Source organism: Colius striatus, chromosome 11 (assembly GCF_028858725.1).
Source record: "Colius striatus isolate bColStr4 chromosome 11, bColStr4.1.hap1, whole genome shotgun sequence".
In the NCBI taxonomy this organism is placed as follows: Eukaryota; Metazoa; Chordata; class Aves; order Coliiformes; family Coliidae; genus Colius; species Colius striatus.
In genome coordinates, this window is record NC_084769.1 from 145,567 (window position 1) to 216,637 (window position 71,071).

The following is a 71,071-nucleotide window of genomic DNA, read 5'->3' on the forward strand; positions in this document are numbered from 1 at the left end:
GTGCTATAGGATGCCCTATTGATGGGGTCTGGGTTAGGGGTGCTATAGGATGCCCTATTGATGGGGTCTGGGTTAGGGGTGCTATAGGATGCCCTATTGATGGGGGCTGGCTTAGGGGTGCTATAAGATGCCCTATTGATGGGGGCTGGCTTAGGGGTGCTATAGGATGCCCTATTGATGGGGGCTGGGTTAGGGGTGCTATAGGATGCCCTATTGATGGGGGCTGGGTTAGGGGTGCTATAGGATGCCCTATTGATGGGGGCTGGCTTAGGGGTGCTATAGGATGCCCTATTGATGGGGGCTGGGTTACGGGTGCTATAGGATGCCCTATTGATGGGGGCTGGCTTAGGGGTGCTCTAAGATGCCCTATTGATGGGGGCTGGATTAGGGGTGCTACAGGATGCCCTATTGATGGGGGCTGGGTTAGGGGTGCTCTAAGATGCCCTATTGATGGGGGCTGGATTAGGGGTGCTACAGGATGCCCTATTGATGGGGGCTGGCTTAGGGGTGCTATAGGATGCCCTATTGATGGGAGCTGGCTTAGGGGTGCTATAGGATGCCCTATTGATGGGGGCTGGCTTAGGGGTGCTATAGGATGCCCTATAGATAGAGGGCTGGGTTAGGGGTGCTATAGGATGCCCTATTGATGGGGTCTGGGTTAGGGGTGCTATAGGATGCCCTATTGATGGGAGCTGGCTTAGGGGTGCTATAGGATGCCCTATAGATAGAGGGCTGGGTTAGGGGTGCTATAGGATGCCCTATTGATGGGGTCTGGGTTAGGGGTGCTATAGGATGCCCTATTGATGGGGGCTGGGTTAGGGGTGCTCTAAGATGCCCTATTGATGGGGGCTGGGTTAGGGGTGCTACAGGATGCCCTATTGATGGGGGCTGGGTTAGGGGTGCTATAGGATGCCCTATTGATGGGGGCTGGCTTAGGGGTGCTATAGGATGCCCTATTGATGGGGGCTGGCTTAGGGGTGCTATAGGATGCCCTATTGATGGGGGCTGGGTTAGGGGTGCTATAGGATGCCCTATTGATGGGGGCTGGCTTAGGGGTGCTATAGGATGCCCTATTGATGGGGGCTGGCTTAGGGGTGCTATAGGATGCCCTATTGATGGGGGCTGGCTTAGGGGTGCCCTATTGCTACGTGCCTATTGCTGCGCGCCGCCCTCTGCTCGCCCTGCGCCCCCCTGCGCCTGCTCTGCCGCGACTTCCACGCCGAGGAGCTCTCCGTCTCCACCGTCGTCTCCCTGCTGGACTCCCTGGAGCCTGCCGCCGTCCGCAGAGTTGTTTCACGCTTCAACAACCTGGGGCTGGCGGGGCTGTGCGCAGTGCTGCCTCACCTCGGCCGCTTCCCCGCGCTGCGCAGCCTCAAGCTGCCCTACAGCAACGTGGACATGTGCCACCCGGCCCCCGGGCACGGACGCCGGCATCCGCTGCTTGGCCGCTCACCTCCGGGCCCTGCCTGCCCTCAAGGAACTCGATTTGTACTCCTCCAGGCTTTCTGGGAGACTCAGGCAGCTCCTGGGGTAAGCTGCCCGCTGGGGGAGGGACTCCAAAACCTTCACACGCTGCAGCGGGAGGGAATGTGTGTGTGTGGGGGGGGGTGGCATTGGGGTATCACCCACACCCTGTGGGGGCAGATTTAAGAGGGGCTGGAGTCCAACAGTAGCTCTGCACTACCTCAGGGGTTGGTCTCAGGGGGTTTTGGGGAGAGGGTTTGGAAGGTTTGGCATTTGCCCTGTGAGCAAAGATTTAAGAGGGGATGGAGTCCCACAGCAGCTGTGCCTCAGCTCAGGGGGCTGGTCTCAGGGGGTTTTGGGGGGAAGGTTTGGCATTTGCCCCGTGGGCAAAGATTTAAGAGGAGATGGGAGTCCCACAGCAGCTGTGCCTCACCTCAGGGGGCTGGTCTCAGGGGGTTTTGGGGGGGCTCAGGGTGTTTTGGGGGGAAGGTTTGGAAGGTTTGGCATTTGCCCCTTGGGCAAAGATTTAAGAGGGGATGGAGTCCCACAGCAGCTCTGCCTCGGCTCAGGGGAGGCATAAAAGAGGGGTTTGGGGTGCCTGAAGATGTTTTGGGCAGCCTCTGGGTGTTTTGGGGTTGGGGTTTGGCATTGGGGAACTGTCTACACCCTGTGGGCAAAGATTTAAGAGGGGATGGAGTCCCACAGCAGCTCTGCCTTGGCTCAGGGGGTTTTAGGGGAGTTGCCCAGTTTGGCACTGTGCAACTGTCTACACTTATGAGGAGATGGAGTCCCAGAGCAGCTCTGCCCCAGCTCAGGGGTCTGGTCTCAGGAGGTTTGGGGATACCTCACGGGGGTTGGGGGAGACTTTGAGGGAGCTGAGGGATTTTGGGGGATCCTGGGGGTGGAATTTGGGCAGCCTCAGGGTTTTAGGGGTCTGTGGCTGGTTTGGGGAGGGCCTCAGGGGATTTGGAGGTGGGGGAGCCTCGTGGTGGTTTGGGGGTGCTTTGGGGGTTCCCCACTCTGCCACCCCACCCTGTCCTCCCAGCGAGCTGCAGACTCCCCTGGAGAGTCTGGCGCTGGCCTTCTGCTGCCTGCTCCCCTCCGACCTCATCTTCCTGTCCTCGAGCCTCCACGCGCCCTCCCTGCTCCAGCTGGACCTGAGCGGCCACAACCTCACGTCCCCCAGCCTCCTGCAACCCTTGCGGACGCTGCTGGAAGCCGCTTCGTGCTCGCTGCTGCAGCTGGAGCTGCTGGAGTGTCAGCTGGGGGACACGGAGCTGGAGCTGCTGCTGCCGGCGCTGCGCCGCTGCCGCCGCCTGCGCTGCCTCGGTCTCCTCGGCACCCCCCTGAGCGCGGCGGCGCTGGGCGGCCTGGCCCGGCCCTGCGCGGCCCTGCCCGACCTGCGCCTCGTGGGCTACTCGCAGCCGCCGCGGGGCTCCGGCCACCACACCCCCACGCAGGGGGAGGAGGGTTTCCCGGCGGAGCTGTGCCGGCTGCTGGCGAGCGCGGGTAGAGCAGACGCCGTGTGGGCGACCAGCCTCCAGCGCTACGGAGCCATCGACTACTTCAGCTTGTAGCATCCCCCCCCCAGGGAAGCTTCACCTCGGGGCGCTGTGCCGGGCTCTGGGCTGTGCCACTCGGTTATGGTGAGTTCATTAAAGCCAACCCCACCTTGCCCGATTAACCCAAGTCCTCCTGGGATGCTTGGCAGGAGGAAGTGGCAGAGCTCAGCGGAGGGGATGGAGCTCTTCTGCTTTTAATGGACCAAGGAGAGAGCTGGCTGCTGTTCTGGCACACAGGGCACTGACCAGAGAATTACAGATGGAAAAGCCCTTTGAGCTGCTGGAGTCCAACCCTGACCCCACAGTGCCACAGGCACCACTGAGCCACGGCCCTCAAGCACCTCAGCCCCACGGCTCTGGGACCCCTCCAGGGCTGGGCACTCCCCCAGCTCCCTGGGCAGCCTGGCACAGGGGCTGACACCCCTCTCAGGGAAACAGTTCTGCCTCAGCTCCAGCCTCAACCTCCCCTGGGGCACCCTGAGCCCCTTTCCTCTTGGCCTGTAGCTTTTAACTTGGGAGCAGAGACCGACCCTCTCAGCCACAGCCAGGGAGTCAGAGTGATCAGGTCTCCTCTGAGCCTCGTTCTCTGCAGACTGAACCTTTGCCTCAGGTACCCTCATTTAGCCCAGAGCTTCCCAGTGCATCTTCTCCTCTCCCTGCAGCCCCTCAGTGTCCCTGTGGCAGTGAGTGAGGGGCCCAGCACTGAGCACAGCCCTGGGGCTGCTGCCACCCCACTGCTCAGCCCAGCCAGGCTGCCACTGGCCTTCTTGCCCCCTTGGGCACGCTGCTGGCTCCTTGCCCTCGGACAACCTCAGCCCATGGCCACATCCCTCTGAAGAACCTCCCTTCCCTCTACACACCAGCCAACATCACCACAGTGGCACCCACAGTGTGGCAGCAACACTGTCACCGTGGCAGCACCCGTGGGGACACCCACACTGTGGCAGTAGCACCGTGTGTCACCCACCACAGCTGCACCAACCTCACCATAGCAGCACCAACCTCTCCACAGCTGCACCCACACTGCTGCAGTGGCACCCATCACCTCTAGGCTCATTTCAATTGCCAGAGACCTTTAATATCACAGTGGGGGGACCCACACACAACACCCACATCCCTGGCACCAGCAACGCTCACCTCACCACAGCATCAGCCACACGGTGTGGCTGAGCACCAGCTCTGCCTCCTCCTCCTCCTCGCCCGGGGCCATGCAATGCCCCTTCCCACCCCCTCCAAGCCTCACCCCCGCCCCGCGGCTCCGCCGCTCTCCGCCTCCCCCGCCCCTTCCCCTCCCCGCAGCAGCTGCACCAGCTCCCCCGTGAGCCGATACCTCTTCCCCTCCCACCAAAAGTGAGTCGGGGGCTGCTCCGGCCCCTGCTCGTACTCCAAGCGGGACCCCCACTCCAGAGCCAGCGCCGAGCGCACCGGCCCCGCGCCCCCCGCCCGGCCCGGCGCCGGGTGGTACAAGCGCCCGTTCTCCGGCAGCATCACCAGCGCCTCGGGCCGGAGCGGCGCGGCCAGCCGCTCCCCGCCGCCGCAGAACGACAGCACGGCGCGGCGGGAGCAGGAGGAGGCTGAGGAGGAGGCGTCCGGGGGCAGGAGGCGGGTGAAGACGATGGGTCTGTGCTCGCAGCGCAGGAGGTTGCGCTCCGCGCCGCAGCGGGACACGAACGGGAATTCGCGCTCGTAGCGGCCGCTGCGGTTCCGCTCCAGCCGCGTGAAGAAGAACGTGAGGAAGGTCACGTCTGCCGGGATGGACCCTCATTAACCCGCGCCTCTCCTTAATTAACAGCCCCCCCTTTTAATTAAGCCGCATCGCCGCTCGTGGTTAGCCCGCTGGGAACGGCCGCTGCGGGGCTGCGAAGGGAGGGTGAGGAAGAAGAGGAGGAGGAAGGCAACGTCTGCTGGGATAAACCATCATTAACCCCTTCCCACAATTAACTCCGTGTGCTCCTAATTAACCTCCAACCCTCCTAATTAACCTCCAGCCCCCCTAACTAACCCCCAGTGTCCCCATGATTAACCCACTTGGAACAACTGCGGTTCTAAGGGAGGGTGAGGAAGAAGAAAATGAGGAGGAGGAAGGCAACGTCTGCTGGGATAAACCATCATTAACCCCTTCCCTGAATTAACTCCCTGTGCTCCTAATTAACCTCCAATCCCCCTAATTAACCTCCAACGCCCCTAACTAACCCCCAGTCCCCCCATGGTTAACCCCCTCAAAACAACCACTGCGATTCTAAGGGAGGGTGAGGAAGAAGAAGATGAGAAAGGCAACGTCTGCTGGGATAACCCCTTCCCACAATTAACCCCCAGTGCTCTTAATTAACCCCAACCCTCCTAATTAACCTCCAACCCTCAGTCCTCTCATGATTAAACCTGCTCAGAACAACCACTGCTAAGGGAGTGAGGAAGAGGAAGGTGATACCTGCCAGGATGGACCCTAAGTAACCCCACTAATCAACCCCTAAACCTCCTAATTAACTTCCACCCTCCTAATTAACCCCAACCCTCCTAACTAACCCCCAATTCTCCATAATGAACCCTCCCATAGAGGCTGCCAGGGTTCAGCTCCAGGTGAGTGAGGAAGGCAACGTTAATTAATCTCACACCCTCGTTAATTAACCCTCCCCTAATTAACACCGGAGAAAGGGGGGGTGTTCCTTAATGGGAAAGCGATTTGAAGGGGCTGAGGGAGGTTTGGGGGACCGGGGGGGGGGGGGGGGGGGGGGGGGGGTGAGTAGGGATCAGTGTTACCAAGTGCCTGGGAGCAGTTAAGGGCAGGAAGTGGTTAATTAAGGCGGTGATTAATATGCAAATTAGGTTGAGAGGAGGATGTTTTGGCACCTACAAAGGCAATGAAGGGGATGAGAGTATCTTCTCCCCACTCCACAGCCCCCCCAATACAGATGAGACCCCAAATAAAGATGAGTCTCTAATTAAAGACCCTAATTAAGGCTAAAACGCTACTGAATGGTGATGGGGAGGAGGGATTTTGGGGTGATTTGGTTTTTTGGAGGGGTTCTGAGGAGATTTGGGGGGGTTGGGGGGATTTTGATTGCTTTTGGAGAGAGTTGGAGGGGATTTGGGGTTTTTTGGGGGGGATTTGGGGGGTTTGGGTGGATTTTGACATTTTTGGGGGGGTTGGAGAGAATTTGGGGGCTTTTTGGGGGGGATTTGGGAGGTTTTGGGATGCTCTGGGGGGATTTGAGGGGGATTGTTGGGATTTGGGGGCTTTTGAGGTCGGGGGGAGTTGGGGTTTGGTTTTTTGGGGGGATTTGGGAGGCTTATTTGTGGGGGTTTTAGGGTGGGATTTGGGTCTTTGGAAGGGGTCAGAGAGGATCTGGGGGATAATTTTGGGAGGATTTTGGTTTTTGGGGGCATTTTGAGGGGTCATTTTTGAGGGGGAGGATTTGGGGGGCTTTTGGGGGGATCCCAGTACCTTTGAAGCAAGTGATGAAGTTCTTCACTTTGGTGTCATCCAGGAAAAGCTGCAGAAAAAAAGGGGAAAAGCCTCAAAATCCCAAAGCAGGTGCAAGGGCCAAATGGGATCTGGCTGGGATCCATCCAGGGGCCATCTGGGATCCATCCAGGGGCCATCCAGGCTCTGCCCTGGGTCCATTTACAGTCTTTTCATGGGGGTTTTGTCCAGGATCCGTTTTGTCTCTGGGCTGGGATCCATCCAGGTTGTGTCCTGGGTCCATTTAGAGCCTTTTGGGGAGGGGGGGGTTTGTCTGGGATCCATCCAGGCTCTGCCCTGGGTCCATTTAGGGCCTTTTTGGGGGGGTTTTGTCCAGGATCTGTTTTGTCTCTGGGCTGGGATCCATCCAGGTTGTGTCCTGGGTCCATTTAGGGTCTTTTTGGGGGGGGGTTGTCCAGGATCTGTTTTGTCTCTGGGCTGGGATCCATCCAGGCTGTATCCTGGGTCTATTCAGAGCCTTTTGGGGAGGGGGAGGTTGCCTGGGATCCATTTGGGATCCATCCAGCCTCTGCTCTGGGTCCATTTAGGTCTTTTTGGGGGAGACTGTCCAGGATCTGTTTGGGTTCTGTGCTGGGATCCGGTTGGGATCCATCCGGCATCCATCCAGCCTCTGTCCTGGGTCCGTTGAGGTCTTTTTTTTGGGGGGTTCTGCCCAGGATCCATTGGGGATCCTCTCGGATCCTTACAGACACCCCTTTAACCCTATAGACACCCACATATATCCCTAGAGACATCCCATAACCCTACTGACACTCATACAGACACCCCCTTAACCCTATAGACACCCACATATATCCCTACAGACACCCCCATAACCCTACTGACACTCCTACGTACCCCTAGAGACACCCCCATAACCTTACAGACACCTCCTTAACCCTATAGACACCCCCATAGATCCCTATAGGCATCCCCCATAACCATATAGGCACCCACATATATCCCTATAGACACCCCCATAACCCTACTGACACACACACACGTATCCCTATAGACACACACATGACCATACAGACACCCCCATAACTCTGTAGGCACCCACATATATCCCTATAGGCATCCCCGAAGCCTATAGACACCATATATATCCCCCCATAGCCTTCTCATAGCCCCTATAGCCTCCTCATAGCCCCCCATAGCCTTCTCATAGTCCCTATAGCCCCTTCATAGCCCCCCATAGCCTTCTCATAGTCCCTATAGCCCCTTCATAGCCCCCCACAGCCTTCTCATAGTCCCTATAGCCCCTTCATAGCCCCCCATAGCCCCTATAGCCCCCATAGCATCCTCATAGCCCCTATAGCCCCCTCATAGCCCCCCATAGTCTCTTCATAGCCCCTATAAACCCCTCATAGCTCCCATAGCCCCCATAGCATCCTCATAGCCCCTATAGCCCATATAGCCCCCCATAGCCCATATAGCCCCTTCATATCCCCTATAACCCCTTCATAGCCCCTATAGCCCCCCATAGCCTCCTTATAGCCCATAGCCCCCCATAGCCTCCTCATATCCCCCTCATAGCCCCCCATAGACCCTTCATAGCCCCCCATAGCCTCCTCATAGCCTCCATAGTATCTTGGTAGCCCCCCATAGCCTCAGCATAGCCCCTACAGCCCCTCATAGCCCCCTTATAGCCCATATAGCCCCCCATAGCCCATATAGCCCCCCGTAGCCCCCCACTGACGGGCTCCAGAGGGAACGAGCAGCACCAGCCAGACGCTTTTTATTCACACGCCGTGGGGGGAGGGGCGGGGGGGTGGTGCCTCTGGACCCCTCCCCCCAATCTGGATCCCCCCCCCCCACGCCCCCGGCCCACGCGCGGGGAGGGTCCCACAGCCGCGGGGGTGGGGGGGCTCGGGGAGATGCTCGGAGTCGGCTTCATAATAAATAAAAGGCTGAAACGGAAAAAAAGGGGGAAAAAGGGGAAAAAGAGAGAGGGGAAATACAAAAGCTGAGGGGGTGAAGGGTTAAATGGGAACAGAGGAAGTGGGGACCCCTCCCGGCCCTGGGGGACCCCCCCACACACCGGTGTCACCCCCCACTCTCCCCCTGTGCCCCCTCCCCCCCCACGCCTGGCAGTGAGCAGAGCTGGGAGGTAGCGCTGGGGGTCCCCCCACCCCGGGACCCCCCTCACCCTGTGACATCCACCTCGGGGACCCCCTGCGCCTTGGGGACCCCCCCTCACCCTGGGGACACCCTGCGCCTTGGGGACCCCCCCACCTCGGTGACCCACCTTGAGGACCTCCCCTCCCCCTGGGGACACCCATCTTGGGGATCCCCTCTCACCCTGGGGACCCTCCCTCCCTACTTTGGGGACACCCCCACCTTAGTGACACCCACCTTGGGGACCCCCCCCACCTCAAGGACTCCCACTTTGGGGACGCCTCCCTTCACTTTGGGGACCCCTCACCTTAAGGACACCCTCCCATTCAGTGACCCCCCCCCCCCCTTCCACCTTGGAGACATCCCCCTCAACTTTGGGGACCCTTCCCACCTTAAGAACTCCCACTTTGGGGACCCCTCCCCTGGGGACACCCACCACTTTGGGGACCCCCTTCCTTGTGACACCCACCTTGAAGACCCTCCACTTTGGGGACCCCCCCCCCTTCCCCTCCATGGCCCCCCCAACCCCGAGGAGAAATCAGCATCTGGATTGATAATTAGGGGCTTCTAATTAATAACTCTCTTTATACATCTCTGGACTCTGATGGGTGTCCTGTCCCACCCCACCCCCTCCCCACCCATGGGTGCTCCTGGGGTGCCCCCCTCCCCTGTGGGTGCCCCCCACCCTCACCGTCCCATGTCACCCGAAGGCACTTGGGAAAAGCATTATTCTTCTCCTCTCACCATCCCCGTGTCCCCACACCATCCACTTCTCCCCTCACCATCCTCTTCTCCCCTCACCCCCCCCCGTCCCCTCACCAGCCCCATGTCCCCTCAATATCCCCTTCTCCCCTCACCACCCCCGTGTCCCCTAACCATCCCGTTCTCCCCTCACCATCCCCTTATCCTCTCACCATACCGGTGTCGCCTCACCATCCCCTTCTACCCTCACCACCCCCGTGTCCCCTCACAATCCCATTCTCCCCTCAACATCCCCGTGTCCCCTCACCACCCCCGTGTCCCCTTACCATCCCTTTCTCCCCTCACCATCCCCTCCTCCCCTCACCATCCCCGTGTCCACTCACCCCTCCCATGTCCCCTCACCACCTCCTGGTCCCCTCACCATCGCCTTTTCCCCTCACCACCCACGTGTCCCCTCACCCCCCCTGTGTCCCCTCACCGTCCCCGTGTCCCCTCACCTCCCCCATGTCCACTCACCGCCCCCGTGTCCCCTGACCCCCCCATGTATCCCCTCAGAAACCCCTTCTCCCATCACCACCCCCTTCTCCCCTCACCCTCCCCGTGTCCCATCACCACCCCCTTCTCTCGTCACCACCCCCGTGTCCCCTCACTCCCCCCGTGTCCCCTCACCACCCCCTTCTCCCCTCACCACCCCCCTATCCAATCACCCCCCCCGTGTCCCCTCACCAGCCCCATGTCCCCTCAGCAACTCCTTCTCCCCTCACCCCCCCGTGTCCTCTCACCAGCCCCATGTCCCCTCAGCAACTCCCTCTCCCCTCACCACCCCCATGTCCCCTCACCGCCCCTGTATCCCTTCACCCCCCCCCGTGTCCTCTCAGAAACCTCTTCTCCCCTCACCACTCCCGTGTCCCCTAACAACCCCCGTGTCCCCTCACCGCCCCCGTGTCCCCTCAGAAACCTCTTCTCCCATCACCACCCCCTTCTCTCCTCACAACCCCCGTATCTCCTCACCCTCCCCGTGTCTTCTCACCTTCCCCTTCTCCCATCACCATCCCCTTCTCCCCTCACCATCCTGGTGTCCCCTCACCATCCCCGTGTCCCCTCAACATCCCCATGTCCCCTCACCCCTGCCGTGTCCCCTCAACCCCCCGTATCCCCTCACCACCCCCGTGTCCCCTGACCATCCCCTTCTCCCCTCACCACCCCTTTCTCCCCTCACCATCCCAATGTCACCTCACCACCCCCTTCTCCTATCACCAACCCCTTATCCCCTCACCCCCCCGTGTCCCCTCACCGTCGCCATGTCCCCTCACCCCCCCCGTATCCCCTCACCAGCCCCTTCTCCCCTCACCACCCCCTTGTCCCCCCACCACCCCTGTGTCCCCTCACCGTCGCCGTGCCCCCTCACCATCCCCATGTTCCCTCACCCCCCCCATATCCCCTCAGAAACCCCTTCTCCCCTCACCACTCCCGTGTCCCCTCACCACTCCCGTGTCCCCTCACCGTCCCCGTGTCCCCTCACCGTCCCATTCTCCCCTCACCGTTCCCTTCTCCCCTCACCGTCGCGTGCCCCCTCACCATCCCCATGTCCCCTCACCAGCCCCTTCTCCCGTCACCACCCCCGTATCCCATCACCAGCCCCTTCTCCCCTCACCAGCCCCATGTCCCCTCACCAGCCCCGTCTCCCCTCACCATCCCTATGCCCACACTGTTCCCCACACCATCCCTGTGCCCACATCGTGTCCCCTCACCGTCCCTGTGCCCTCACCATTGTGTCCTCTCACCATCCCATTCTCCCCGCACCATCCCCTTCTCCCCTCACCATCCCCGTGTCCCCCCTCATCGTGTCCGCAGCCCCCCGTCGCCCTCCATCATGCCATGCCTGTGCCCTCAGACAATCCTGAAGCTGCTGGTGACGGGCTGGGCGCCCTCTCGCACGCGGGTGCTGATGCCCATCCTGCAGTACCCGCTGTACTCGGCCACCATCGCCGAGCTGGGGGCCGTGCAGCTCGGCTACTACCTGGACGACGAACGCTGCTGGGCACTGGCGCTGAGTGAGCTGCGGCGGGCGCTGGCCGAGGGCCGCCGGCACTGCTGCCCACGGGTGCTGTGCATCATCAACTCCGGCAGCCCCACCAGTACCCTGCGGCACCAAGGGCTGGGACGGGACCCCAGGAGTGGGATGGATCCCCAGGGGTGGGATGGGATGGGACCCCAGGGGTGGGATGGGATGGGACCCCAGGGGTGGGATGGGATGGAATGGGATGAGATGGGACTGGATGGGACCCCAGGGGTGGGATGAGATGGGACCCCAGGGGTGGGACCTCAGGGGTGGGATGGGATAGGACTACGATGGGACTCCAGGGGTGGGATAGCACTGGGATGGGACCCTGAGGTTGGGATGGGACCCCAGGGATGGGACTTCACGGGTGGGATGGGACCCCAGGGTTGGGATGGGACTGGATGGCACCCCAGGGGTGGGATGGGATGGGATAGGACTGGATGGGACCCCAGGGTTGGGATGGGACCCCAGGGGTGGGACCTCAGAGGTGGGATGGGATAGGACTGGGATGGGACTCCAGGGGTGGGATGACACTGGGATGGGACCCTGAGGTTGGGATGGGACCCCAAGGATGGGAGTTCAGGGATGGGATGGGACCCCAGGATTGGGATGGGACTGGATGGGACCCCAGGGGTGGGATGGGACCCCAGGGTGGGATGGGATGGAATGGGATGGGACCCCAGGGTTGGGATCGAATGGGATGGGATGGGACTTGATTGGACCCAAGGGTTGGGATGTGATGGGACCCCAGGGGTGGGACCTCAGATGTGGGATGGGATAGGACTGCGATGGGACTCCAGGGGTGGGATGAGACTGGGACGGGACCCCAGGGGTGGGAGCCAGGGGTGGGATGGGACCCGGAGGTTGGGATTGGACCCCAGGGATGGGAACTTAGGGGTGGGATGGGACCCCAGGGGTGGGATGGGATGGGACCCCAGGGGTGGGATGGGATGGGACCCCAGGGGTGGGATGGGATGGGACTGGATGGAACCTCAGGGTTGGGATAGGATGGGACCGAAGGGGTGGGATGGGATGGGTTGGGATGGGACCCTAGGGTTGGGATGGGTCCCAAGGGGTGGGGTGGGATGGGACCCCAGGGGTGGGATGGGACCCCAGGGGTGGGATGGGATGGGACTGGATTGGACCCAGGGGTAGGATGGGATGGGACCCCAGGGGTGGGATGAGTCCCCAGGGGTGAGGTAGGATGGGACCCCAGGGGTGGGATGGGACCCCAGGGGTGGGATGGGATGGGACCCCAGGGGTGGGATGAGTATCCAGGGGTGGGGTGGGATGGGACCCCAGGGGTGGGATGGGATGGGACCCCAGGGGTGGGATGGGACTTCAGGGGTGCTATGGGACCCCAATGGTGGGATGGGATGGGACCCCAGGGTTGGGATTGGATGCGACCCCAGGGGTGGGATGAGTCCCCAGGGGTGGGATGGGATGGGACCCCAGGGGTGGGATGGGACTGGATTGGACCCCAGGGGTGGGATGGGTCCCTAGGGATGGGATCGGACCCCAGGGGTGGGATGGGATGGGACTGGATGGGACCCTAGGGTTGGGATGGGATGGCACCCCAGGGGTGGGACCTCAGGGGTGGGATGGCATAGGATTGGGATGGGACTGCAGGGGTGGGATGAGACTGGGATGGGACCCTCATTGTTCCTGTGCCCACATCATGTCCCCTCACCATCCCTGTGCCCACATTGTCTTCCCTTATTTTCCCTGTGCCAACACTGTGCCCCTCACCATCCCTGTGCCCACACCGTGTCCCACATCATCCTTGTGCGCACATCGTGTCCCACACCATCGCTGTGCCCACACCTTGTCCCACACCATCCCTATGACCACACCATGTCCGACGCAGTCCCTGTGCCCACACCGTGTCCCCTCACCATCCCTGTACCCGGACACCATGTCCCCTCACCGTCCCTGTACCCACACCGTGTCCCCTCATTGTCCCTGTGCCCACACCGTGTCCCCCCACCTTACCTATGCCCACACTGTGTCCCCTCACCATCCATGTGCCCACACCATGTCCCCTCATGATCCCTGTGCTGACACCATGTCCCTCACCATCCCTGTGCCCACACTGTGTCCCCACACCGTCCCTATGCCCACACAATGTCCCCTCATTGTCCATGTACAGTGTCCCACACCATCCCTGTGCTCACACCGTGCTCCACACCATCCCTGTGCCCATACCATGTCCCCTCACCATCCCTGTGCCCACACTGTGCCCCTCACAATCCCTGTGCCCACACCTTTGTGTCCTCTCACTATCCCCTTGTCCCCTAACCATCCCCGTGTCCCCTCACCACCCCGTTCTCCCCTCACCATCCCCATCTCCCCTCACCAACCCCCGTGTCCCCTCACCACCCGCTGTGTCCCCTCACCAGTCCCATGTCCCCTCACCATCCCTGTGCCCACACTGTACCCGTCACCATCCCATTGTCCCCTCACCATCCCCGTGTCCATTCACCATCCCCGTGTCCATTCACCACCCCAGTGTCCCCTCACCATCCCAGTGTCCCCTCACCCCCGCCGTGTCCCCTCACCACCCCCTTCTCCCCTCACCATCCCAGTGTCCCCTCAACCCGCCGTGTCCCCTCACCAGCCCCGTGACCCCTCACGACCCCCGTGTCCCCTCACCTGCCAAATGTCCCCTCACCACCCCCTTGTCCCCTCACCTTCCCCTTCTCCCCTCACCACCCCCGTGTCCCCTCAACTGCCCCGTGGCCCCTCACGAGCCCCTTTTCCCCTCACCCCCCCCGTGTCCCCTCACCACCCCCATGTCCCCTCACCATCCCCTTCTCCCCTCACAACCCTTCTCCCCTCACCACCCCTGTGTCCCCTCACTATCCCCTACTCCCTTCACCGTCCCCGTGTCCCCTCACCCCCCCATGTCCCCTCACGCCCCCCGTGTCCCCTCACTAACCCATTTTCCCCTCACCACCCCTGTGTCCCCTCACCAACCCTTTTACCCTCACCACCCCCTGTCCCCTCACCAACCCCGTTTTCCCCTCACCATCCCTGTGTCCCCTCACCACCCCCTTCTCCCCTCCAAAACCCCCGTGTTCCCTCACCAGCCCCGTGTTCCCTCACCAGCCCCATGTTCCCTCACCAGCCCCGTGTTCCCTCACCAGCCCCATGTTCCCTCACCATCTCGATGTCCCCTCATCTCCCCCGTGTCCCCTCCCCACCCCCTTCTCCCCTCCACAATCCCCGTGTCCCCTCACCATCACCTTCTCCCCTCACCATCCTCGTGTCCCCCCCCATCGTGTCCGCAGCCCCCCGTCACCCTCCATCATGCCATGCCAATGCCCTCAGACAATCCTGAAGCTGCTGGTGACGGGCTGGGCGCCCTCTCGCACGCGGGTGCTGATGCCCATCCTGCAGTACCCGCTGTACTCGGCCACCATCGCCGAGCTGGGGGCCGTGCAGCTCGGCTACTACCTGGACGACGAACGCTGCTGGGCACTGGCGCTGAGTGAGCTGCGGCGGGCGCTGGCCGAGGGCCGCCGGCACTGCTGCCCACGGGTGCTGTGCATCATCAACCCTGGCAACCCCACCGGTACCCTGCAGCACCAAGGGCTGGGACGGGACCCCAGGGGTGGGATGGCATGGGATGGTACTGGATGGGACACCAGGGTTGGGATGGGATGGGACCCTAGGGATGGAACCCCAGGGGTGGGATGGGACCCTGAGGTTGGGATGGGACCCCAGGGATGGGACTTCAGGGGTGGGATGGGACCCCAGGGTTGGGATGGGACTGGATGGGACGGGTTGGGACCCCAGGGGTGGGATGGGACGGGATGGGAAACCAGGGTTGGGATGGGATGGGTCCCCAGGGGTGGGATGGGATGGGACCCCAGGGGTGGGATGAGTTCCCAGTGGTGGGATGGGATGGGACCCCAGGGTTGGGATGGGACCTCAGGGGTTGGATGGGACTGGAAGGGACCCCAGGGTTGGGATGGGACCACAGGGATGGGATGGGACCCCAGGGATGGGATGGGACCTCAGGGGTGGGATGGGACCCCAGGGGTGGGATGGGACCCCAGGGGTGGGATGGGATGGTACTGGATGGGACACCAGGGTTGGGATGGGATGGGACCCTAGGGATGGAACCCCAGGGGTGGGATGGGATGGGACTCCAGGGGTGGGATGGGACACCAGGGGTGGGATGGGACCCCAGGGGTGGGATGGGATGGAATGGGATGGGATGGGCCTGGATGGGACCCCAGGGGTGGGATGAGATGGGGCCCCAGGGGTGGGACCTCAGGGGTGGGATGGGATAGGACTACGATGGGACTCCAGGGGTGGGATGACACTGGGATGGGACCCTGAGGTTGGGATGGGACCCCAGAGATGGGACTTCAGGGGTGGGATGGCACCCCAGGGTTGGGATGGGATGGGACCCCAGGGGTGGGACCTCAGAGGTGGGATGGGATAGGACTGGGATGGGACTCCAGGGGTGGGACTCCAGAGGTGGGATGGGACCCTGAGGTTGGGATGGGACCCCAGGGATGGGAGTTCAGGGATGGGATGGGACCCCAGGATTGGGATGGGACTGGATGGGACCCAGGGGTGGGATGGGACCTCAGGGGTGGGATGGGACCTCAGGGGTGGGATGGGATGGAATGGGATGGGACCCCAGGGTTGGGATCGAATGGGATGGGATGGGACTTGATTGGACCCAAGGGTTGGGATGTGATGGGACCCCAGGGGTGGGACCTCAGATGTGGGATGAGATAGGACTGCGATGGGACTCCAGGGGTGGGATGAGACTGGGATGGGACCCCAGGGGTGGGATGGGACCCCAGGGGTGGGAGCCAGGGGTGGGATGGGACCCCAGGGGTGGGATGGGATGGGATGGGTTGGGATGGGACCCTAGGGTTGGGATGGGTCCCAAGGGGTGGGATGGGATGGGACCCCAGGGGTGGGATGGGATGGGACCCCAGGGGTGGGATGGGATCCTTTGGGTGGGATGAGTCCCCAGGGGGGGGATGGGTCCCCAGGGGGGGGATGGGTCCCCAGGGGGGGGATGGGTCCCCAGGGGGGGGATGGGACCCCAGGGGTGGGATGGGATGGGATGGGACTGGATTGGACCCCAGGGGTAGGATGGGATGGGACCCCAGGGCTGGGATGAGTCCCCAGGGGTGAGATAGGATGGGACCCCAGGGGTGGGACCTCAGGGGTGGGATGGGATAGGACTGGGATGGGACCCCAGGGGTGGGATGCGACCCCAGGGTTGGGATGGGACTGGATGGGACGGGTTGGGACCCCAGGGGTGGAATGGGATGGGACCCCAGGGGTGGAATGGGATGGGAACCCAGGGTTGGGATGGAACCCCAGGGTTGGGATGGGACGGGATGGGAACCCAGGGTTCGGATGGGATGGGTCCCCAGGGGTGGGATGGGATGGGACCCCAGGGCTGGGATGAGTCCCCAGGGGTGAGATAGGATGGGACACCAGGGTTGGGATCGGACCCCAGGGGTGGGACCTCAGGGGTGGGATGGGATAGGACTGGGATGGGACCCCAGGGGTGGGATGCGACCCCAGGGGTGGGACTCCAGAGGTGGGATGGGACCCTGAGGTTGGGATGGGACCCCAGGGATGGGAATTCAGGGCTGGGATGGGACCCCAGGGTTGGGATGGGACTGGATGGGACGGGTTGGGACCCCAGGGGTGGAATGGGATGGGACCCCAGGGGTGGAATGGGATGGGACTCCAGGGTTGGGATGGGATGGGAACCCAGGGTTGGGATGGGACGGGATGGGAACCCAGGGTTGGGATGGGATGGGATGGTACTGGATGGGACACCAGGGTTGGGATGGGATGGGACGTTAGGGGTGGGACCTCAGGGGTGGGATGGGATAGGACTGGGATGGGACTCCAGGGGTGGGATGAGACTGGGATGGGACCCCAGGGTGGGATGCGACCCCAGGGGTGGGACCCCAAGGGTGGGATGGGACCCTGAGGTTGGAATGGGACCCCAGGGATGGGACTTCAGGGGTGGGATAAGACCCCAGGGGTGGGATGGGACTAGATGGGACCTCAGGGTTGGATAGGTCCCCAGGGGTGGGATGGGATGGGACCCCAGGGGTGGGATGGGACGGGATGGGAAACCAGGGTTGGGATGGGATGGGTCCCCAGGGGTGGGATGGGATGGGATGGGACCCCAGGGGTGGGATGAGTTCCCAGTGGTGGGATGGGATGGGACCCCAGGGTTGGGATGGGACCTCAGGGATTGGATGGGACTGGAAGGGACACCAGGGGTGGGATGCGACCCCAGGGGTGGGACCCCAAGGGTGGGATGGGACCCTGAGGTTGGAATGGGACCCCAGGGGTGGGATGGGACCCCAGGGGTGGGATGGGATGGGATGGTACTGGATGGGACACCAGGGTTGGGATGGGATGGGACCCTAGGGATGGAACCCCAGGGGTGGGATGGGATGGGACTCCAGGGGTGGGATGGGACCCCAGGGGTGGGATGGGATGGGACTCCAGGGGTGGGATGGGACCCCAGGGGTGGGATGGGATGGAATGGGATGAGATGGGACTGGATGGGACCCCAGGGGTGGGATGAGATGGGGCCCCAGGGGTGGGACCTCAGGGGTGGGATGGGATAGGACTACGATGGGACTCCAGGGGTGGGATGACACTGGGATGGGACCCTGAGGTTGGGATGGGACCCCAGAGATGGTACTTCAGGGGTGGGATGGCACCCCAGGGTTGGGATGGGATGGGACCCCAGGGGTGGGATGGGATGGGATCCCAGGGGTGGGATGGGACCCCAGGGATAGGATGGGATGGGACTGGATGGGACCCCAGGGGTGGGACCTCAGAGGTGGGATGGGATAGGACTGGGATGGGACTCCAGGGGTGGGATGAGACCCCTGGGGTGGGACTCCAGAGGTGGGATGGGACCCTGAGGTTGGGATGGGACCCCAGGGATGGGAGTTCAGGGATGGGATGGGACCCCAGGATTGGGATGGGACTGGATGGGACCCCAGGGGTGGGATGGGACCTCAGGGGTGGGATGGGACCTCAGGGGTGGGATGGGATGGAATGGGATGGGACCCTAGGGTTGGGATCGAATGGGATAGGATGGGACTTGATTGGACCCAAGGGTTGGGATGTGATGGGACCCCAGGGGTGGGACCTCAGATGTGGGATGGGATAGGACTGCGATGGGACTCCAGGGGTGGGATGAGACTGGGATGGGACCCCAGGGGTGGGATGGGACCCCAGGGGTGGGAGCCAGGGGTGGGATGGGACCCGGAGGTTGGGATGGGACCCCAGGGATGGGAACTAAGGGGTGGGATGGGACCCCAGGGGTGGGATGGGACCCCAGGGGTGGGATGGGATGGGACCCCAGGGGTGGGATGAGTCCCCAGGGGTGAGATAGGATGGGACCCCAGGGGTGGGACCTCAGGGGTGGGATGGGATAGGACTGGGATGGGACCCCAGGGGTGGGATGCGACCCCAGGGGTGGGACTCCAGAGGTGGGATGGGACCCTGAGGTTGGGATGGGACCCCAGGGATGGGAATTCAGGGCTGGGATGGGACCCCAGGGTTGGGATGGGACTGGATGGGACGGGTTGGGACCCCAGGGGTGGAATGGGATGGGACCCCAGGGGTGGAATGGGATGGGACTCCAGTGTTGGGAAGGGATGGGAACCCAGGGTTGGGATGGGACGGGATGGGAACCCAGGGTTGGGATGGGATGGGATGGTACTGGATGGGACACCAGGGTTGGGATGGGATGGGACGTTATGGGTGGGACCTCAGGGGTGGGATGGGATAGGACTGGGATGGGACTCCAGGGGTGGGATGAGACTGGGATGGGACCCCAGGGTGGGATGCGACCCCAGGGGTGGGACCCCAAGGGTGGGATGGGACCCTGAGGTTGGAATGGGACCCCAGGGATGGGACTTCAGGGGTGGGATGAGACCCCAGGGGTGGGATGGGACTGGATGGGACCTCAGGGTTGGATAGGTCCCCAGGAGTGGGATGGGATGGGACCCCAGGGGTGGGATGGGATGGCATGGGATGGGACTGGATGGGACCCTAGGGTTGGGATGGGATGGGACCTTAGGGGTGGGACCTCAGAGGTGCAATGGGATAGGACTGGGATGGGACTCCAGGGGTGGGATGAGACTGGGATGGGACCCCAGGGGTGGGATGCGACCCCAGGGGTGGGACCCCAAGGGTGGGATGGGACCCTGAGGTTGGAATGGGACCCCAGGGGTGGGATTTCAGGGGTGGGATGGGACTCCAGGTTTGGGATGGGACTGGATGGAACCCCAGGGTTGGGATGAGTCCCCAGGGGTGGGATGGGATGGGACCCCAGGATTGGGATGGGACTGGATGGGTCCCCAGGGGTGGGATGGGATGGGACCCCAGGGGTGGGATGAGTCCCCAGGAGTGGGATGGGACCCCAGGGGTGGGATGCGACCTCAGGGGTGGGATGGGATCCCAGGGTTGGGATGGGACTGGATGGGACCCCAGGGTTGGGATGGGATGGGACCCTAGGGGTGGGATGAGTCCCCAAAGGTGGGATGGGATGGGACCCCAGGGGTGGGATAGGACCCCAGGGGTGGGATGGGATGGGACTGGATTGGACCCCAGGGTTGGGATGGGTCCCCAGGGGTTGGATGGGATGGGACCCCAGGGGTGGGATGGGATGGGATCCCAGGGGTGGGATGGGATGGGATGGGACTGGATGGGACCCTAGGGTTGGGATGGGATGGGACCCCAGGGGTGGGATGGGATAGGATTGGGATGGGACTCCAGGGGTGGGATGAGACTGGATGGGACCCCAGGGGTGGGATGCGACCCCAGGGGTGGGACCCCAAGGGTGGGATGGGACCCTGAGGTTGGAATGGGACCCCAGGGGTGGGACTTCAGGGGTGGGATGAGACCCCAGGGGTGGGATGGGACTGGATGGGACCCCTGGGGTGGGATGGGACTGGATCGGACACCAGGGTTGGATAGTTCCCCAGGGGTGGGATGAGTCCCCAGGGGTGGGATGAGTCTTCAGGGGTGGGATGGAATGGGACCCCAGGGGTGGGATGGGATTGGATTGGACCCCAGGGTTGGGATGGGACCCCAGGGGTGGGATGGGATGGGACCCCAGGGTTGGGATGGGACCCCAGGTGTGGGATGGGATGGGACCCCAGGTGTGGGATGGGATGGGTACCCAGGGGTGGGATGGGATGGGACCCCAGGTGTGGGATGGAATAGGATGGGATGGGACTGGATGGAACCCTAGGGTTGGGATGGGATGGGACCTGGATTGGGACTCCAGGGGTGGGATGAGACTGGGATGGGACCCCAGGGGTGGGATGCGACCCCAGGTGTGGGAGCCAGGGGTGGGATGGGACCCGGAGGTTGGGATGGGACCCCAGGGATGGGAACTTAGGGGTGGGATGGGACTGGATGGGTCCCCAGGGGTGGGATGGGATGGGACCCCAGGGGTGGGATGCGACCTCACGGGTGGGATGGGATCCCAGGGTTGGGATGGGACTGGATGGGACCCCAGGGTTGGGATGGGATGGGACCCCAGGAGTGGGATGGGAACTGGATCGGTCCCCAGGGGTGGGATGGGATGGGACCTCAGGGGTGGGATGGGATCCCAGGGTTGGGATGGGACTGGATGGGACCCCAGGATTGGGATGGGATGGGACCCCAGGGGTGGGATGGGTTCCCAGGCATGGGATGAGTCCCCAGGGGTGGGATGAGTCCCCAATGGTGTGATGGGATAGGACCCCAGGGGTGTGATGGGACCTCAGGGTTGGGATGGGACCCCAGGGGTGGGATGGGATGGGTCCCCAGGGGTGGGATGGGACCCCAGAGGTTGGATGGGACCCCAGGTGTGGGATCGGACCCCAGGGGTGGGATGGGATGGGACCCCAGGGGTGGGATGGGATGGGATGGGACTGGATGGGACCCTAGGGATGGGATGAGAGTGGGATGGGACCCCAGGGGTGGGATGTGACCCCAGGGGTGGGACCCCAAGGGTGGGATGGGACCCTGAGGTTCGAATGGGACCCCAGGGATGGGATGGGACTGGATGGTACTCCAGGGGTGGGATGAGTCCCCAGGAGTGGGATGGGATGGGACCCCAAGGGTGGGATGCGACCTCAGAGGTGGGATGGGATCCCAGGGTTGGGATGGGACTGGATGGGATCCCAGGGTTGGGATGGGACCCTAGGGGTGGGATGAGTCCCCAGGGGTGGGATGGGATGGGACCCCAAGGGTGGGATGGGACCCCAGGGGTGGGATGGGATGGGACTGGATGGGACCCCAGGGTTGGGATGGGTCCCCAGGGGTGGGATTGGACCCCAGGGGTGGGATTGGACCCCAGGGGTGGGATGGGACTGGATGGGACCCCAGGGTTGGGATGGGATGATACCCCAGGGGTGGGATGGGATAGGACTGGGATGGGACTCCAGGGGTGGATTGAGACTAGGATGGGACCCCAAGGGTGGGATGCGACCACAGGGGTGGGATGGGATGTGACCCCAGGGTTGGGATGGGATGGGAACCCAGGGGTGGGATGGGATGTGACCCCAAGGGTGGGATGAGTCCCCAGGGGTGGGATGGGAGGGGACCGCAGGGGTGGGATGCGACCTCAGAGGTGGGATGAGACCCCAGGGTTGAGATGGGATGGGACCCCAGGGGTGGGATGGGACCCCAGGGGTGGGATTGGATGGGACCCCAGGGTTGGGATGGGACCCCAGGGTTGTGGTGGGATGGGATGGGAACCCAGGGGTGTGGTGGGATGGGATGGGAACCCAGGGGTGTGGTGGGATGGGATGGGAACCCAGGGGTGGGATGAGTATCCAGGGGTGGGGTGGGATGGGACCCCAGGGGTGGGATGGGACCCCAGGGGTGGGATGGGACCCAATGGTTGGGGTGGGATGGAATGGGACCCCAGGGGTGGGATGAGTCCCCAGGGGTGGGATGGAATGGGATGGGATGGGACTGGATGGGACCCTAGGGTTGGGATGGGATAGGATCCCAGGGGTGGGACCTCAGGGGTGGGATGGGATGGGATAGGACTGGGATGGGACTCCAGGGGTGGGATGAGACTGGGATGGGACCCTCATTGTTCCTGTGCCCACACTGTGATCCTCACCATCCCTGTGCCCACACTGTGTCTCACACCATCCCTGTGCCCACAGCGTGTCCCCTCATTGTCACTGTGCCCACACCGTGTCCCACACCATCCTTGTACCGACATCGTGTCCCACACCATCGCTGTGCCCACACCTTGTCCCACACCATCCTTATGCCCACACCATGTCCGACACCATCCCTGTGCCCACACCGTGTCCCCTCATTGTCCCTGTGCCCACAGTGTGCCCTCACCATCCCTGTGCCCACACCGTGTCCCCTCATTGTCCCTGTGCCCACAGTGTGCCCTCACCATCCCTGTACCCACACCATGTCCCACACCATCCCTATGACCACACTGTGCCCCTCCCAATCCATGTGCCCACACTGTGGCCCCCCACCATCCCTGTGCCCGGACACCATGTCCCCTCACCATCCCTGTACCCACACCGTGTCCCCTCATTGTCCCTGTGCCCACACCGTGTCCCCCCACCTTACCTATGCCCACACTGTGTCCCCTCACTATCAATGTGCCCACACCATGACCCATAACATCCCTGTGCCGACACCATGTCCCTCACCATCCCTGTGCCCACACTGTGCCCCCACACTGTCCCTATGCCCACACAATGTCCCCTCATTGTCCATGTACAGTGTCCCACACCATCCCTGTGCCCACACCGTGCTCCACACCATCCCTATGCCCATACCATGTCCCCTCACCGTCCCCTTCTCCGCTCACCACCCCCGTGTCCCCGCACCTGCCCCACGCCCCGTCACCACCCCCTTGTCCGCTCACCACTCCCTTGTCCCCTCAACCTCCCCTTCTCCCCTCACCATCCCCATCTCCCCTCACCAGTCCCATGTCCCCTCACCATCCCCTTCTCCGCTCACCATCCCCGTGTCCATTCACCATACCATTCTCCCCTCACTACTCCCTTGTACCCTCACCATCCCAGTGTCCCCTCACCAGCCCCGTGGCCCCTCACCTGCCCCATGTCCCCTCACCACCCCCTTTTCCCCTCAACCTCCCCTTCTCCCCTCACCATGCCCGTCTCCCCTCACCATCCCCATGTCCCCTCACCATCCCCGTCTCCCCTCACCATCCCCTTATCCCCTCACCCCACCCGTGTCCCCTCACCATACCCTTGTCCCCTCACCAGCCCCGTGTCCCCTCCACAACGCCTTGTACCCTGACCCGCCCATGTCCCCTCACCACCCCCGTGTCCCCTCACCATCCCCTTCTCCCCTCACCACCCCGGTATCCCCTCATCATCCCTTTCTTCCCTCACCACGCCCTTGTCCCCTCACCAGCCCCGTGTCCCCTCACAATCCCCGTGTCCCCTCAACATGCCCTTATCCCCTCACCACCCCCATGTCCTCTCATCTTCCCCTTCTCCCCTCACCACCCCCGTGTCCCCTCACCAGCCGCATGTCCCCTCACCCCCCCCGTGTACCATCACCATCCCTGTGCTCACACTGTGCCCCTCACCACCCCCTTCTCCCCTCACCATCCTCGTGTCCCCCCCCATCGTGTCCGCAGCCCCCCGTCGCCCCCCATCATGCCATGCCTGTGCCCTCAAACAATCCTGAAGCTGCTGGTGACGGGCTCGGCGCCCTCTCGCACGCGGGTGCTGATGCCCATCCTGCAGTACCCGCTGTACTCGGCCACCATCGCCGAGCTGGGGGCCGTGCAGCTCGGCTACTACCTGGACGACGAACGCTGCTGGGCACTGGCGCTGAGTGAGCTGCGGCGGGCGCTGGCCGAGGGCCGCCGGCACTGCTGCCCACGGGTGCTGTGCATCATCAACCCTGGCAACCCCACCGGTACCCTGCGGCACCAAGGGCTGGGACGGGACCCCAGGGGTGGGATGGGATGGGATGGTACTGGATGGGACACCAGGGTTGGGATGGGATGGGACCCTACGGATGGAACCCCAGGGGTGGGATGGGACCCTGAGGTGGGGATGGGACCCCAGGGATGGGACTTCAGGGGTGGGATGGGACCCCAGGGTTGGGATGGGACTGGATGGGACGGGTTGGGACCCCAGGGGTGGGATGGGATGGGTCCCCAGGGGTGGGATGGGATGGGACCCCAGGGGTGGGATGAGTTCCCAGAGGTGGGATGGGATGGGACCCCAGGGTTGGGATGGGACCTCAGGCGTTGGATGGGACTGGAAGGGACCCCAGGGTTGGGATGGGACCCCAGGGGTGGGATGGGACCCCAGGGGTGGGATGGGACCCCAGGGGTGGGATGGGATGGGACCCCAGGGGTGGGATGGGATGGGACTGGCTGGGACGCCAGGGTTGGGATGGGATGGGACTCCAGGGTTGGGATGGGATGGGACCCCAGGGGTGGAACTTCAGGGGTGGGATGGGACTCCAGGGTTGGGATGGGACTCCAGGTTTGAGATGGGACCCCAGGGGTGGGATGGGATGGGAGTGGATGGGACCCAGGGGTGGGATGGGATGGGACCCCAGGGGTGGGATGGGATGGGACTGGATGGGACCCCAGGGTTGGAATGGGACCCCGAGGGGTGGGATGTGATGGGACCCCAGGGCTGGGATGGGACCCCAGGGGTGGGATGGGACCCCAGGGGTGGGATGGGATGGGACTGGATGGGACGGGATGGGACCCCAGGGGTGGGATGGGACCCCAGGGGTGGGATGGGATGGGACCCCAGGGGTGAGATGGGATGGGACTGGATGGGACGGGATGGGACCCCAGGGGTGGGATGGGACCCCAGGGGTGGGATGGGACTGCGTGGGACCCCAGGGGTGGGATGGGACCTCAGGGGTGGAACCCCAGGGGTGGGATGGGACCCTAGGTTGGGATGGGACCCCAGGGATGGGACTTCAGTGGTGGGATGTGACTCCAGGGTTGGGATGGGACCCCAGGGGTGGGATGGGACCCCAGGGGTGGGATGGGATGCGACCAAAGGGGTGGGATGGGATGCGACCAAAGGGGTGGGATGGGATGCCAGGAGTGGGATGGGATGGGACCCCAGGGTTCGGATGGGACCCCAGGGGTGGGACCTCAGGAGTGGAATGGGATAGGACTGGGATGGGAATCCAGGGGTGGGATGAGACTGGGATGGGACCCCAGGGGTGGGATGAGTCCCCAGGGGTGGGATGGGAGGGGATGGGATGGGACCCCAGGGGTGGGATGGGAGGGGACCCCAGTGGTGGGATGGGACCGCAGGGGTGAGATGGGATGGGACCCCAGGGGTGGGATGGGACCCTAGGGCTTGGACCTCAGGAGTGGGATGGGATAGGACTGGGATGGGAATTCAGAGGTGGGATGAGACTGGGATGCGACCCCAGGGGTGGGACGGGACCCTGAGGTTTGATGGGACCCCAGGGATAGGACTTCAGGGGTGGGATGGGTCTCCAGGGTTGGGATGGGATGGGACCCCAGGGGTGGGATGGGATGGGATTGGATGGGACTGGATGGGACCCCAGGGTTCGGATGGGACCCCAGGGGTGGGATGGGAGGGGATGGAATAGGACCCCAGGGGTGGGATGGGAGGGAACCCTAAGGGAGGGATAGGATGGATGGGATGGGATCCCACGGGTGGGATGGGACCTCAGGGATGGGATGAGACCCCAAGGGTGGGATGGGATGGGACCCCAGGGGTGGGATGGGATGGGACTGGCTGGGACCCCAGGGTTGGGTGGGACCCCAGGGGTGGGATGGGACCCCAGGGGTGGGATGGGATGGGACCCCAGGGGTGGGATGGGATGGGACTGGATGGGACCCCAGGGGTGGGATGGCATGGGACCCTAGGGGTGGGATGGGATGTGATGGGACCCCAGGGCTGGGAGGAGTCCCCAGGGGTGGGATGGGATGTGATGGGACCCCAGGGTTGGGATGAGTCCCCAGGGGTGGGATGGGATGGGATTGGATGGGACTGGATGGGACCCCAGGGCTGGGATGGGACCCCAGGGGTGGGATGGGATGGGACCCCAGGGGTGGGATGGGATGGGATGGGAATGGATGGGACCCCAGGCTTGGGATGGGACCCCAGATGTGGGATGCGTCTCCAGTGGTGGGATGGGACCCCAGGGGTGGGATGGGATGGGACCTCAGGGGTGGGATGGGATGGGACCTCAGGGGTGGGATGGGACCCCAGGGGTGGGACCTGAGGAGTGGGATCGGATAGGACTGGGATGGGAATCCAGGGGTGGGATGAGACTGGGATGGGACCCCAGGGGTGGGATGCGACCCCAGGGGTGGGATGGGACCCTAGGTTGGGTTGGGACCCCAGGGATAGGACTTCAGGGGTGGGATGGGTCTCCAGGGTTGGGATGGGACCCCAGGGGTGGGATGGGATGTGATGGGACCCCAGGGATGGGATGGGATGGGACCCCAGGGGTGGGATGGGATGGGACCCCAGGGGTGGGATGGGAGGGGATGGAATGGGACCCCAGGGGTGGGATGGGAGGGGACCCTAGGGATGGGATGGGATGGATGGGATGGGATCCCACGGGTGGGATGGGACCTCAGGGATCGGATGGGACCCCAGGGGTGTGGTGGGATGGGACTGGCTGGGACCCCAGGGTTGGGATGGGACCCCGAGGGGTGGGATGTGATGGGACCCCAGGGCTGGGATGGGACCCCAGGGGTGGGATGGGATGGGAGTGGATGGGACCCAGGGTTGGGATGGGACCCCAGGGGTGGGATGGGATGGGAGTGGATGGGACCCAGGGTTGGGATGGGACCCCAGGGGTGGGACCTCAGGAGTGGGATAGGATAGGACTGGAATGGGAATCCAGGGGTGGGATGAGACTGGGATGGGACCCCAGGGGTGGGATGCGACCCCAGGGGTGGGACAGGACCCTAGGTTGGGATGGGACCCCAGGGATAGGACTTCAGGGATGGGATGGGTCTCCAGGGTTGGGATGGGATGGGACCCCAGGGGTGGGATGGGATGGGACCCCAGGGGTGGGATGGGATGGGACTGGCTGGGACCCAAGGGTTGGGAGGGGATGGGACCCTAGGGGTGGGATGGGATGTGATGGGAAACCAGGGGTGGGAAGGGATGAGTCCCCAGGGGTGGGATGGGACCCCAGGGGTGGGATGGGACCCCAGGGGTGGGATGGGACTGGATGGGATCCCAGGGGTGGGATGAGTCCCCAGGGGTGGGATGGGATGGGACCCCAGGGCTGGGATGGGATGGGACCCCAGGGCTGGGATGAGTCCCCAGGGGTGGGATGGGATGTGATGGGACCCCAGGGCTGGGATGAGTCCCCAGGGGTGGGATGGGATGGGACCCCAGGGGTGGGATGGCATGGGACTGGATGGGACCCCAGGGTTGGAATGAGTCCCCAGGGGTGGGATGGAACCCCAGGTTTGGGATGGGATGGGACTGGTTGGGACCCCAGGGGTGGGATGGGACCCCAGGGGTGGGATGGGATGGGACCCTATGGATGGGATGGGGCCTCAGGGGTGGGATGGGATGGGACCCTAGGGATGGGATGGGGCCTCAGGGGTGGGATGGGGCCCCAGGTTTGGGATGGGACTGGTTGGGACCCCAGGGGTGGGATGGGATGGGACCCCAGGGGTGGGGTGGGATGCGACCTCAGGGGTGGGATGGGATGGGACCCCAGGGGTGGGATGGGATGGGACTGGCTGGGACCCCAGGGTTGGGATCGGACCCCAGGGGTGGGATCGGTTGGGACCCTAGGGGTGGGATGGAATGGGACTGGATGGGAAATCAGGGGTGGGATGGGATGGGACCCCAGGGGTGGGATGGGATGGGATGGGATGGGACCCCAGGGCTGGGATGAGTCCCCAGGGGTGGGATGGGATGGGACCCCAGGGGTGGGATGGGATGTGATGGGTCCCCAGGGGTGGGATGGCATGGGACTGGATGGGACCCCAGGGTTGGGATGAGTCCCCAGGGGTGGGATTGGATGGGATGGGGCCCCAGGGGTGGGATGGGGCGCCAGGGGTGGGATGGGGCGCCAGGGGTGGGATGGGATGGGACTGGTTGGGACCCCAGGGGTGGGATGAGTCTCCAGGGGTGGGATGGGACCCCAGGGGTGGGGTGGGATGGGACAGGATAGGATGGGACCCCAGGGGTGGGATGAGTCTCCAGGGGTGGGATGAGTCCCCAGGGGTGGGATGGGACCCCAGGGGTGGGATGGGACCCCAGGGGTGGGATGGGATAGGACTGGGATGGGACTCAAGGGGTGGGATGAGATGGGATCCATCCCATCCCACCCCTAGGGACCCATCCCATGCCATCCCTGGGGTCCCATCCCATCCCACCCCTGGAAACTCATCCCACCCCTGGGGTCCCATCCCATCCCACCCCTGGGGTCCCATCCCACCCCTGGGGTCCCATCCAGTGCCATCTCACCCCTAAGGTCCCATCCGACCCCTGGCGTCCCATCCGGGGATGGAATGCGACCCCAGGGGTGGGACCCCAGGGGTGGGATGGGACCCTGAGGTTTGGATGGGACCCCGAGGATTGAAGTTCAGGGGTGGGATGGGACCCCAGGATTGGAATGGGACTGGATGGGATCCCAGGGGTGGGATGGGGCGCCAGGGGTGGGATGGGACCCCAGGGGTGGGATGGGATGGGACTGGTTGGGACCCCAGGGGTGGGATGGGATGGGACCCCAGGGATGGGATGAGTCTCCAGGGGTGGGAAGGGACCCTAGGTTGGGATGGGACCCCAGGGATAGGACTTCAGGGATGGGATGGGTCTCCAGGGTTGGGATGGGATGGGACCCCAGGGGTGGGATGGGATGGGACTGGATGGGACCCAAGGGTTGGGAGGGGATGGGACCCTAGGGGTGGGATGGGATGTGATGGGACACCAGGGGTGGGATGGGATGAGTCCCCAGGGCTGGGATGGGATGGGACCCCAGGGCTGGGATGGGATGGGACCCCAGGGCTGGGATGGGATGGGATTGGATGGGACTGGATGGGACCCCAGGGGTGGGATGGGACCCCAGGGGTGGGATGGGATGGGACTGCTGGGACCCCAGGGTTGGGATCGGACCCCAGATGTGGGATGCGTCTCCAGTGGTGGGATGGGACCCCAGGGGTGGGATGGGATGGGACCTCAGGGGTGGGATGGGATGGGACCTCAGGGGTGGGATGGGACCCCAGGGGTGGGACCTGAGGAGTGGGATCGGATAGGACTGGGATGGGAATCCAGGGGTGGGATGAGACTGGGATGGGACCCCAGGGGTGGGATGCGACCCCAGGGGTGGGATGGGACCCTAGGTTGGGTTGGGACCCCAGGGATAGGACTTCAGGGGTGGGATGGGTCTCCAGGGTTGGGATGGGACCCCAGGGGTGGGATGGGATGTGATGGGACCCCAGGGATGGGATGGGATGTGATGGGACCCCAGGGGTGGGATGGGAGGGGATGGAATGGGACCCCAGGGGTGGGATGGGAGGGGACCCTAGGGATGGGATGGGATGGATGGGATGGGATCCCACGGGTGGGATGGGACCTCAGGGATCGGATGGGACCCCAGGGGTGTGGTGGGATGGGACTGGCTGGGACCCCAGGGTTGGGATGGGACCCCGAGGGGTGGGATGTGATGGGACCCCAGGGCTGGGATGGGACCCCAGGGGTGGGATGGGATGGGAGTGGATGGGACCCAGGGTTGGGATGGGACCCCAGGGGTGGGATGGGATGGGAGTGGATGGGACCCAGGGTTGGGATGGGACCCCAGGGGTGGGACCTCAGGAGTGGGATAGGATAGGACTGGAATGGGAATCCAGGGGTGGGATGAGACTGGGATGGGACCCCAGGGGTGGGATGCGACCCCAGGGGTGGGACAGGACCCTAGGTTGGGATGGGACCCCAGGGATAGGACTTCAGGGATGGGATGGGTCTCCAGGGTTGGGATGGGATGGGACCCCAGGGGTGGGATGGGATGGGACCCCAGGGGTGGGATGGGATGGGACTGGCTGGGACCCAAGGGTTGGGAGGGGATGGGACCCTAGGGGTGGGATGGGATGTGATGGGAAACCAGGGGTGGGAAGGGATGAGTCCCCAGGGGTGGGATGGGACCCCAGGGGTGGGATGGGACCCCAGGGGTGGGATGGGACTGGATGGGACCCCAGGGGTGGGATGAGTCCCCAGGGGTGGGATGGGATGGGACCCCAGGGCTGGGATGGGATGGGACCCCAGGGCTGGGATGAGTCCCCAGGGGTGGGATGGGATGTGATGGGACCCCAGGGCTGGGATGAGTCCCCAGGGGTGGGATGGGATGGGACCCCAGGGGTGGGATGGCATGGGACTGGATGGGACCCCAGGGTTGGAATGAGTCCCCAGGGGTGGGATGGAACCCCAGGTTTGGGATGGGATGGGACTGGTTGGGACCCCAGGGGTGGGATGGGACCCCAGGGGTGGGATGGGATGGGACCCTATGGATGGGATGGGGCCTCAGGGGTGGGATGGGGCCCCAGGGGTGGGATGGGATGGGACCCTAGGGATGGGATGGGGCCTCAGGGGTGGGATGGGGCCCCAGGTTTGGGATGGGACTGGTTGGGACCCCAGGGGTGGGATGGGACCCCAGGGGTGGGGTGGGATGCGACCTCAGGGGTGGGATGGGATGGGACTGGCTGGGACCCCAGGGTTGGGATCGGACCCCAGGGGTGGGATCGGTTGGGACCCTAGGGGTGGGATGGAATGGGACTGGATGGGAAATCAGGGGTGGGATGGGATGGGACCCCAGGGGTGGGATGGGATGGGATGGGATGGGACCCCAGGGCTGGGATGAGTCCCCAGGGGTGGGATGGGATGGGACCCCAGGGGTGGGATGGGATGTGATGGGTCCCCAGGGGTGGGATGGCATGGGACTGGATGGGACCCCAGGGTTGGGATGAGTCCCCAGGGGTGGGATTGGATGGGATGGGGCCCCAGGGGTGGGATGGGGCGCCAGGGGTGGGATGGGGCGCCAGGGGTGGGATGGGATGGGACTGGTTGGGACCCCAGGGGTGGGATGAGTCTCCAGGGGTGGGATGGGACCCCAGGGGTGGGGTGGGATGGGACCCCAGGGGTGGGATGAGTCTCCAGGGGTGGGATGAGTCCCCAGGGGTGGGATGGGACCCCAGGGGTGGGATGGGACCCCAGGGGTGGGATGGGATAGGACTGGGATGGGACTCAAGGGGTGGGATGAGATGGGATCCATCCCATCCCACCCCTGGAAACTCATCCCACCCCTGGGGTCCCATCCCATCCCACCCCTGGGGTCCCATCCCATCCCACCCCTGGGGTCCCATCCAGTGCCATCTCACCCCTAAGGTCCCATCCGACCCCTGGCGTCCCATCCGGGGATGGAATGCGACCCCAGGGGTGGGACCCCAGGGGTGGGATGGGACCCTGAGGTTTGGATGGGACCCCGAGGATTGAAGTTCAGGGGTGGGATGGGACCCCAGGATTGGAATGGGACTGGATGGGATCCCAGGGGTGGGATGGGGCGCCAGGGGTGGGATGGGACCCCAGGGGTGGGATGGGATGGGACTGGTTGGGACCCCAGGGGTGGGATGGGATGGGACCCCAGGGATGGGATGAGTCTCCAGGGGTGGGATGGGACTCCAGGGGTGGGATGGGATGGGACCCCAGGGGTGGGATGGCATGGGACCCTAGGGGTGGGATGGGATGTGATGGGACCCCAGGGCTGGGAGGAGTCCCCAGGGGTGGGATGGGATGTGATGGGACCCCAGGGTTGGGATGAGTCCCCAGGGGTGGGATGGGACTCCAGGGGTGGGATGGGATGGGACCCTAGGGATGGGATGGGGCCTCAGGGGTGGAATGGGGCCCGAGGGGTGGGATGGGATGGGACCCCAGGTTTGGGATGGGATGGGACCCCAGGGGTGGGATGGGAACCCAGGGGTGGGATGGGACCCCAGGGGTGGAGTGGGATGGGACCCCAGGGGTGGGATTGGTCCGTAGGGGTGGGATGGGACTCCAGGGGTTGGATGGAATGGGATGGGATGGTACTGGATTGGACCCCAGGGTTGGGATAGGATGGGAACCCAGGGGTGGGATTGGATGGGATGGGACCCCAGGGGTGGGATGAGTCCCCAAGGGTGGGATGGGATGGGACCCAAGGGGTGGGATGGGATGGAATGGGATGGGACTGGATGGGACCCCAGGGGTGGGATGGGACCCCAGGGGTGGGACCTCAGGGGTGGGATGGGATAGGACTGGGATGGGACCCCAGGGGTGGGATGTGACCACAGGGCTGGGACCCCAGGGGTGGGATTGGACCCTGAGGTTTGGATGGGACCCCAAGGATTGGAGTTCAGGGGTGGGATGGGACCCCAGGATTGGGATGGGACTGGATGGGATCCCAGGGGTGGGATGGGATGGCATGCGACCCCAGTGGTGGGATGGGATGGGACCACAGGGATGGGATGAGTCCCCAGGGGTGGGATGGGACCCCAGGGGTGGGATGGGATGGGACCCTAGGGATGGGATGGGGCCTCAGGGGTGGGATGGGGCCCCAGGGGTGGGATGGGGCCCCAGGGGTGGGATGGGATGGGACCCCAGGGTTGGGATGGGTTGGGACTGGTTGGGACCCCAGGGGTGGGATGGGATGGGAACCCAGGGATGGGATGGGACCCCAGGGGTGGGGTGGGATGCAACCCCAGGGGTGGGGTGGGATGGGAACCCAGGGATGGGATGGGACCCCAGGGGTGGGATGGGATGGGACCCCAGGGGTGGGGTGGGATGCGACCCCAGGGGTGGGACGGGACCCTAGGTTGGGATGGGACCCCAGGGATAGGACTTCAGGGATGGGATGGGTCTCCAGGGTTGGGATGGGATGGGACCCCAGGGGTGGGATGGGATGGGACTGGATGGGACCCAAGGGTTGGGAGGGGATGGGACCCTAGTGGTGGGATGGGATGTGATGGGACACCAGGGGTGGGATGGGATGAGTCCCCAGGGCTGGGATGGGATGGGACCCCAGGGCTGGGATGGGATGGGACCCCAGGGCTGGGATGGGATGGGATTGGATGGGACTGGATGGGACCCCAGGGGTGGGATGGGACCCCAGGGGTGGGATGGGATGGGACTGCTGGGACCCCAGGGTTGGGATCGGACCCCAGGGGTGGGATGGGATGGGACCCCAGGGGTGGGATGGGATGGGACTGCTGGGACCCCAGGGTTGGGATCGGACCCCAGGGGTGGGATGGGATGGGACCCCAGGGTTGGGATGGGATGTGATGGGTCCCCAGGGGTGGGATGGGATGGGACTGGATGGGACCCCAGGGTTGGGATGAGTCCCCAGGGGTGGGATGGGATGGGATCCCAGGGGTGGGATGGGGCGCCAGGGGTGGGATGGGACCCCAGGTTTGGGATGGGATGGGACTGGTTGGGACCCCAGGGGTGGGATGGGATGGGACCACAGGGATGGGATGAGTCTCCAGGGGTGGGATGGGACCCCAGGGGTGGGGTGGGATGGGATGGGACAGGATGGGATGGGACCCCAGGGGTGGGATGGGACCCCAGGGGTGGGACGGGATAGGACTGGGATGGGACTCCAGGGGTGGGATGAGACTGGGATGGGACACCAGGGGTGGGATGCGTCCCCAGGGGTGGAACTCCAGGAGTGTGATGGGACCCTGAGGTTGGGATGGGACCCCAGGGATGGGACTTCAGGGGTGGGATGGGATGGGACCCCAGGGATGGGATGGGACTCCAGGGATGGGATGGGACCCTGAGGTTAGGATGGGACCCCAGGGATGGGATGGGATGGGACTGGGATGGGACCCCAGGGGTGGGATTGGACCCCAGGGGTGGGATATCAGGGATGGGATGGGATCCTGGGACTGGGATGGGACCCTGGGGATAGGACCCTGGGGCTGGGATGGGACCCTGAGGTTGGGATGGGACTTCTGGTACCAGGGCTGTGAGCTCCCAGTGCCCTCCCAGTCCCATTCTGAGACCCCCAGTGCTTTACTGGTCCTACTAAGACCTCCAAAACATACCCAAGAACTGGGTTGAGACCCTCCAAAAGCCATAGGAAGTGGGACTGAGTCCCCTCAAATCCATCAGGAGTGGGGTGAAGGCCCCAAAACCCATCAGGAGCAGGGGCTAAGCCCCCCCAAACCCATCAGGAGTGGGGATGACTCTCCTCCCAAATCTATAGGGAGGCAGTTTGGGTCCCCCAAACCTATCAGGAGAGGGGGTCTAAGCCCCCCCATACCCATGGGAAACTAGACTGAGTCCCCTAAAACCCATCAGGAGTGGGGCTGAGCCCATACCCCAAACCCATAGGGAGCAAGACTGGGCCCCCAAACCTATCAGGAAAAGGGATTGAGCCCCCCAAAACCCATCAGGAGCAGGACTGGGCCCCCCAAACCCATGGTGGGAGTGGGACTGGACCCCCCCACTCCGCTATGCCAACCTCCCCCCTTCTCCCCCCTCCCAGGGCAGGTCCAGAGCCGTCAGTGCATTGAGGCCGTCATCAAATTCGCCTTCGAGGAGAGGCTCTTCCTCATGGCTGACGAGGTGAGTGGGACCCTCAGACTCGGGGGGTATGTGAGGTGGACCCCAACATCTAGGTAACCCCACCAGTTTCCCCCCTCCTCCAGGTGTACCAGGACAACGTGTATGCTGAGGGTTCGGCCTTCCACTCCTTCAGGAAGGTGCTGACAGAGATGGGGCCGCCCTACCTGGACTCGGTGGAACTCACCTCCTTCCACTCCATCTCCAAAGGCTTCACGGGCGAGTGAGTGACCTCCCACGGCCAGCCCCACCCCAAGGTGGCCACCACAGGTCCTGGGGAGCCACAGAGTGGGGATGAGGATGGTGGAACCCCATGGGCCTCAAGGGTGGTGATGGAAAGAGGCTGGAGGTCCCGTGGGGTTGGGATGGTGATGCCATGGTCCTCTGGAGCCTATGGGATGGGGATGGTGATGCCATGGTCCTGTGGAGCCCACGGGGTGGGGATGGTGATGCCATGGTTCTGTGGAGCCCACGGGGTGGGGATGGTGATGCCATGGTCCTGTGGAGCCCACGGGGTGGGGATGGTGATGCCATGGTCCTGTGGAGCCTATGGGATGGGGATGGTGATGCACAAAGGGGCCCCGTGGGGATGTTTATTAGGGTGGTTCTGACGACAGGGAGCCTCCAGGGGCATCTGATGTCAGAGGGTCCTGGTGCCAGGGGGGAAACTCCTCACCTTGTCCCCCTTAAAAGCCCCTCATGGCTCGGGGTGGACAGTGTAGACCTCGACCTCACAGAGAGTGAACTGCTCCTCCCGGCCCAGGATAGTGACGGTGACGTAGCGGCCGCGGAGGCCGTGGCAGCAGATGGTGCTGAGCGACCCAGGACTGGCATCTGTGATGATGCCACAGCTGCAGGGAGCAAACCACAGAATCATTTGAGTTAGAAAAGCCCTTTGAGCTGCTGGAGCCCAGCCCTGAGCCCTCACCCTGCCACGGCCACCACTGACCCACAGCCCTCAGCACCTCAGCTCCAGGGCTTTGGGGTCCCTCCAGGGCTGGGCACTCCCCCAGCTCCCGGGCAGCCTGGCACAGGGGCTGACACCCCTCTCAGGGAAACAGTTCTGCCTCAGCTCCAGCCTCAGCCTCCCCTGGGGCACCCTGAGCCCCTTTCCTCTTGGCCTGTCACTCACTAGCTGGGAGCAGAGACCGACCTCCAGCTCACTGCAGCCTCCTGGTAGAGATTTCACCACCAAAACCCCAATATTCTATCTTTTTGTCCAAACACCACCACAAAAACACTACTTTTTTTCCCTCAAATCACCTCCCCAATTTTCCCCTCAGAACTCCACCAAAATCCCACTTTTTCCCCCTTAAAACTCCACCAAACCCCAACATTTCCCTTCAAAACTCACAAAAAGCTCACTTTTCCCCTCAAAACTACACCAAAGCCCAACTTTTTCATCAGAACCCCACCAAAGCACCACTTTTCCCCTCAACACTCCACAAAAACCCATCTTCCCCTCAGAACCCCAACAAAAACCCACCTTTGCCCTCAAATATCCACCAACCCCCCACTTTTTCACTCCAAAATCCACTAAAAGCACACTTGTCATCTGAAAACACCAACAAAACTCCACTTTTCCCCTCAAAGCTCCCCCAAAATCCCACTGGTGCCTCAGAACCCCACCAATCTGCATCTTTTCCAACTCAGCAGAACTCCAACGTCCCTCTTTTCTCCTTAAAACTCTACAAAAAAACCTTTTTCTCCTCAGAATCCCACAAAAAACGCACTTTTGCCCTCAAAAACCCACCAAATCTCCACTTTTTCACTCCAAGGTCCACTAAAGCCACACTTTTCCCCTCAACACTCCACCAAAACTCCACTTTTCATCTGAAAACTCCACCTCCCGGAGCCGCGCAGGGACCGCAGCGTCTGGGGCTCAGATCGAACTTCCCGCTGCCGCCGCCCTTCAGCCAATAAGAAGGGAGGAAGCGATGACAGACACGGCGGCAGCCAATGGGCGGGCGAGGATGGCAGGCGGCACCTAGTAACGACGCCGGGCCCGCCTTGCGTGGTGAAACTCTCGCTCTGATTGGCGGAGGGGCGGTGCCGGGGTGCAGTGCCAATGCCTGGAAGCGCGGCCGTGAGGGGCCCGGCGGGAGCGGGGCGGCGGGCGGGAGGTGAGCTGAGGGGTCCCCGGGGACTGGGGGGCGTGAGGGCAGCTGAGGGGTCCCCGGAGACTGGGGGGCGTGAGGGCAGCTGAGGGGTCCCCGGGGACTGGGGGGCGTGAGGGCAGCTGAGGGGTCCCCGGGGACTGGGGGCGTGAGGGCAGCTGAAGGGTCCCCGGGGACTGGGGGGCGTGAGGGCAGCTGAGGGGTCCCCCGGGATTGGGGGCGTGAGGGGAGCTGAGGGGTCCCCGGGAATTGTGGGGGGCGTGAGGGCAGCTGAGGGGGACCCCGGGGATTGGGGGGCGTGAGGGGAGCTGAGGGGGACCCCGGGGATTGGGGGGGCGTGAGGGCAGCTGAGGGGGGCCTCAGGGATTGGGGGGCGTGTGGGCAGCTGAAGGGGACCCCGGAGATTGGGGGGGCGTGAGGGCAGCCAAAACTCCACTTTTCATCTGAAAACTCCACCAAAACTGCATTTTTCATCTTAAAACCCCACCAAAACCCCACTTTTCCCCTTAAAACTCCACAAAAACTCATTTTCCTTTCAGTGGACCACCAAACCCTCTCTTTTTCCCTCAGAACCACAAGACACCCCGCTTTTGCCCCAAATATCCACCAAACCCACACCTTACCACTCCAAAGTCCACAAAATCCCACATTTGCCCTTAAAAATACACCAAACCCACACTTTTAATCTAAAAACCCCACCAAAACTCCACTTTTCCCCTCAAAGCTCCTCCAAAATCCCACTTGTTCCTCTTAAGTCCACCAAATCCTCACTTTTCTTCTCAAACCTCCACTTTTCCACTTAAAACTCCACCAAAAAAATCCATTTTCCCCCTCAGAATCCCATCAAAAATCCACTTTCGCCCTCAAAAACCCATTGAACAGCCAATTTTAACTCCAAGCTCCACCAAAACCCCACTTTTTCCCTCAACACTCCACCAAAACTTCACTTTCCCCCTCAAAGTTCCTCCTAATTCCCACTTGTTCCTCAGAAGTCCACAAATCCCCCACTTTTGCCCTCAAAACTCTGCCAAAACCCAGTTTTCCTCTCAAGACTACACCACAATCCCACTTTCTCCCCACAACACCATCAAAACCCAATTCTTTCCTCTCAGAATCTCACCAAAACCCCACTTTTGCCCTCAACACTCCACCAGAACCTTACTTTTCCCCTTAAAACCCCACAAAAACTCATTTTCACCTCAGATCCACACCGAAAACCTACTTTTACTCTCAAAAATTCATCAAATCCCCACTTTTTCACTCCAAACTCCAGTAAAACCCACTGTTCTTCTCAACACTCCACAAAAAACCCCACTTTTCATCTGAAAACTCCACCAAAACTCCACTTTTCCCCTCAGAACCCCATCAAAAACCCACTTTCGCCCTCAAAACCCCACCGAACCTCCACTTTTCAACTCCAGACTCCACCAAGCCCGCACTTTTCCCCTCAGAACCCCACCAATCTCCACTGTTCCCCCTCACCAGACAACCAACCCCACTCTTTTCTCCTTAAAACTCCACCAAAACCCATTTTTCCCCTCAGAACCACACCAAAAACCTACTTTTACCCTCAAAAATCCACCAAATCGCCACTTTTTCACTCCAAACTCCACTAAAACCCCTTTTCCCCTCAACACTCCACCAAAACCCTCACTTTTTCATTCCAAACTCCAGTAAAACCCACTGTTCTTCTCAACACTCCACAAAAAAAACCCACTTTTCCCCTCAACACTCCACCAAAACTCCACTTTTCCCCTCAGAACCCCATCAAAACCCCACTTTCACCCTCAAAACCCCACCGAACCTCCACCTTTCCACTCCAGACTCCACCAAGCCCGCACTTTTCCCCTCAGAACCCCACCAATCTCCACTGTTCCCCCTCACCAGACAACCAACCCCACTCTTTTCTCCTTAAAGCTCTACAAAAACCTTTATTCCCCTCAGAACCCCACAGTAAAACACTTTTCCCCTCAAAACCCCACCAAACCCCCACTTTTCCCCTCAAAACTCCAGTAAAACCCACTGTTGCCCTCAAAACTCTGCCAAAATCCATTTTTCCCCTCAGAACCGCATCAAAAACTTACTTTTACCCTCAAAAATCCTCCAAATCGCCACTTGTTCACTCAGAACTCCACTAAAACCCCTTTTCTTCTCAACACTCCACAAAACCCCCACTTTTCCCCTCACAGCTCCACTCAAATCCCACTTGTATCTCAGAAATCCACCAAACCCCCACTTTTCCCCTCAACACTCCACCAAAACCCCACTTTTCCCCTCCAAGCTCCTCCCAATTCCCACTTGCTCCTCAGAAATTCACAAAACCCCTCACTTTTCCTCTCAAAACTCCACCTTTCCCCTCAGAACCCCATTAAAACCCCACTTTGCCCCGCCGCCCCTCCCCATCCCCGCCCCCGCAGCGGGCACCTGGCCGGGCTTCCTCCGCTGCTCCCGGACAAAAGCCGCTTCCCAGCTCTTCAGCAGGGCCTTGACCTCCCGCTGCCGCTCCATGGCGTGCGGAGCGGGGCCGTTCCCCGGCCCGGGGCGATCCGAGACCTCCCGGAGCCGCGCAGGGACCGCAGCGTCTGGGGCTCAGATCGAACTTCCCGCTGCCGCCGCCCTTCAGCCAATAAGAAGGGAGGAAGCGATGACAGACACGGCGGCAGCCAATGGGCGGGCGAGGATGGCAGGCGGCACCTAGTAACGACGCCGGGCCCGCCTTCCGTGGTGAAACTCTCGCTCTGATTGGCGGAGGGGCGGTGCCGGGGTGCAGTGCGCATGCCTGGAAGCGCGGCCGTGAGGGGCCCGGCGGGAGCGGGGCGGCGGGCGGGAGGTGAGCTGAGGGGTCCCCGGGGACTGGGGGGCGTGAGGGCAGCTGAGGGGTCCCCGGGGACTGGGGGCGGGAGGTGAGCTGAGGGGTCCCCGGGGATTGGGGGGGCGTGAGGGCAGCTGAGGGGTCCCCGGGGATTGGGGGGCGTGAGGGCAGCTGAAGGGGATCCCGGAGATTGGGGGGCGTGAGGGCAGCTGAGGGGTCCCCGAGGACTGGGGGGCGTGAGGGCAGCTGAGGGGTCCCCGGGGATTGTGGGGGGTGAGGGCAGCTGAGGGGGGCCTCAGGGATTGGGGGAGTGTGAGGGCAGCTGAGGGGGATCCCGGGGATTGGGGGGGCGTGAGGGCAGCTGAGGGGGGCCTCAGGGATTGGGGGGGGTGTGGGCAGCTGAAGGGGACCCCGGAGATTGGGGGGGCGTGAGGGCAGCCAAAACTCCACTTTTCATCTGAAAACTCCACCAAAACTGCATTTTTCATCTTAAAACCCCACCAAAACCCCACTTTTCCCCTTAAAACTCCACAAAAACTCATTTTCCTTTCAGTGGACCACCAAACCCTCTCTTTTTCCCTCAGAACCACAAGACACCCCGCTTTTGCCCCAAATATCCACCAAACCCACACCTTACCACTCCAAAGTCCACAAAATCCCACATTTGCCCTTAAAAATACACCAAACCCACACTTTTAATCTAAAAACCCCACCAAAACTCCACTTTTCCCCTCAAAGCTCCTCCAAAATCCCACTTGTTCCTCTTAAGTCCACCAAATCCCCACTTTTCTTCTCAAACCTCCACTTTTCCACTTAAAACTCCACCAAAAAATCCATTTTCCCCCTCAGAATCCCATCAAAAATCCACTTTCGCCCTCAAAAACCCATTGAACAGCCAATTTTAACTCCAAGCTCCACCAAAACCCCACTTTTTCCCTCAACACTCCACCAAAACTTCACTTTCCCCCTCAAAGTTCCTCCTAATTCCCACTTGTTCCTCAGAAGTCCACAAATCCCCCACTTTTGCCCTCAAAACTCTGCCAAAACCCAGTTTTCCTCTCAAGACTACACCACAATCCCACTTTCTCCCCACAACACCATCAAAACCCAATTCTTTCCTCTCAGAATCTCACCAAAACCCCACTTTTGCCCTCAACACTCCACCAGAACCTTACTTTTCCCCTTAAAACCCCACAAAAACTCATTTTCACCTCAGATCCACACCGAAAACCTACTTTTACTCTCAAAAATTCATCAAATCCCCACTTTTTCACTCCAAACTCCAGTAAAACCCACTGTTCTTCTCAACACTCCACAAAAAACCCCACTTTTCATCTGAAAACTCCACCAAAACTCCACTTTTCCCCTCAGAACCCCATCAAAAACCCAATTTCGCCCTCAAAACCCCACCAAACCTCCACTTTTCCACTCCAGACTCCACCAAGCCTGCACTTTTCCCCTCAGAACCCCACCAATCTCCACTGTTCCCCCTCAGCAGACCACCAATCCCACTCTTTTCTCCTTAAAACTCTACAAAAAACCCATTTTCCCCTCAAAACCCCACCAAAACCCCACTTTTACCCTCAAAAACCCACCAACCCCCCACTTTTTCACTCCAAGCTCTACCAAAACCCCACTTTTTCCCTCAACACTCCACCAAAACTCCACTTTTCATCTGAAAACTCCACCAAAACCTCATTTATACCCTCAAAGCTCCTCCAAATTCCCACTTGTTCCTCAGAAGTCCACAAACCCTCCACTTTTGCCCTCAAAACTCTGCCAAAATCCATTTTTCCCCTCAGAACCACATCAAAAACTTACTTTTACCCTCAAAAATCCTCCAAATCGCCACTTGTTCACTCAGAACTCCACTAAAACCCCTTTTCTTCTCAACACTCCACAAAACCCCCACTTTTCCCCTCAGAGCTCCACTCAAATCGCACTTGTATCTCAGAAATCCACCAAACCCCTACTTTTCCCCTCAACACTCCACCAAAACCCCACTTTTCCCCTCCAAGCTCCTCCCAATTCCCACTTGTTCCTCAGAAATTCACAAACTCCCCTCTTTTCCTCTCAAAACTCCACCAAAACTCCACTTTTCCCCTCAGAACCCCATCAAAAACCCACTTTCGCCCTCAAAACCCCACCGAACCTCCACTTTTCAACTCCAGACTCCACCAAGCCCGCACTTTTCCCCTCAGAACCCCACCAATCTCCACTGTTCCCCCTCACCAGACAACCAACCCCACTCTTTTCTCCTTAAAACTCCACCAAAACCCATTTTTCCCCTCAGAACCACACCAAAAACCTACTTTTACCCTCAAAAATCCACCAAATCGCCACTTTTTCACTCCAAACTCCACTAAAACCCCTTTTCCCCTCAACACTCCACCAAAACCCTCACTTTTTCATTCCAAACTCCAGTAAAACCCACTGTTCTTCTCAACACTCCACAAAAAAAACCCACTTTTCCCCTCAACACTCCACCAAAACTCCACTTTTCCCCTCAGAACCCCATCAAAACCCCACTTTCACCCTCAAAACCCCACCGAACCTCCACCTTTCCACTCCAGACTCCACCAAGCCCGCACTTTTCCCCTCAGAACCCCACCAATCTCCACTGTTCCCCCTCACCAGACAACCAACCCCACTCTTTTCTCCTTAAAGCTCTACAAAAACCTTTATTCCCCTCAGAACCCCACAGTAAAACACTTTTCCCCTCAAAACTCCACCAAACCCCCACTTTTCCCCTCAAAACTCCAGTAAAACCCACTGTTGCCCTCAAAACTCTGCCAAAACCCATTTTTCCCCTCAGAACCGCATCAAAAACTTACTTTTACCCTCAAAAATCCTCCAAATCGCCACTTGTTCACTCAGAACTCCACTAAAACCCCTTTTCTTCTCAACACTCCACAAAACCCCCACTTTTCCCCTCAGAGCTCCACTCAAATCCCACTTGTATCTCAGAAATCCACCAAACCCCCACTTTTCCCCTCAACACTCCACCAAAACCCCACTTTTCCCCTCCAAGCTCCTCCCAATTCCCACTTGCTCCTCAGAAATTCACAAAACCCCTCACTTTTCCTCTCAAAACTCCACCTTTCCCCTCAGAACCCCATTAAAACCCCACTTTGCCCCGCCGCCCCTCCCCATCCCCGCCCCCCGCAGCGGGCACCTGGCCGGGCTTCCTCCGCTGCTCCCGGACAAAAGCCGCTTCCCAGCTCTTCAGCAGGGCCTTGACCTCCCGCTGCCGCTCCATGGCGTGCGGAGCGGGGCCGTTCCCCGGCCCGGGGCGATCCGAGACCTCCCGGAGCCGCGCAGGGACCGCAGCGTCTGGGGCTCAGACCGAACTTCCCGCTGCCGCCGCCCTTCAGCCAATAAGAAGGGAGGAAGCGATGACAGACACGGCGGCAGCCAATGGGCGGGCGAGGATGGCAGGCGGCACCTAGTAACGACGCCGGGCCCGCCTTCCGTGGTGAAACTCTCGCTCTGATTGGCGGAGGGGCGGTGCCGGGGTGCAGTGCCAATGCCTGGAAGCGCGGCCGTGAGGGGCCCGGCGGGAGCGGGGCGGCGGGCGGGAGGTGAGCTGAGGGGTCCCCGGGGACTGGGGGGCGTGAGGGCAGCTGAGGGGTCCCCGGGGACTGGGGGCGGGAGGTGAGCTGAGGGGTCCCCGGGGACTGGGGGGCGTGAGGGCAGCTGAGGGGTCCCGGGGGACTGGGGGCGGGAGGTGAGCTGAGGGGTCCCCGGGGACTGGGGGGCGTGAGGGCAGCTGAGGGGTCCCCGGGGACTGGGGGGCGTGAGGGCAGCTGAGGGGTCCCCCGGGATTGGGGGCGTGAGGGGAGCTGAGGGGTCCCCGGGGACTGGGGGGCGTGAGGGCAGCTGAGGGGTCCCCCGGGATTGTGGGGGGTGAGGGCAGCTGAGGGGGATCCCGGGGATTGGGGGCGTGAGGGCAGCTGAGGGGGATCCCGGGGATTGGGGGCGTGAGGGCAGCTGAGGGGGACCCCGGGGATTGTGGGGAGTGAGGGCAGCTGAGGGGTCCCCGGGGATTGGGGGGGCGTGAGGGGAGCTGAGGGGTCCCCGGGGACTGGGGGCGTGAGGGCAGCTGAGGGGGATCCCGGGGATTGGGGGGCGTGAGGGCAGCTGAGGGGGGCCTCGGGGATTGGGGGGCGTGAGGGCAGCTGAAGGGGTCCCCAGGGACTGGGGGATTGAGGGCAGATGAAGGGGGCCCCGGGGATTGGGGGGGGTGAGGGCAGCTGAAGGGGACCCTGGGGATCGAGGGGGGGTGAGGGCAGCTGAGGGGGGTCGAGGGGTGTGAGGGCAGCACAGGGGGGCCCAGGGAGGGAAGGGGGGTGTTGGAGATCCTGCTGTAGGCTTCCTTTATGGGGTGCTGGGGGTACCCCTCATTAAGAGGGGTCCTGCCCTGGAGTTCCCTATTGATGGGGAGCTGGGTTAGGAGTGCTATAGGGTGCCCTATTAATGGGGGATAGGGTTAGGAGTGCTATGGGAGGTCCTATTGAGAGAGGGCTGGGTTAGGGGTACCCTATTGATGAGGTGCAGATCTAGGGGTGCTGTGGGGTGCCCTATTGATGGGGGGCTGGATTAGAGGTGCTATAGGATGCCCTATAGATAAAGAGCTGGGTTAGGGGTGCTCTAAGATGCCCTATTGATGGGGTCTGGGTTAGGGGTGCTATAGGATGCCCTATTGATGGGGTCTGGGTTAGGGGTGCTCTAAGATGCCCTATTGATGGGGTCTGGGTTAGGGGTGCTATAGGATGCCCTATTGATGGGGGCTGGCTTAGGGGTGCTATAGGATGCCCTATAGATAGAGGGCTGGGTTAGGGGTGCTATAGGATGCCCTATTGATGGGGTCTGGGTTAGGGGTGCTATAGGATGCCCTATTGATGGGGGCTGGGTTAGGGGTGCTCTAAGATGCCCTATTGATGGGGTCTGGGTTAGGGGTGCTACAGGATGCCCTATTGATGGGGGCTGGCTTAGGGGTGCTATAGGATGCCCTATTGATGGGGGCTGGCTTAGGGGTGCTATAGCATGCCGTATTGATGGGGGCTGGCTTAGGGGTGCTATAGGATGCCCTATAGATAGAGGGCTGGGTTAGGGGTGCTATAGGATGCCCTATTGATGGGGTCTGGGTTAGGGGTGCTACAGGATGCCCTATTGATGGGGTCTGGGTTAGGGGTGCTATAGGATGCCCTATTGATGGGGGCTGGCTTAGGGGTGCTATAGGATGCCCTATTGATGGGGGCTGGCTTAGGGGTGCTATAGGATGCCCTATTGATGGGGTCTGGGTTAGGGGTGCTATAGGATGCCCTATTGATGGGGGCTGGCTTAGGGGTGCTATAGGATGCCCTATTGATGGGGGCTGGCTTAGGGGTGCTATAGGATGCCCTATTGATGGGGGCTGGGTTAGGGGTGCTATAGGATGCCCTATTGATGGGGGCTGGCTTAGGGGTGCTATAGGATGCCCTATTGATGGGGGCTGGCTTAGGGGTGCTATAGGATGCCCTATTGATGGGGGCTGGGTTAGGGGTGCTATAGGATGCCCTATTGATGGGGGCTGGCTTAGGGGTGCTATAGGATGCCCTATTGATGGGGGCTGGCTTAGGGGTGCTATAGGATGCCCTATTGATGGGGGCTGGCTTAGGGGTGCCCTATTGCTACGCGCCTATTGCTGCGCGCCGCCCTCCGCTCGCCCTGCGCCCCCCTGCGCCTGCTCTGCCGCGACTTCCACGCCGAGGAGCTCTCCGTCTCCACCGTCGTCTCCCTGCTGGACTCCCTGGAGCCTGCCGCCGTCCGCAGAGTTGTTTCACGCTTCAACAACCTGGGGCTGGCGGGGCTGTGCGCAGTGCTGCCTCACCTCGGCCGCTTCCCCGCGCTGCGCAGCCTCAAGCTGCCCTACAGCAACGTGGACGTGCGCCGCACGGCCCCCGGGCACGGACGCCGGCATCCGCTGCTTGGCCGCTCACCTCCGGGCCCTGCCTGCCCTCAAGGAACTCGATTTGTACTCCTCCAGGCTTTCTGGGAGACTCAGGCAGCTCCTGGGGTAAGCTGCCCGCTGGGGGAGGGACTCCAAAACCTTCACACGCTGCAGCGGGAGGGAATGTGTGTGTGTGGGGGGGGGTGGCATTGGGGTATCACCCACACCCTGTGGGGGCAGATTTAAGAGGGGCTGGAGTCCAACAGTAGCTCTGCACTACCTCAGGGGTTGGTCTCAGGGGGTTTTGGGGACAGGGTTTGGAAGGTTTGGCATTTGCCCTGTGAGCAAAGATTTAAGAGGGGATGGAGTCCCACAGCAGCTCTGCCTCAGCTCAGGGGGCTGGTCTCAGGGGGTTTTGGGGGGGCTCAGGGTGTTTTGGGGGGAAGGTTTGGAAGGTTTGGCATTTGCCCCTTGGGCAAAGATTTAAGAGGGGATGGAGTCCCACAGCAGCTCTGCCTCGGCTCAGGGGAGGCATAAAAGAGGGGTTTGGGGTGCCTGAAGATGTTTTGGGCAGCCTCAGGGTGTTTTGGGGTTGGGGTTTGGCATTGGGGAACTGTCTACACCCTGTGGGCAAAGATTTAAGAGGGGATGGAGTCCCACAGCAGCTCTGCCTTGGCTCAGGGGGTTTTAGGGGAGTTGCCCAGTTTGGCACTGTGCAACTGTCTACACTTATGAGGAGATGGAGTCCCAGAGCAGCTCTGCCCCAGCTCAGGGGTCTGGTCTCAGGAGCTTTGGGGATACCTCACGGGGGTTGGGGGAGACTTTGAGGGAGCTGAGGGATTTTGGGGGATCCTGGGGGTGGAATTTGGGCAGCCTCAGGGTTTTAGGGGTCTGTGGCTGGTTTGGGGAGGGCCTCAGGGGATTTGGAGGTGGGGGAGCCTCGTGGTGGTTTGGGGGTGCTTTGGGGGTTCCCCACTCTGCCACCCCACCCTGTCCTCCCAGCGAGCTGCAGACTCCCCTGGAGAGTCTGGCGCTGGCCTTCTGCTGCCTGCTCCCCTCCGACCTCATCTTCCTGTCCTCGAGCCTCCACGCGCCCTCCCTGCTCCAGCTGGACCTGAGCGGCCACAACCTCACGTCCCCCAGCCTCCTGCAACCCTTGCGGACGCTGCTGGAAGCCGCTTCGTGCTCGCTGCTGCAGCTGGAGCTGCTGGAGTGTCAGCTGGGGGACACGGAGCTGGAGCTGCTGCTGCCGGCGCTGCGCCGCTGCCGCCGCCTGCGCTGCCTCGGTCTCCTCGGCACCCCCCTGAGCGCGGCGGCGCTGGGCGGCCTGGCCCGGCCCTGCGCGGCCCTGCCCGACCTGCGCCTCGTGGGCTACTCGCAGCCGCCGCGGGGCTCCGGCCACCACACCCCCACGCAGGGGGAGGAGGGTTTCCCGGCGGAGCTGTGCCGGCTGCTGGCGAGCGCGGGTAGAGCAGACGCCGTGTGGGCGACCAGCCTCCAGCGCTACGGAGCCATCGACTACTTCAGCTTGTAGCATCCCCCCCCCAGGGAAGCTTCACCTCGGGGCGCTGTGCCGGGCTCTGGGCTGTGCCACTCGGTTATGGTGAGTTCATTAAAGCCAACCCCACCTTGCCCGATTAACCCAAGTCCTCCTGGGATGCTTGGCAGGAGGAAGTGGCAGAGCTCAGCGGAGGGGATGGAGCTCTTCTGCTTTTAATGGACCAAGGAGAGAGCTGGCTGCTGTTCTGGCACACAGGGCACTGACCAGAGAATTACAGATGGAAAAGCCCTTTGAGCTGCTGGAGTCCAACCCTGACCCCACAGTGCCACAGGCACCACTGAGCCACGGCCCTCAAGCACCTCAGCCCCACGGCTCTGGGACCCCTCCAGGGCTGGGCACTCCCCCAGCTCCCTGGGCAGCCTGGCACAGGGGCTGACACCCCTCTCAGGGAAACAGTTCTGCCTCAGCTCCAGCCTCAACCTCCCCTGGGGCACCCTGAGCCCCTTTCCTCTTGGCCTGTAGCTTTTAACTTGGGAGCAGAGACCGACCCTCTCAGCCACAGCCAGGGAGTCAGAGTGATCAGGTCTCCTCTGAGCCTCGTTCTCTGCAGACTGAACCTTTGCCTCAGGTACCCTCATTTAGCCCAGAGCTTCCCAGTGCATCTTCTCTCCCTGCAGCCCCTCAGTGTCCCTGTGGCAGTGAGTGAGGGGCCCAGCACTGAGCACAGCCCTGGGGCTGCTGCCACCCCACTGCTCAGCCCAGCCAGGCTGCCACTGGCCTTCTTGCCCCCTTGGGCACGCTGCTGGCTCCTTGCCCTCGGACAACCTCAGCCCATGGCCACATCCCTCTGAAGAACCTCCCTTCCCTCTACACACCAGCCAACATCACCACAGTGGCACCCACAGTGTGGCAGCAACACTGTCACCGTGGCAGCACCCGTGGGGACACCCACACTGTGGCAGTAGCACCGTGTGTCACCCACCACAGCTGCACCAACCTCACCATAGCAGCACCAACCTCTCCACAGCTGCACCCACACTGCTGCAGTGGCACCCATCACCTCTAGGCTCATTTCAATTGCCAGAGACCTTTAATATCACAGTGGGGGGACCCACACACAACACCCACATCCCTGGCACCAGCAACGCTCACCTCACCACAGCATCAGCCACACGGTGTGGCTGAGCACCAGCTCTGCCTCCTCCTCCTCCTCGCCCGGGGCCATGCAATGCCCCTTCCCACCCCCTCCAAGCCTCACCCCCGCCCCGCGGCTCCGCCGCTCTCCGCCTCCCCCGCCCCTTCCCCTCCCCGCAGCAGCTGCACCAGCTCCCCCGTGAGCCGATACCTCTTCCCCTCCCACCAAAAGTGAGTCGGGGGCTGCTCCGGCCCCTGCTCGTACTCCAAGCGGGACCCCCACTCCAGAGCCAGCGCCGAGCGCACCGGCCCCGCGCCCCCCGCCCGGCCCGGCGCCGGGTGGTACAAGCGCCCGTTCTCCGGCAGCATCACCAGCGCCTCGGGCCGGAGCGGCGCGGCCAGCCGCTCCCCGCCGCCGCAGAACGACAGCACGGCGCGGCGGGAGCAGGAGGAGGCTGAGGAGGAGGCGTCCGGGGGCAGGAGGCGGGTGAAGACGATGGGTCTGTGCTCGCAGCGCAGGAGGTTGCGCTCCGCGCCGCAGCGGGACACGAACGGGAATTCGCGCTCGTAGCGGCCGCTGCGGTTCCGCTCCAGCCGCGTGAAGAAGAACGTGAGGAAGGTCACGTCTGCCGGGATGGACCCTCATTAACCCGCGCCTCTCCTTAATTAACAGCCCCCCCTTTTAATTAAGCCGCATCGCCGCTCGTGGTTAGCCCGCTGGGAACGGCCGCTGCGGGGCTGCGAAGGGAGGGTGAGGAAGAAGAGGAGGAGGAAGGCAACGTCTGCTGGGATAAACCATCATTAACCCCTTCCCACAATTAACTCCGTGTGCTCCTAATTAACCTCCAACCCTCCTAATTAACCTCCAGCCCCCCTAACTAACCCCCAGTGTCCCCATGATTAACCCACTTGGAACAACTGCGGTTCTAAGGGAGGGTGAGGAAGAAGAAAATGAGGAGGAGGAAGGCAACGTCTGCTGGGATAAACCATCATTAACCCCTTCCCTGAATTAACTCCCTGTGCTCCTAATTAACCTCCAATCCCCCTAATTAACCTCCAACGCCCCTAACTAACCCCCAGTCCCCCCATGGTTAACCCCCTCAAAACAACCACTGCGATTCTAAGGGAGGGTGAGGAAGAAGAAGATGTGAAAGGCAACGTCTGCTGGGATAACCCCTTCCCACAATTAACCCCCAGTGCTCTTAATTAACCCCAACCCTCCTAATTTAACCTCCAACCCTCCTAATTAACCTCCAACCCTCAGTCCTCTCATGATTAAAGCTGCTCAGAACAACCACTGCTAAGGGAGTGAGGAAGAGGAAGGTGATACCTGCCAGGATGGACCCTAAGTAACCCCACTAATTAACCCCTAAACCTCCTAATTAACTCCCACCCTCCTAATTAACCCCAACCCTCCTAACTAACCCCCAATTCTCCATAATGAACCCTCCCATAGAGGCTGCCGGGGTTCAGCTCCAGGTGAGTGAGGAAGGCAACGTTAATTAACCTCACACCCTCGTTAATTAACCCTCCCCTAATTAACACCGGAGAAAGGGGGGTGTTCCTTAATGGGAAAGCGATTTGAAGGGGCTGAGGGAGGTTTGGGGGACGGGGGGGGGGGGGGGGGGGGTGAGTAGGGATCAGTGTTACCAAGTGCCTGGGAGCAGTTAAGGGCAGGAAGTGGTTAATTAAGGCGGTGATTAATATGCAAATTAGGTTGAGAGGAGGATGTTTTGGCACCTACGAAGGCCATGAAGGGGATGAGAGTATCTTCTCCCCACTCCACAGCCCCCCCAATACAGATGAGACCCCAAATAAAGATGAGTCTCTAATTAAAGACCCTAATTAAGGCTAAAACGCTACTGAATGGTGATGGGGAGGAGGGATTTTGGGGTGATTTGGTTTTTTGGAGGGGTTCTGAGGAGATTTGGGGGGGTTGGGGGGATTTTGATTGCTTTTGGAGAGAGTTGGAGGGGATTTGGGGTTTTTTGGGGGGGATTTGGGGGCTTTGGGGATTTTCGGGGGATTTATTTTGGGGGGGCTGGAGAGGATTTGGGGGTTTCTGGGGGGCTTTTGTGTTTTTTGGGGTGATTTGAGGGGATTTGGAGACTTTGGGGATTGTTTGGGGGGATATTTTGGGGGGTTTGGGTGGATTTTGACATTTTTTGGGGGGTTGGAGAGAATTTGGAGGCTTTTTGGGGGGGATTTGGGAGGTTTTGGGATGCTCTGGGGGGATTTGAGGGGGATTGTTGGGATTTGGGGGCTTTTGAGGTCAGGGGGAGTTGGGGTTTGGTTTTTTGGGGGGATTTGGGAGGCTTATTTGTGGGGGTTTTAGGGTGGGATTTGGGTCTTTGGAAGGGGTCAGAGAGGATCTGGGGGATAATTTTGGGAGGATTTTGGTTTTTGGGGGCATTTTGAGGGGTCATTTTTGAGGGGGAGGATTTGGGGGGCTTTTGGGGGGATCCCAGTACCTTTGAAGCAAGTGATGAAGTTCTTCACTTTGGTGTCATCCAGGAAAAGCTGCAGAAAAAAAGGGGAAAAGCCTCAAAATCCCAAAGCAGGTGCAAGGGCCAAATGGGATCTGGCTGGGATCCATCCAGGGGTCATCCAGGCTCTGCCCTGGGTCCATTTAGAGTCTTTCTGTGGGGGTTTTGTCCAGGATCCGTTTTGTCTCTGGGCTGGGATCCATCCAGGTTGTGTCCTGGGTCCATTTAGAGCCTTTTGGGGAGGGGGGAGGGGTTGTCTGGGATCCATCCAGGCTCTGCCCTGGGTCCATTTAGGGTCTTTTGGGGGGAGGGTTGTCCGGGATCTATTTTGTCTCTGGGCTGGGATCCATCCAGGTTGTGTCCTGGGTCCATTTAGGGTCTTTTTGGGGGGGTTTATCCTGGATCTGTTTTGTTTCTGGGCTGGGATCCATCCAGGTTGTGTCCTGGGTCCATTTAGAGCCTTTTGGGGAGGGGGGGGTTTGTCTGGGATCCATCCAGGCTCTGCCCTGGGTCCATTTAGGGCCTTTTTGGGGGGGTTTTGTCCAGGATCTGTTTTGTCTCTGGGCTGGGATCCATCCAGGTTGTGTCCTGGGTCCATTTAGGGTCTTTTTGGGGAGGTTTATCCAGGATCTGTTTTGTCTCTGGGCTGGGATCCATCCAGGCTATATTCTGGGTCTATTCAGAGCCTTTTGGGGAGGGGGAGGTTGCCTGGGATCCATTTGGGATCCATCCAGCCTCTGCTCTGGGTCCATTTAGGTCTTTTTGGGGGAGACTGTCCAGGATCTGTTTGGGTTCTGTGCTGGGATCCGGTTGGGATCCATCCAGCATCCATCCAGCCTCTGTCCTGGGTCCGTTGAGGTCTTTTTTGGGGGGTTCTGCCCAGGATCCATTGGGGATCCTCTCGGATCCTTACAGACACCCCTTTAACCCTATAGACACCCACATATATCCCTAGAGACATCCCATAACTGTACTGACACTCATACAGACACCCCCTTAACCCTATAGACACCCACATGTATCCCTACAGACACCCCCATAACCCTACTGACACTCCTACGTACCCCTAGAGACACTCCCATAACCTTACAGACACCCCCTTAACCCTATAGACACCCCCATAGATCCCTATAGGCATCCCCCATAACCATATAGGCACCCACATATATCCCTATAGACACCCCCATAACCCTACTGACACACACACACGTATCCCTATAGACACACACATGACCATACAGACACCCCCATAACTCTGTAGGCACCCACATATATCCCTATAGGCATCCCCGAAGCCTATAGACACCATATATATCCCCCCATAGCCTTCTCATAGCCCCTATAGCCTCCTCATAGCCCCCCATAGCCTTCTCATAGTCCCTATAGCCCCTTCATAGCCCCCCACAGCCTTCTCATAGTCCCTATAGCCCCTTCATAGCCCCCCATAGCCCCTATAGCCCCCATAGCATCCTCATAGCCCCTATAGCCCCCTCATAGCCCCCCATAGTCTCTTCATAGCCCCTATAAACCCCTCATAGCTCCCATAGCCCCCATAGCATCCTCATAGCCCCTATAGCCCCTTATAGCCCATATAGCCCCCCATAGCCCATATAGCCCCTTCATATCCCCTATAACCCCTTCATAGCCCCCCATAGCCTCCTTATAGCCCATATAGCCCCCCATAGCCTCCTCATATCCCCCTCATAGCCCCCCATAGCCTCCTCATAGCCCCCATAGTATCTTGGTAGCCCCCCATAGCCTCAGCATAGCCCCTACAGCCCCCCATAGCCCCCTTATAGCCCATATAGCCCCCCATAGCCCATATAGCCCCCCGTAGCCCCCCACTGACGGGCTCCAGAGGGAACGAGCAGCACCAGCCAGACGCTTTTTATTCACACGCCGTGGGGGGAGGGGCGGGGGGTGGTGCCTCTGGACCCCCCCCCCCCCCCACGCCCCCGGCCCACGCGCGGGGAGGGTCCCACAGCCGCGGGGGTGGGGGGGCTCGGGGAGATGCTCGGAGTCGGCTTCATAATAAATAAAAGGCTGAAACGGAAAAAAAGGGGGAAAAAGGGGAAAAAGAGAGAGGGGAAATACAAAAGCTGAGGGGGTGAAGGGTTAAATGGGAACAGAGGAAGTGGGGACCCCTCCCGGCCCTGGGGGACCCCCCCACACACCGGTGTCACCCCCCACTCTCCCCCTGTGCCCCCTCCCCCCCACGCCTGGCAGTGAGCAGAGCTGGGAGGTAGCGCTGGGGGTCCCCCCACCCCGGGACCCCCCTCACCCTGTGACATCCACCTCGGGGACCCCCTGCGCCTTGGGGACCCCCCCCACCTCGGTGACCCACGTTGAGGACCTCCCCTCCCCCTGGGGACACCCATCTTGGGGATCCCCTCTCACCCTGGGGACCCTCCCTCCCTACTTTGGGGACATCCCCACCTTAGTGACACCCACCTTGGGGACCCCCCCCACCTCAAGGACTCCCACTTTGGGGACGCCTCCCTTCACTTTGGGGACCCCTCACCTTAAGGACACCCTCCCATTCAGTGACCTCCCCCCCCCCTTCCACCTTGGAGACATCCCCCTCAACTTTGGGGACCCCTCCCACCTTAAGAACTCCCACTTTGGGGACCCCTCCCCTGGGGACACCCACCACTTTGGGGACTCCCTTCCTTGTGACACCCACCTTGAAGACCCTCCACTTTGGGGACCCCCCCCCCCTTCCCCTCCATGGCCCCCCCAACCCCGAGGAGAAATCAGCATCTGGGTTGATAATTAGGGGCTTCTAATTAATAACTCTCTTTATACATCTCTGGACTCTGATGGGTGTCCTGTGCCACCCCACCCCCTCCCCACCCATGGGTGCTCCTGGGGTGCCCCCTCCCCTGTGGGTGCCCCCCACCCTCACCGTCCCATGTCACCCGAAGGCACTTGGGAAAAGCATTTTTCTTCTCCTCTCACCATTCCCGTGTCCCCACACCATCCCCTTCTCCCCTCACCATCCTCTTCTCCCCTCACCCCCCCCCGTCCCCTCACCAGCCCCATGTCCCCTCAATATCCCCTTCTCCCCTCACCACCCCCGTGTCCCCTAACCATCCCGTTCTCCCCTCACCATCCCCTTATCCTCTCACCATACCGGTGTCGCCTCACCATCCCCTTCTACCCTCACCACCCCCGTGTCCCCTCACAATCCCATTCTCCCCTCAACATCCCCGTGTCCCCTTACCATCCCTTTCTCCCCTCACCATCCCCTCCTCCCCTCACCGTCCCCGTGTCCACTCACCCCTCCCATGTCCCCTCACCACCTCCTGGTCCCCTCACCATCGCCTTTTCCCCTCACCCCCCCCGTGTCCCCTCACCGTCCCCGTGTCCCATCACCACCCCCGTGTCCCCTCACCCCCCCCCGTGTCCCCTCACCACCCCCTTCTCCCCTCACCACCCCCTTGTCCCCCCACCGTCGCCGTGTCCTCTCACCGTCGCCGTGCCCCCTCACCATCCCCATGTTCCCTCACCCCCCCCATATCCCCTCAGAAACCCCTTCTCCCCTCACCACTCCCGTGTCCCCTCACCGTCCCATTCTCCCCTCACCGTTCCCTTCTCCCTCACCGTCGCGTGCCCCCTCACCATCCCCATGTCCCCTCACCAGCCCCTTCTCCCGTCACCACCCCCGTATCCCATCACCAGCCCCTTCTCCCCTCACCATCCCTATGCCCACACTGTTCCCCACACCATCCCTGTGCCCACACCGTGTCCCCTCACCGTCCCTGTGCCCTCACCATTGTGTCCTCTCACCATCCCCTTCTCCCCGCACCATCCCCTTCTCCCCTCACCATCCCCGTGTCCCCCCCCATCGTGTCCGCAGCCCCCCGTCGCCCCCCATCATGCCATGCCTGTGCCCTCAAACAATCCTGAAGCTGCTGGTGACGGGCTCGGCGCCCTCTCGCACGCGGGTGCTGATGCCAATCCTGCAGTACCCGCTGTACTCGGCCACCATCGCCGAGCTGGGGTCGTGCAGCTCGGCTACTACCTGGACGACGAACGCTGCTGGGCACTGGCGCTGAGTGAGCTGCGGCGGGCGCTGGCCGAGGGCCGCCGGCACTGCTGCCCACGGGTGCTGTGCATCATCAACTCCGGCAGCCCCACCGGTACCCTGCGGCACCAAGGGCTGGGACGGGACCCCAGGGGTGGGACGGGACCCCAGGGGTGGGATGGGATGGGATGGGACTCCAGGGGTGGGATGGGATGGGACCCCAGGGGTGGGATGGGGTGGAATGGGATGGGATGGAATTGGATGAGATGGGACTGGATGGGACCCCAGGGGTGGGATGAGATGGGACCCCAGGGGTAGCACCTCAGGGGTGGGATGGGATAGGACTACGATGGGACTCCAGGGGTGGGATAGCACTGGGATGGGACTCTGAGGTTGGGATGGGACCCCAGGGATGGGACTTCACGGGTGGGATGGGACCCCAGGGTTGGGATGGGACTGGATGGCACCCCAGGGTTGGGATGGGACTGGATGGCACCCCAGGGGTGGGATGGGATGGGATAGGACTGGATGGGACCCCAGGGTTGGGATGGGACACCAGGGGTGGGACCTCAGAGGTGGGATGGGATAGGACTGGGATGGGACTCCAGGGGTGGGATGACACTGGGATGGGACCCTGAGGTTGGGATGGGACCCCAAGGATGGGAGTTCAGGGATGGGATGGGACCCCAGGATTGGGATGGGACTGGATGGGACCCCAGGGGTGGGATGGGACCTCAGGGGTGGGATGGGATGGAATGGGATGGGACCCCAGGGTTGGGATCGAATGGGATGGGATGGGACTTGATTGGACCCAAGGGTTGGGATGTGATGGGACCCCAGGGGTGGGACCTCAGATGTGGGATGGGATAGGACAGCGATGGGACTCCAGGGGTGGGATGAGACTGGGACGGGACCCCAGGGGTGGGATGCGACCCCAGGGGTGGGAGCCAGGGGTGGGATGGGACCCGGAGGTTGGGATTGGACCCCAGGGATGGGAACTTAGGGGTGGGATGGGACCCCAGGGGTGGGATGGGACCCCAGGGGTGGGATGGGATGGGACCCCAGGGGTGGGATGGAATGGGACTGGATGGAACCTCAGGGTTGGGATAGGATGGGACCCAAGGGGTGGGATGGGATGGGTTGGGATGGGATGAGACCCTAGGGTTGGGATGGGTCCCAAGGGGTGGGGTGGGATGGGTCCCCAGGGGTGGGGTGGGTCCCCAGGGGTGGGATGGGACCCCAGGGGTGGGATGGGACCCCAGGGGTGGGATGGGATGGGATGGGATGGGACTGGATTGGACCCAGGGGTAGGATGGGATGGGACCCCAGGGGTGGGATGAGTCCCCAGGGGTGAGATAGGATGGGACCCCAGGGGTGGGATGGGACCCCAGGGGTGGGATGGGATGGGACCCCAGGGGTGGGATGAGTATCCAGGGGTGGGGTGGGATGGGACCCCAGGGGTGGGATGGGACTTCAGGGGTGCTATGGGACCCCAATGGTGGGATGGGATGGGACCCCAGGGTTGGGATTGGATGCGACCCCAGGGGTGGGATGAGTCCCCAAGGGTGGGATGGGATGGGACCCCAGGGGTGGGATGGGACTGGATTGGACCCCAGGGGTGGGATGGGTCCCTAGGGATGGGATCGGACCCCAGGGGTGGGATGGGATGGGACTGGATGGGACCCCAGGGGTGGGATGACACTGGGATGGGACCCTGAGGTTGGGATGGGACCCCAAGGATGGGAGTTCAGGGATGGGATGGGACCCCAGGATTGGGATGGGACTGGATGGGACCCCAGGGGTGGGATGGGACCCCAGGGTGGGATGGGATGGAATGGGATGGGACCCCAGGGTTGGGATCGAATGGGATGGGATGGGACTTGATTGGACCCAAGGGTTGGGATGTGATGGGACCCCAGGGGTGGGACCTCAGATGTGGGATGGGATAGGACAGCGATGGGACTCCAGGGGTGGGATGAGACTGGGACGGGACCCCAGGGGTGGGATGCGACCCCAGGGGTGGGAGCCAGGGGTGGGATGGGACCCGGAGGTTGGGATTGGACCCCAGGGATGGGAACTTAGGGGTGGGATGGGACCCCAGGGGTGGGATGGGACCCCAGGGGTGGGATGGGATGGGACCCCAGGGGTGGGATGGAATGGGACTGGATGGAACCTCAGGGTTGGGATAGGATGGGACCCAAGGGGTGGGATGGGATGGGTTGGGATGGGATGAGACCCTAGGGTTGGGATGGGTCCCAAGGGGTGGGGTGGGATGGGACCCCAGGGGTGGGATGGGTCCCCAGGGGTGGGATGGGACCCCAGGGGTGGGATGGGACCCCAGGGGTGGGATGGGATGGGATGGGATGGGACTGGATTGGACCCAGGGGTAGGATGGGATGGGACCCCAGGGGTGGGATGAGTCCCCAGGGGTGAGATAGGATGGGACCCCAGGGGTGGGATGGGACCCCAGGGGTGGGATGGGACCCCAGGGGTGGGATGAGTATCCAGGGGTGGGGTGGGATGGGACCCCAGGGGTGGGATGGGACTTCAGGGGTGCTATGGGACCCCAATGGTGGGATGGGATGGGACCCCAGGGTTGGGATTGGATGCGACCCCAGGGGTGGGATGAGTCCCCAAGGGTGGGATGGGATGGGACCCCAGGGGTGGGATGGGACTGGATTGGACCCCAGGGGTGGGATGGGTCCCTAGGGATGGGATCGGACCCCAGGGGTGGGATGGGATGGGACTGGATGGGACCCCAGGGTTGGGATGGGATGGCACCCCAGGGGTGGGACCTCAGGGGTGGGATGGTATAGGATTGGGATGGGACTGCAGGGGTGGGATGAGACTGGGATGGGACCCTCATTGTTCCTGTGCCCACATCATGTCCCCTCACCATCCCTGTGCCCACATTGTCTTCCCTTATTTTCCCTGTGCCAACACTGTGCCCCTCACCATCCCTGTGCCCACACCGTGTCCCACATCATCCTTGTGCGCACATCGTGTCCCACACCATCACTGTGCCCACACCTTGTCCCACACCATCCTTATGCCCACACCATGTCCGATGCAGTCCCTGTGCCCACACCGTGTCCCCTCATTGTCCCTGTGCCCACAGTGTGCCCTCACCATCCCTGTACCCACACCGTGTCCCCTCACCATCCCTGTACCCACACCGTGTCCCCTCATTGTCCCTGTGCCCACACCGTGTCCCCCCACCTTACCTATGCCCACACTGTGTCCCCTCACCATCCATGTGCCCACACCATGTCCCCTCATGATCCCTGTGCCGACACCATGTCCCTCACCATCCCTGTGCCCACACTGTGTCCCCACACCGTCCCTATGCCCACACAATGTCCCCTCATTGTCCATGTACAGTGTCCCACACCATCCCTGTGCCCACACCGTGCTCCACACCATCCCTGTGCCCATACCATGTCCCCTCACCATCCCTGTGCCCACACTGTGCCCCTCACAATCCCTGTGCCCACACCTTTGTGTCCTCTCACTATCCCCTTGTCCCCTAACCATCCCCGTGTCCCCTCACCACCCCGTTCTCCCCTCACCATCCCCATCTCCCCTCACCAACCCCCGTGTCCCCTCACCACCCGCTGTGTCCCCTCACCAGTCCCATGTCCCCTCACCATCCCTGTGCCCACACTGTACCCGTCACCATCCCATTGTCCCCTCACCATCCCCGTGTCCATTCACCATCCCCGTGTCCATTCACCACCCCCTTGTCCCCTCACCATCCCAGTGTCCCCTCACCCCCGCCATGTCCCCTCACCACCCCTTTTTCCCCTCAACCTCCTTCTCCCCTCACCACCCCCTTCTCCCCTCACCACCCCCTTCTCCCCTCACCATCCCCTTCTCCCCTCACCACCCCCTTCTCCCCTCACCATCCCAGTGTCCCCTCACCCCCGCCGTGTCCCCTCACCACCCCTTTTTCCCCTCAACCTCCTTCTCCCCTCACCACCCCCTTCTCCCCTCACCATCCCCGTGTCCCCTCACCATCCCCATGTCCCCTCACCCCCGCCGTGTCCCCTCAACCCCCCGTGTCCCCTCACCAGCCCCGTGACCCCTCACGACCCCCGTGTCCCCTCACCTGCCAAATGTCCCCTCACCACCCCCTTGTCCCCTCACCTTCCCCTTCTCCCCTCACCACTCCCGTGTCCCCTCAACTGCCCCGTGTCCCCTCACGAGCCCTTTTCCCCTCACCCCCCCCGTGTCCCCTCACCACCCCCATGTCCCCTCACCATCCCCTTCTCCCCTCACAACCCTTCTCCCCTCACCACCCCTGTGTCCCCTCACTATCCCCTACTCCCTTCACCGTCCCCGTGTCCCCTCACCCCCCCGTGTCCCCTCACGCCCCCCGTGTCCCCTCACTAACCCATTTTCCCCTCACCACCCGTGTCCCCTCACCAACCCTTTTACCCTCACCAACCCCGTTTTCCCCTCACCATCCCTGTGTCCCCTCACCACCCCCTTCTCCCCTCCAAAACCCCCGTGTTCCCTCACCAGCCCCGTGTTCCCTCACCAGCCCCATGTTCCCTCACCATCTCGATGTCCCCTCATCTCCCCCGTGTCCCCTCCCCACCCCCTTCTCCCCTCCACAATCCCCGTGTCCCCTCACCATCCCCTTCTCCCCTCACCATCCCCATGTCCCCCCCCATCGTGTCCGCAGCCCCCCGTCGCCCCCCATCATGCCATGTCTGTGCCCTCAAACAATCCTGAAGCTGCTGGTGACGGGCTGGGCGCCCTCTCGCACGCGGGTGCTGATGCCCATCCTGCAGTACCCGCTGTACTCGGCCACCATCGCCGAGCTGGGGGCCGTGCAGCTCGGCTACTACCTGGACGACGAACGCTGCTGGGCACTGGCGCTGAGTGAGCTGCGGCGGGCGCTGGCCGAGGGCCGCCGGCACTGCTGCCCACGGGTGCTGTGCATCATCAACTCCGGCAGCCCCACCAGTACCCTGCGGCACCAAGGGCTGGGACGGGACCCCAGGGGTGGGATGGCATGGGATGGTACTGGATGGGACACCAGGGTTGGGATGGGATGGGACCCTAGGGATGGAACCCCAGGGGTGGGATGGGACCCTGAGGTGGGGATGGGACCCCAGGGATGGGACTTCAGGGGTGGGATGGGACCCCAGGGTTGGGATGGGACTGGATGGGACGGGTTGGGACCCCAGGGGTGGGATGGGACGGGATGGGAAACCAGGGTTGGGATGGGATGGGTCCCCAGGGGTGGGGTGAGTTCCCAGTGGTGGGATGGGATGGGACCCCAGGGTTGGGATGGGACCTCAGGGGTTGGATGGGACTGGAAGGGACCCCAGGGTTGGGATGGGACCACAGGGGAGGGATGGGACCCCAGGGGTGGGATGGGACCCCAGGGGTGGGATGGGATGGGATGGGACTGGCTGGGACGCCAGGGTTGGGATGGGATGGGACCCTAGGGATGGAACCCCAGGGGTGGGATGGGATGGGACTCCAGGGGTGGGATGGGACCCCAGGGGTGAGATAGGATGGGACACCAGGGTTGGGATCGGACCCCAGGGGTGGGACCTCAGGGGTGGGATGGGATAGGACTGGGATGGGACCCCAGGGGTGGGATGAGATGGGACCCCAGGGGTGGGACCTCAGGGGTGGGATGGGATAGGACTACGATGGGACTCCAGGGGTGGGATGACACTGGGATGGGACCCTGAGGTTGGGATGGGACCCCAGAGATGGGACTTCAGGGGTGGGATGGCACCCCAGGGTTGGGATGGGATGGGACCCCAGGGGTGGGATGGGATGGGACCCCAGGGATGGGACCCCAGGGGTGGGACCTCAGAGGTGGGATGGGATAGGACTGGGATGCGACCCCAGGGGTGGGACTCCAGAGGTGGGATGGGACCCTGAGGTTGGGATGGGACCCCGGGGATGGGAGTTCAGGGATGGGATGGGACCCCAGGATTGGGATGGGACTGGATGGGACCCCAGGGGTGGGATGGGACCTCAGGGGTGGGATGGGACCTCAGGGGTGGGATGGGATGGAATGGGATGGGACCCCAGGGTTGGGATCGAATGGGATGGGATGGGACTTGATTGGACCCAAGGGTTGGGATGTGATGGGACCCCAGGGGTGGGACCTCAGATGTGGGATGGGATAGGACTGCGATGGGACTCCAGGGGTGGGATGAGACTGGGATGGGACCCCAGGGGTGGGATGGGACCCCAGGGGTGGGATGGGACCCGGAGGTTGGGATGGGACCCCAGGGATGGGAACTTAGGGGTGGGATGGGACCCCAGGGGTGGGATGGGATGGGACCCCAGGGGTGGGATGGGATGGGACTGGATGGAACCTCAGGGTTGGGATAGGATGGGACCCAAGGGGTGGGATGGGATGGGTTGGGATGGGATGGGACCCTAGGGTTGGGATGGGTCCCAAGGGGTGGCATGGGATGGGACCCCAGGGGTGTGATGGGATGGGACCCTAGGGATGGGATGGGATCCTTGGGGTGGGATGAGTCCCCAGGGGGGGGATGAGTCCCCAGAGGTGGGATGGGTCCACAGGGGTGGGATGGGTCCACAGGGGTGGGATGGGATGCGATGGGACTGGATTGGACCCCAGGGGTAGGATGGGATGGGACCCCAGGGCTGGGATGAGGCCCCAGGGGTGAGATAGGATGGGACACCAGGGTTGGGATCGGACCCCAGGGGTGGGACCTCAGGGGTGGGATGGGATAGGACTGGGATGGGACCCCAGGGCTGGGATGCGACCCCAGGGGTGGGACTCCAGAGGTGGGATGGGACCCTGAGGTTGGGATGGGACCCCAGGGATGGGAATTCAGGGCTGGGATGGGACCCCAGGGTTGGGATGGGACTGGATGGGACGGGTTGGGACCCCAGGGGTGGAATGGGATGGGACTCCAGTGTTGGGATGGGATGGGATGGGAACCCAGGGTTGGGATGGGATGGGATGGTACTGGATGGGACACCAGGGTTGGGATGGGATGGGACCTTAGGGGTGGGACCTCAGGGGTGGGATGGGATAGGACTGGGATGGGACTCCAGGGGTGGGATGAGACTGGGATGGGACCCCAGGGTGGGATGCGACCCCAGGGGTGGGACCCCAAGGGTGGGATGGGACCCTGAGGTTGGAATGGGACCCCAGGGGTGGGATTTCAGGGGTGGGATGGGACTCCAGGTTTGGGATGGGACTGGATGGAACCCCAGGGATGGGATGAGTCCCCAGGGGTGGGATGGGATGGGACCCCAGGGGTGGGATGAGTCCCCAGGAGTGGGATGGGACCTCAGGGGTGGGATGGGATCCCAGGGTTGGGATGGGACTGGATGGGACCCCAGGGTTGGGATGGGATGGGACCCTAGGGGTGGGATGAGTCCCCAAAGGTGGGATGGGATGGGACCCCAGGGGTGGGATAGGACCCCAGGGGTGGGATGGGATGGGACTGGATTGGACCCCAGGGTTGGGATGGGTCCCCAGGGGTTGGATGGGATGGGATGGGACCCCAGGGTTGGGATGGAATGGGATGGGATGGGACTGGATGGGACCCTAGGGTTGGGATGGGATGGGACCCCAGGGGTGGGACCTCAGGGGTGGGATGGGATAGGATTGGGATGGGACTCCAGGGGTGGGATGAGACTGGATGGGACCCCAGGGGTGGGATGCGACCCCAGGGGTGGGACCCCAAGGGTGGGATGGGACCCTGAGGTTGGAATGGGACCCCAGGGGTGGGACTTCAGGGGTGGGATGAGACCCCAGGGGTGGGATGGGACTGGATGGGACCCCTGGGGTGGGATGGGACTGGATGGGACACCAGGGTTGGATAGTTCCCCAGGGGTGGGATGAGTCCCCAGGGGTGGGATGAGTCTTCAGGGGTGGGATGGAATGGGACCCCAGGGGTGGGATGGGATTGGATTGGACCCCAGGGTTGGGATGGGTCCCCAGGGGTGGGATGGGATGGGATGGGACCCCAGGGTTGGGATGGGACCCCAGGTGTGGGATGGGATGGGTACCCAGGGGTGGGATGGGATGGGTACCCAGGGGTGGGATGGGATAGGATGGGATGGGACTGGATGGAACCCTAGGGTTGGGATGGGACCTGGATTGGGACTCCAGGGGTGGGATGAGACTGAGATGGGACCCCAGGGGTGGGATGCGACCCCAGGGGTGGGATGGGATGGGGTGGGATGGGACCCGGAGGTTCGGATGGGACCCCAGGGATGGGAACTTAGGGGTGGGATGGGACCCCAGGGGTGGGATGGGACTGGATGGGTCCCCAGGGGTGGGATGGGACTGGATGGGTCCCCAGGGGTGGGATGCGACCTCAGGGGTGGGATGGGATCGGATGGGACCCCAGGGTTGGGATGAGATGGGACCCCAGGGGTGGGATGGGTTCCCAGGCATGGGATGAGTCCCCAGGGGTGGGATGAGTCCCCAATGGTGTGATGGGATAGGACCCCAGGGGTGTGATGGGACCTCAGGGTTGGGATGGGACCGGAGGTGTGGGATGGGATGGGTCCCCAGGGGTGGGATGGGACGGGACCCCAGGGTTGGGATGAGTCCTCAGGGGGTGATGGGATGGGTCCCCAGGGGTTGGATGGGATGGGACCCCAGGGGTGGGATGGGATGGGACCCCAGGGGTGGGATGGGATGGCATGGGATGGGACTGGATGGGACCCTAGGGTTGGGATGGGATGGGACCTTAGGGGTGGGACCTCAGAGGTGCAATGGGATAGGACTGGGATGGGACTCCAGGGGTGGGATGAGACTGGGATGGGACCCCAGGGGTGGGATGCGACCCCAGGGGTGGGACCCCAAGGGTGGGATGGGACCCTGAGGTTGGAATGGGACCCCAGGGGTGGGATTTCAGGGGTGGGATGGGACTCCAGGTTTGGGATGGGACTGGATGGAACCCCAGGGATGGGATGAGTCCCCAGGGGTGGGATGGGATGGGACCCCAGGGGTGGGATGAGTCCCCAGGAGTGGGATGGGACCTCAGGGGTGGGATGGGATCCCAGGGTTGGGATGGGACTGGATGGGACCCCAGGGTTGGGATGGGATGGGACCCTAGGGGTGGGATGAGTCCCCAAAGGTGGGATGGGATGGGACCCCAGGGGTGGGATAGGACCCCAGGGGTGGGATGGGATGGGACTGGATTGGACCCCAGGGTTGGGATGGGTCCCCAGGGGTTGGATGGGATGGGATGGGACCCCAGGGTTGGGATGGAATGGGATGGGATGGGACTGGATGGGACCCTAGGGTTGGGATGGGATGGGACCCCAGGGGTGGGACCTCAGGGGTGGGATGGGATAGGATTGGGATGGGACTCCAGGGGTGGGATGAGACTGGATGGGACCCCAGGGGTGGGATGCGACCCCAGGGGTGGGACCCCAAGGGTGGGATGGGACCCTGAGGTTGGAATGGGACCCCAGGGGTGGGACTTCAGGGGTGGGATGAGACCCCAGGGGTGGGATGGGACTGGATGGGACCCCTGGGGTGGGATGGGACTGGATGGGACACCAGGGTTGGATAGTTCCCCAGGGGTGGGATGAGTCCCCAGGGGTGGGATGAGTCTTCAGGGGTGGGATGGAATGGGACCCCAGGGGTGGGATGGGATTGGATTGGACCCCAGGGTTGGGATGGGTCCCCAGGGGTGGGATGGGATGGGATGGGACCCCAGGGTTGGGATGGGACCCCAGGTGTGGGATGGGATGGGTACCCAGGGGTGGGATGGGATGGGTACCCAGGGGTGGGATGGGATAGGATGGGATGGGACTGGATGGAACCCTAGGGTTGGGATGGGACCTGGATTGGGACTCCAGGGGTGGGATGAGACTGAGATGGGACCCCAGGGGTGGGATGCGACCCCAGGGGTGGGATGGGATGGGGTGGGATGGGACCCGGAGGTTCGGATGGGACCCCAGGGATGGGAACTTAGGGGTGGGATGGGACCCCAGGGGTGGGATGGGACTGGATGGGTCCCCAGGGGTGGGATGGGACTGGATGGGTCCCCAGGGGTGGGATGCGACCTCAGGGGTGGGATGGGATCGGATGGGACCCCAGGGTTGGGATGAGATGGGACCCCAGGGGTGGGATGGGTTCCCAGGCATGGGATGAGTCCCCAGGGGTGGGATGAGTCCCCAATGGTGTGATGGGATAGGACCCCAGGGGTGTGATGGGACCTCAGGGTTGGGATGGGACCGGAGGTGTGGGATGGGATGGGTCCCCAGGGGTGGGATGGGATGGGACCCCAGAGGTTGGATGGGACCCCAGGTGTGGGATGGGACCCCAGGGGTGGGATGGGATGGGACCCCAGGGGTGGGATGGGATGGGATGGGACTGGATGGGACCCTAGGGATGGGATGAGAGTGGGATGGGACCCCAGGGGTGGGATGTGACCCCAGGGGTGGGACCCCAAGGGTGGGATGGGACCCTGAGGTTCGAATGGGACCCCAGGGATGGGACTTCAGGGGTGGGATGGGACCCCAGGGTTGGGATGGGACTGGATGGGACCCCAGGGTTGGGATGGGACCCTAGAGGTGGGATGAGTCCCCAGGGGTGGGATGGGATGGGACTGGATGGGACCCCAGGGTTGGGATGGGTCCCCAGGGGTGGGATTGGACCCCAGGGGTGGGAGGGGTCCACAGGGGTAGGATGGGACTGGATGGGACCCCAGGGTTGGGATGGGATGGAATGGGATGGGATCCCAGGGGTGGGATGGGATGGAATGGGATGGGATAGGACTGGGATGGGACTCCAGGGGTGGATTGAGACTAGGATGGGACCCCAAGGGTGGGATGCGACCACAGGGGTGGGATGGGATGTGACCCCAGGGTTGGGATGGGATGGGAACCCAGGGGTGGGATGGGATGTGACCCCAAGGGTGGGATGAGTCCCCAGGGGTGGGATGGGAGGGGACCGCAGGGGTGGGATGCGACCTCAGAGGTGGGATGAGACCCCAGGGTTGAGATGGGATGGGACCCCAGGGGTGGGATTGGATGGGACCCCAGGGTTGGGATGGGACCCCAGGGGTGTGGTGGGATGGGATGGGAACCCAGGGGAGGGATGAGTCTTCAGGGGTGGGATGGAATGGGACCCCAGGGGTGGGATGGGACCCCAGGGTTGGGATTGGATGCGACCCCAGGGTTGGGGTGGGATGGGACCCCAGATTTGGGATGGGACCCAATGGTTGGGATGGGATGGAATGGGACCCCAGGGGTGGGATGAGTCCCCAGGGGTGGGATGGAATGGGATGGGATGGGACTGGATGGGACCCTAGGGTTGGGATGGGATAGGATCCCAGGGGTGGGACCTCAGGGGTGGGATGGGATAGGACTGGATGGGACTCCAGGGGTGGGATGAGACTGGGATGGGACCCTCATTGTTCCTGTGCCCACACTGTGACCCTCACCATCCCTGTGCCCACACTGTGTCTCACACCATCCCTGTGCCCACAGCGTGTCCCCTCATTGTCACTGTGCCCACACCGTGTCCCACACCATCCTTGTACCGACATCGTGTCCCACACCATCGCTGTGCCCACACCTTGTCCCACACCATCCTTATGCCCACACCATGTCCGACACCATCCCTGTGCCCACACCGTGTCCCCTCATTGTCCCTGTGCCCACAGTGTGCCCTCACCATCCCTGTACCCACACCATGTCCCACACCATCCCTATGACCACACTGTGCCCCTCCCAATCCATGTGCCCACACTGTGGCCCCCCACCATCCCTGTGCCCGGACACCATGTCCCCTCACCATCCCTGTACCCACACCGTGTCCCCTCATTGTCCCTGTGCCCACACCGTGTCCCCCCACCTTACCTATGCCCACACTGTGTCCCCTCACTATCAATGTGCCCACACCATGACCCATAACATCCCTGTGCCGACACCATGTCCCTCACCATCCCTGTGCCCACACTGTGCCCCCACACTGTCCCTATGCCCACACAATGTCCCCTCATTGTCCATGTACAAACAGTGTCCCACACCATCCCTGTGCCCACATCGTGCTCCACACCATCCCTATGCCCATACCATGTCCCCTCACCATCCCCGTGTCCCCTCACCGTCCCCTTCTCCGCTCACCACGCCCGTGTCCCCGCACCTGCCCCACGCCCCGTCACCACTCCCTTGTCCCCTCAACCTCCCCTTCTCCCCTCACCATCCCCATCTCCCCTCACCATCCGCTGTGTCCCCTCACCAGTCCCATGTCCCCTCACCATCCCCTTCTCCGCTCACCATCCCCGTGTCCATTCACCATACCATTCTCCCCTCACTACTCCCTTGTACCCTCACCATCCCAGTGTCCCCTCACCAGCCCCGTGGCCCCTCACCATCCCCGTGGCCCCTCACCACCCCCTTTTCCCCTCAACCTCCCCTTCTCCCCTCACCATGCCCGTCTCCCCTCACCATCCCCATGTCCCCTCACCATCCCTGTCTCCCCTCACCATCCCCTTATCCCCTCACCCCATGTGTCCCCTCACCTGCCCAATGTCCCCTCCACAATGCCTTGTACCCTGACCCGCCCATGTCCCCTCACCATCCCCTTCTCCCCTCACCATCCCCGTGTCCCCTCACCACCCCGGTATCCCCTCATCATCCCTTTCTTCCCTCACCACGCCCTTGTCCCCTCACCAGCCCCGTGTCCCCTCACAATCCCTGTGTCCCCTCAACATGCCCTTATCCCCTCACCACCCCCATGTCCTCTCACCTTCCCCTTCTCCCCTCACCACCCCCGTGTCCCCTCACCAGCCGCATGTCCCCTCACCCCCCCCGTGTACCATCACCATCCCTGTGCTCACACTGTGCCCCTCACCACCCCCTTCTCCCCGCACAACCCCCTTCTCCCCTCACCATCCCCATGTCCCCCCCCATCGTGTCCGCAGCCCACCGTCGCCCCCCATCATGCCATGCCTGTGCCCTCAAACAATCCTGAAGCTGCTGGTGACGGGCTCGGCGCCCTCTCGCACGCGGGTGCTGATGCCCATCCTGCAGTACCCGCTGTACTCGGCCACCATCGCCGAGCTGGGGGCCGTGCAGCTCGGCTACTACCTGGACGACGAACGCTGCTGGGCACTGGCGCTGAGTGAGCTGCGGCGGGCGCTGGCCGAGGGCCGCCGGCACTGCTGCCCACGGGTGCTGTAAATCATCAACCCTGGCAACCCCACCGGTACCCTGCGGCACCAAGGGCTGGGACGGGACCCCAGGGGTGGGATGGCATGGGATGGTACTGGATGGGACACCAGGGTTGGGATGGGATGGGACCCTAGGGATGGAACCCCAGGGGTGGGATGGGACCCCAGGGTTGGGATGGGACTGGATGGGACGGGTTGGGACCCCAGGGGTGGGATGGGACGGGATGGGAAACCAGGGTTGGGATGGGATGGGATGGGACCCCAGGGGTGGGATGGGATGGGATGGGATGGGACCCCAGGGGTGGGATGAGTTCCCAGGGGTGGGATGGGACGTCAGGGGTTGGATGGGACTGGAAGGGACCCCAGGGTTGGGATGGGACCACAGGGGAAGGATGGGACCCCAGGGGTGGGATGGGACCCCAGGGGTGGGATGGGATGGGACCCCAGGGGTGGGATGGGATGGGACTGGCTGGGACACCAGGGTTGGGATGGGATGGGACTCCAGGGGTGGGATGGGATGGGACCCCAGGGGTGGGATGGGACCTCAGGGGTGGAACTTCAGGGGTGGGATGGGACTCCAGGGTTGGGATGGGACCCCAGGGGTGGGATGGGATGGGAGTGGATGGGACCCAGGGGTGGGATGGGATGGGACCCCAGGGGTGGGATGGGATGGGACTGGATGGGACCCCAGGGTTGGGATGGGACCCCGAGGGGTGGGATGTGATGGGACCCCAGGGCTGGGATGGGACTGGATGGGATGGGACCCCAGGGGTGGGATGGGATGGGACCCCAGGGGTGGGATGGGACCCCAGGGGTGGGATGGGACTGGATGGGACCCCAGGGGTGGGATGGGATGGGACCCCAGGGGTGGGATGGGATGGGACTGGATGGGACGGGATGGGACCCCAGGGGTGGGATGGGACCCCAGGGGTGGGATGGGACCCCAGGGGTGGAACCCCAGGGGTGGGATGGGACCCTAAGTTTGGGATGGGACCCCAGGGATGGGACTTCAGTGGTGGGATGTGACTCCAGGGTTGGGATGGGACCCCAGGGGTGGGATGGGATGGGACCCCAGGGGTGGGATGGGACCCCAGGGGTGGGACCTCAGGAGTGGGATGGGATAGGACTGGGATGGGAATCCAGGGGTGGGATGAGACTGGGATGGGACCCCAGGGGTGGGATGAGTCCCCAGGGGTGGGATGGGAGGGGATGGGATGGGACCTCAGGGGTGGGATGGGAGGGGACCCCAGGGGTGGGATGGGACCCCAGGGGTGGGACCTCAGGAGTGGGATGGGATAGGACTGGGATGGGAATCCAGAGGTGGGATGAGACTGGGATGGGACCCAGGGGTGGGATGCGACCCCAGGGGTGGGACAGGACCCTGAGGTTTGATGGGACCCCAGGGATAGGACTTCAGGGGTGGGATGGGACCCCAGGGGTGGGATGGGATGGGATTGGATGGGACTGGATGGGACCCCAGGGTTCGGATGGGACCCCAGGGGTGGGATGGGAGGGGATGGAATAGGACCCCAGGGGTGGGATGGGAGGGAACCCTAAGGGTGGGATAGGATGGATGGGATGGGATCCCAAGGGTGGGATGGGACCTCAGGGATGGGATGAGACCCCAAGGGTGGGATGGGATGGGACCCCAGGGGTGGGATGGGATGGGACCGGCTGGGACCCCAGGGTTGGGTGGGACCACAGGGGTGGGATGGGATGGGACCCCAGGGGTGGGATGGCATGGGACCCTAGGGGTGGGATGGGATGTGATGGGACCCCAGGGCTGGGATGGCATGGGAACCCAGGGATGGGATGGGACCCCAGGGGTGGGGTGGGATGCGACCCCAGGGGTGGGACCTCAGGAGTGGGATGGGATAGGACTGGGATGGGAATCCAGAGGTGGGATGAGACTGGGATGGGACCCAGGGGTGGGATGCGACCCCAGGGGTGGGACAGGACCCTGAGGTTTGATGGGACCCCAGGGATAGGACTTCAGGGGTGGGATGGGACCCCAGGGGTGGGATGGGATGGGATTGGATGGGACTGGATGGGACCCCAGGGTTCGGATGGGACCCCAGGGGTGGGATGGGAGGGGATGGAATAGGACCCCAGGGGTGGGATGGGAGGGAACCCTAAGGGTGGGATAGGATGGATGGGATGGGATCCCAAGGGTGGGATGGGACCTCAGGGATGGGATGAGACCCCAAGGGTGGGATGGGATGGGACCCCAGGGGTGGGATGGGATGGGACCGGCTGGGACCCCAGGGTTGGGTGGGACCACAGGGGTGGGATGGGATGGGACCCCAGGGGTGGGATGGCATGGGACCCTAGGGGTGGGATGGGATGTGATGGGACCCCAGGGCTGGGATGGCATGGGAACCCAGGGATGGGATGGGACCCCAGGGGTGGGGTGGGATGCGACCCCAGGGGTGGGGTGGGACCTCAGGGGTGGGATGGGATGGGACCCCAGGGGTGGGATGGGATGGGACTGGCTGGGACCCCAGGGTTGGGATCGGACCCCAGGGGTGGGATCGGTTGGGACCCTAGTGGTGGGATGGGATGGGACTGGATGGGAAACCAGGGGTGGGATGGGATGGGACCCCAGGGGTGGGATGGGATGTGATGGGACCCCAGGGCTGGGATGAGTCCCCAGGGGTGGGATGGGATGGGACCCCAGGGGTGGGATGGGATGTGATGGGTCCCCAGGGGTGGGATGGCATGGGACTGGATGGGACCCCAGGGTTGGGATGAGTCCCCAGGGGTGGGATTGGATGGGATGGGGCCCCAGGGGTGGGATGGGGCGCCAGGGGTGGGATGGGGCGCCAGGGGTGGGATGGGATGGGACTGGTTGGGACCCAGGAGTGGGATGAGTCTCCAGGGGTGGGATGGGACCCCAGGGGTGGGATGGGATGGGACCCCAGG

The 71,071-nt window shown here is 62.7% G+C and overlaps 3 protein-coding genes across 3 annotated transcripts; 1 reads left to right on the plus strand and 2 right to left on the minus strand.

Moving 5' to 3' along the window:
- Positions 1-4,265: 4,265 nt before the first annotated feature.
- Positions 4,266-9,815, minus strand: LOC133626378 (UPF0598 protein C8orf82 homolog). Its single transcript, XM_062005142.1, has 4 exons — positions 9,807-9,815; positions 8,308-8,399; positions 6,469-6,515; positions 4,266-4,771 (listed from the first exon to the last, which is right to left on the minus strand). The coding sequence occupies exons 1-4, from the start codon at positions 9,813-9,815 to the stop codon at positions 4,266-4,268; spliced, it is 654 nt and encodes a 217-aa protein (XP_061861126.1).
- A 21,987-nt stretch (positions 9,816-31,802) lies between these two features.
- Positions 31,803-47,485, plus strand: LOC133626379 (leucine-rich repeat-containing protein 14-like). The gene is given in 7 exon segments (XM_062005143.1): positions 31,803-31,821; positions 34,907-34,986; positions 35,070-35,206; positions 35,677-35,761; positions 45,572-45,853; positions 45,855-45,970; positions 46,847-47,485. Coding segments are annotated over 7 exon segments (1,251 nt in total). The 3' UTR covers positions 47,379-47,485.
- Positions 47,486-48,599: 1,114 nt separating this feature from the next.
- Positions 48,600-53,878, minus strand: LOC133626380 (UPF0598 protein C8orf82 homolog). Its single transcript, XM_062005144.1, has 3 exons — positions 53,871-53,878; positions 50,951-50,997; positions 48,600-49,105 (listed from the first exon to the last, which is right to left on the minus strand). The coding sequence occupies exons 1-3, from the start codon at positions 53,876-53,878 to the stop codon at positions 48,600-48,602; spliced, it is 561 nt and encodes a 186-aa protein (XP_061861128.1).
- Positions 53,879-71,071: the final 17,193 nt, after the last annotated feature.

Excerpts from the sequence above, each read along its gene's own strand:
- LOC133626378 (XM_062005142.1), bottom strand. Across the intron at positions 6,516-8,307 it reads CCCGCGCGTGGGCCGGGGGC|TTTCCTGGATGACACCAAAG; the intron begins GTGGGGGGGGGG and ends TTTTCTGCAGCT. Across the intron at positions 4,772-6,468 it reads CTTCATCACTTGCTTCAAAG|ACGTGACCTTCCTCACGTTC; the intron begins GTACTGGGATCC and ends CCATCCCGGCAG.
- LOC133626380 (XM_062005144.1), bottom strand. Across the intron at positions 49,106-50,950 it reads CTTCATCACTTGCTTCAAAG|ACGTGACCTTCCTCACGTTC; the intron begins GTACTGGGATCC and ends CCATCCCGGCAG.